Here is a 72,089-nt window from a genome sequence, read left to right on the forward strand (position 1 = left end):
CCATCTCTGTCCCTACCTCCCACAGCTCTTCAGTGAGAGCCTGCCCCGGGGAAGGTGGGTTGGGAACTCACAGGCTGCCTACAGAGTCCCAGATTCCCCATGTCCCAGCTGGGTGGGAGCTGGGGAGCTGCCCAGAGGGGCGCCCAAGCAACCTAACGCCACAGCCACCTCCACTGATGAGCCACTTCCGGCGCTGTGCACACCAGCCCCGAGTGTCTCCAGAGCTGCTGTCTGGACCTCCCGAGGAGCCTGCATGGTGCAGGGCACCAATCCCTGCTGGCAGCGCCAGTGCGAACACAAAGGTGGCACATCTCACTTCCCTTGGTAACAGCGATTCAGGAGCAACAGCTGGGCACTGCAGGGAGCGATTCAGGAGCAACAGCTGGGCACTGCAGGGAGGGGACACTGCTTTCCAGGAGGGTAGACTGAGGGTAAAGGGGGGGGACCGGGACTGTGACTGAAGCCATTCAGGGGCAGATGAACCTTTAAATTGTGCTCCCCACTATCAACAATGCCCCCCATGCCTCTCCTCCAATCTCCACTCATGCTTTGGAGGCTGCTGTGGCCACAAAAATATCCACTGGTGGTCACATTTGAGAAACGCTGCACTCATGCCCTTGCAGAACTGATGGCAATTGCTAGAACAGGAATACTAATTTTTCTAGTGCAGACAAGGCCCACAGAAACTGGTCTCAAAAGCATGTGTGCGTTTAAAACGTTCATCCAGTCACTGCATCATTTGCCAAGTAAGTGTCAGCTGAGAGTGGGGTTAATAGCTTGGCACTGCTTGCACTACACTGTGTCCTTCTGCCAAGAGAGGAGCTGGCCCAATTTTTCAGAGTCCTTCGCCATGGGCATGTTCTTTCCTAAGAGAAGCTATGAAAGGTAAACAGAGTGTAAAGGTTGCAACTGCCCAGCGTGTTAGTGTGCACACATGTAAAACTGCACATGTTTGCACCAGGGTAGGACCTCACTGAAAATCAGATCCTCTAAGGATTTGCCAGTCTCCTAAAGGGTAAAGCAATCAGAGTGCTAATAATCACAGACTGTAACAGTGGAATCATTTAAAAAATAATCTGGGAAATAATCTAATATTAATAGTAAAGTGATAACACTGTACCCTTCAATAGCTCCTTCCAAACCAGGACCTCCGGGCATTCTATAGCCAGCACTGAATGATTAACAATAAGAATATTAGAAGGCCATATTGGGTCAGACCAGTGGTCCATTTAGCTCAGTATCCTGTCTGCAGACAAAATGAAAAGATCAGGGCAATTTATTGAGTGATCCATCCCATGTCATCCAGTCCCATATTTTTGCAGTTGGAGATTTAGGGACACCCACAGCATGGGGTTGTGTCCCTGACCACCCTGAATAATAGCCACTAATGGACCTATCCTCCATGAACTTATCTAATTCCTTTTTGAATCCAGTTATACTTTTGGCCTTCACAACATCACAGTTGCAACCCTCTGCAAAGCAGGTCAATGCTATCATCCCCATTTTACAAATAAGGAAACGGAATGAGGAATTTAAATCACTCATCCAAGGTCACACAGCAAAGTTATGCTACATCAGATCAATTAGCCACCTTCAAAACTTTACCCCAAAACAATTACAAAAGACTCCTCCAAATTGCTCAGCTGTTCAAACAGGGAAGGAATTGGCAATACAAGCTGCATGGGGGCAAAAATGAGCTAGCCATCACTTCCAGGAAATACTTCCATTAGGTCTCATCATGCAGTCACTACAATAGGTGAACAGCATAGGAGGACAGCGCCCCACTGTGGCAGCAAAAATTCCTACGTGTGCAACATCTGGAGGAGATAATAAATGCAGAAGTTCTGCAAATGTTTTTCAGCAGCAAAGCCACACTGAACTGTTTGTACATGGTGTGGGAGAAAGAAACAGAAGTGTTCAAAGTGAAATTAATCAGCCATTTGCCTCTCCTCCCTTTGAGACTCTGAGGTTTTTCCATACTTACATAGCAGTGGTGATGAATGGTGATGTGACTAACACCAGGCAGGTATTTCCATATCACACTGTCCTATGAGCACCCATACCTTACTGCTTGTGAAGGGCATGTGTCTACTGGTTAGAGCACAGGACCAGGAGTCAGGATTCCTGGGTTCAAATCCCAGTTCTTTCCCAGTGTAACTTTGAGACCTACTTTCCACCTATAAAATGGGGATAAGAATTGAAAAGCTGCATTTTTGTCTTAGGAGTCTGATATTCCAGACTATATATTTTTACAATATCCCCCGTGGACTTTATACAGTTTGAGATTTTTAGGTATCAGTGGTTGAGTGTGCTCAATTCTCACTGAAAACACAGTCCTGCCAAGGCAAAATCTGAGATGGTAAGCGTCATAATTAGAGGGAATGATTTGTCACCATGTGTGTCTGTGTGCACACAGAGTTACCATTTCTTTGGGATGCTTTTGAAAAATAAGTCACTGGGAGGGTCATTATAGGGAAGTGTTCCTCCAAAGCCCAAATCTGAGTAGCCCCAGGAGGCTCAGTTCTCTCCCCATGTTACTATTCAACAGTCATATGAAAGTTATTGGGACAGATGGTGAGACAACACAGGCTGAAATGCCAGCAGTACACAGCTTAACACCCAGCTCTATCTCCTTTATGTCAAATGTAAACAGCACCATCTCCCAGCTCTCTCAGTGCCTAGCTAAAATCAGCCCCTGAAAGATGAGCCGCTGGTTAACACTGAATCAAGACTGAGGCGATGTTCATAGGAAAACAAACAAATCCTTTGAAAAACCTGCCTCCTCTGTAACATTCCCGATTATCAAGGGCACGTACCCTCGGATTACTTCACAGTACTGATGGCCAAACAGACACGCTGTAAAAAAGAATCCATCTTCCCTCTGCACACGACCAAGAGATTGCTTCCCGTGCTATGGGGCTCAAGCTTGGCTAGAAAGATCCATACGCTACTCCTGGGGAAATCTGCACCAAAAAAAATTAAGAATTCCGTGTCCTTCCATGACTTCTAATACAAACACGGACAAGCAAGTCAGCACACCAACCACCCTATAAACGAATACAGCTATTTACCCTGCAGCATGGGAAAAGAAAAAACGATTGTTCCTGTTATTTCTATTTTTTAAACAAATGGGGGGGTGAGGGTGGGCGCTTAACACACTACAGAGATCTAGATCACTAGAAAGCTGGGTGCAGGCAAACAATATGTATTTTAATATGGGTCAGGGTAAATGTATACAGCTGGGAACAAAGATACTTTCAGGATGGGGAACTCTATCCTGGGAAGGAGTGAGTTTGAAAAAGATTTGGGGGTTGTGGTGGATAATCAGCTGAACATGAGCTTCAAGTGTCACGCTGTGGCCAAAAGAGCTAATGCGATCCTGGGACGCATAAATTGGGGAATCCTGAGAAAGAGTAGAGAGATTATTTTACCTTTGTATTTGGCACTACTGTGACCTGCTGCTGGAATACTATGTTCAGTTCTGATGCCCACCATTCAAGCAGGATGTTGATAAATTGGAAAAGGTTCAGAGAAGAGTCATGAGAATGATTAGAGGATTAGAAGACATGCTTCACAGTGATAGAGCTCCATCTTGTTAGTTTAACAAAGAGAAGGTTAAGGGGTGACTTGGTTACAGTCTAAGTGTACCTACGTGGGGAACACATTGAATAACTGCTTCTTCAATCTGGCAGAGAAAGGTATAACAAGAACCAGTTGCTAGAAGTTGAAGCTAGACAAATTCAGACTGCAAATAAAGGTGTACATTTTTAACCGGGAGAGTAAAACCATTGGAACAATTTACCAAGGGTCATGTTGGATTCTCCATCACTGATGATTTTAAATTTTTTAAATGAAAAAAGATTGGATTTTTTTTTTTTAAAAACAGATCTGCTCTAGAAATTATTTTGGGAAGGTTCTCATGCACCCACTGTTTAGTAAGCAGGGCTGGTTAAGCCTATACAACACTGCTGCTCCTGAAGCCTTTGTAGAGGGAGTGGAAGGAAAACAGCATTCAATAGACAGAAGCATTTCTCTCCCCCACAAGCTTTCTCCCATAATGCTCTGTCAGGGATGGATCCAGCAATGCACCAGGACAGTGGTTTAAAGGGTTTGCGTATACTTCCAGTTTTGTCAGATCCTGACTTTCTCTATGTTACTTTGAAACCCATAACAGTTGTTACCTCAGAGGAGAGGGAGTCTGTCAAGGATTATGTCTTAGCATAAAAACACCAGTTGTGAAGATCTGACCTACGCTGATTGACTATGGTTATACTAGTCGTGTATTCCGTCAGTAACCCAATCTTTAAACTTGTAAAGGAATGGTAAGTTAACTTTACTTACACCTTAGGCTCACTAAAACCAATGAAAATTGAACAAGAAATACATGTAGGCAAAACCAAAGATTGAACAATTATCTTTTAGTGACTTTCCAGCTTCAATGATGATTAGGCTTGGAAGGATTTGAATTTTGTCAGTAAACATAATTTCACTATATACATGCAAACCAATGAAGAAAAAGGTTTCCTTTGATGATCACTGAAATTTACAGATAGACAAAGTAAGAAAAATGCTGCTTGAAAACTTAAGAGTTTGATTTAAGGATGTTTACTTTGACTATTTTGACATATGATGCTGATAAGTTGTGTTTTAATGGTTTTTGAATCTCAACATCTACTGTCATTAGATAATTGTCACACCCCTCCCAATTTCCAGTAACTGTGAACATTTAAATTGATAAAAGCAGCAAAAGTGCTCAAAATCCATAATTTTGTACCACTATGAAAAATTTACATTGATGAAAATAAAAGCATTAAAAATAAACTGATATCTGTCAAAAGTTATAAAAAATAAAAACCTAATTCTTCCAAACCTACTTATGATCAATGATTCTTTGTAAATTGGCAGCAGCTTAGATCAGTCCAGTTATTTATTTGGCTGTTACTTAGCAATGTTAATGCTATGCTAAATCCACTTGGGTGTATTAGTCATCATAATGGTAAAACTGACTTCCTGCAGCTATTTATTTATTTTCCTATCCCAACTAAAACCACACATTCACCAGTCTCTACAGATGACATATACATTTCTTAATAGCCAGGATGGGTAGGGATACAACACCATGCTCTGAGTGTCCCTAGCTTCTGATTGCCAGAAGCTGGGAGCGGACAGGGAATGATCACTTGATGATTGCCTGTTCTGTTCATTCCCTCTGAAGCACCGGGCATAGGCCATGGTCAGAAGACAGGATACTGGGCTAGGTGGACCATTGGTCTGACCCAATATGGCCATTCTTATGTTCTTAATAGTCACCAATATCCAATTTTATCACAAACATGTCAATGAAAGTCATTGGTAGGCTAATATTTCTAGCCTCGTAAAGAGTTTTATGAATTAAAGCAACCAAATAAGATATACTCCAGTTTCACGAGGTAAAGCATTAGAAAGCCCAGAGATTGCTGTGTCCATATGATAATATACATGGATTTAAGAAAAGCTTCAATTTCCCCCCACTAGATGGCGTGTCTCAATTACTAATCTGCACTGGAATTCAACCTTTTAAAAAGCAAGATACTTCCTCCCTTTGCTACAGTTTTCCATCATGTTTGCTTTCCCCTTTAAAGCCAGACAGTTTAAGAAAAAAAATGGGGGAGGGGGGAGGGAGATAATTTTAGCTAAAAATACACCATCTGCCTGTGAAAAAAATCTAGCTTGATTCTGTCACATCTACAATGAAGCAGGTTAATAACCAGCATTGGAGCAGATGGTTTCTTTATATAAATATGCCGATCTCCCCATAGTGACTCTTCTTCAGCTGCTTCCTGAAACTGCTGGCACTGCTTTACCTTGTTTCCTAGGTGACGACTGTCTCTTACACTCAGCCCAGACATTATGCAGCTGGAATGGATTTTAGAAGTTGCTATCTCCTGCCCATGACTGCTTCCAATCTCTACAAGGGATGCTGTGGTAGACAGACATCTCTGTGCCAAAGAACAGCAACAGATGGATGTTAATAAATTAGCTTACAACTGCCCTTTTGCTCCAGATGATCAAGTTTGCAGCGGAGTTCTGAACCCAGCCAAATCCTCTGACAAGACCAAACAACAAATATAGTTGCAAACTCAAACTGCAGGATTGTAGGCCTAGGGGATGAAACTGGATCTTCTGGCAATGTTCAGTGAAGTTCTGCCAACGTGGATTGGGACAAACATTTAAGCGTGGCTACTTTGAAAAGGGACTCTGTAAAAATGGCATTGAGGACTCCATTCTCCGTATCAAGTGTTCTCAATTTACAAGTAGAAAGATATTTTTCTCACTGCCAACCCCAGAAACTCAGGTTGGACAGAGATTGAGCTGCATTCTTTGCTTCTTGTGCACTATCAAAAGTAATAATATGCTCTGAATGCCAAATTAGGTTTTTGGCACAGTGACACAGTCTCACTGCCTTCAGGAGTTTATCTGCATCAGTGCTTCGAACTAGATGATGGTGCTGAGAAAATTCAGCTCACTTTCTTTTGGCGCTGCAAGAGGTTTCGATTTTGGTCATCTGCTTATTTAAAAATGACTCATCTATGTTCACTGCAACCCAGTGTGTTATTGTGATTAAGTTATAAGCAACACCCTGGGGTGTTCAGCCATTGGGATCATTCAATCATCTGAACGCTCTGACATCACAACAGAGCCTCTATTAGACCACCCTAACTGTGGGGTCACTGTGCTGGGAGCAGAGAGAGATGGAGAACAGGTTGAGATTATTGAAATGCATAATAAAACAAAGTGATGTGCTTAGGAAACTTCAGTTTGTGAGATGCAAAATGACAGCCCTGGAGCCCAGAGTAATCCATTAAAGATAGTCACTCTCTGCCCCAACAATACGCCTCAAGTCTATGGGAGAAAGAGGAACCTGTGGGTAGTCCAGTCTACATACGGACCTTTTCCAGCTGCCAGCAAAGATGCTTTTAACGGGTTCTGATTCCCGACAGTCAACTGAAGTTAATATGATTTAAGTGTTGTCCTGAATCAGAGCCATCATGGGGATACCTGCCTCCAGGAGACAGCGGGGCCTAGTGAATAGCATGCTGGACTAGGACTCAGGGGACGTGGGTTCTGCCACTGATCCATTGAGTGACCTTCAACAAGCCACTCCACCCGTTCCTCAGTTTCCCCATGCGTAAAATGTAAAGCACGCTGAAGCCATACGCATTTTTGTTAGAACAAAAGAACTGAAGCCAGCACCTCATTTTACATGGACCACTTTACAACCAGATATCAAATTACCCTCAAGTTACTACTGATCTTGGCTGGATTTAAATTGATGATCCTGATGTGAAAGGCTGTAAGGTGTGAAAGGTGTCTCATGAACTATCCAATCATTGTCATTTGCTATCCCTCTTTGGCACTCTCTCATTTTAAGTGTTGTGGCTATGAAGGCAACTACTTCAATTTACAGTTTTCTACAGCTTGCCCAACTTGTGCACAGTGATATTTCTAGAACAGATACCAGATTGTATGAAAACATGTAAGATTACATTTATTCGAAAACCTTCGAAAAAGCCAACTATATTACAAGCACCCTGCAAATTAAACTGTACTCTCCTGCGTTGGTATTATTACGCACTGAGACTGTTCCAGTTATAATCCACTTCTGTTCGGCTTTCCACTTTACTGGAAAGTACCACTAAAGATAGTGACACTCAAGCTTGCCCATGAGCTCTGCAGGGGAAAATCAAAACAGGCTTACTCACAGCATGTTACATTTGTACAAAGTAAATTAGCTAAACCCAACACATTTGGTAAACTGTCAATAAAACACACCTTTCCCCAGCCAGATTGCAAATTTTAGAAGCCTGACCAAAAAAAAAAAATTTATTTTGATTTTGCTACTAGGGAATGAATATAATATAAAAACCATTTCACTTCTTGTACATTTTTACATATAAAAGAAGGCACCTTTGTACACTTTGTATATGTGAGCTTGTCTTACGTTTCAATATAAATAGTGGAAAATCAGAAGATAAGCATAATTTCATCTAGAGACTGCAGCTTCAACATGTGTAGAAAACCATCCCAAATCATTATTCAATAGTTAGACATAATAAAACAACGTGCCTCATATTTGCTCATATTTCAGTTCACAGTTCCGATGTACCTGATTTGTTTTAAAGCAAAATACATAAAAACATGATATTCCATCAGGGTGCAGGGGTACATTATTTTCTATCATAAGACATACATATATTGCGCTACTGCAGCACAGAAAAAAGTTAGCTCTGGCTTTAAAGAGAATTAATTTGAACTGAAGATTTGTTGATTATACTACTACACCTTGAAAATACTTTAAAGAAAGTATCACTTAACACCTGCAGTTCAGATTCAACAAATTTCAGTCAGAGCAAAGCATTTTTCTTCTACAAGCCAATGCTGAGATGACAACCCCAATTCTGCAGTTGGATGGGAGATGCCAGCCACAACCATTTTAGCAGCCTTCTGAGTCTAGCCTTTCCATACAAGGATAGTAGGAGCAACCTAGCTGTGCACATTTTGTCCAGCTGTTGCAATAAGGTTCAGCTAGGCATTTGTTAGACTTGTATGTGAATAAGAGACTCAATAATTAGGATAAAGTTGTAGCAGGGAATGAAGAAAAGTTTGAGAAGATATTTAACGTCTCAGTAGCAGTCCCTTCATTCTTGCAACCTTTACAGTCCATAAGTAGATAGTGGGTAAAATTTTCAAGAGTGCCCAAGTGACTTTGGAGCTTAAATCCCTCTTAAAAGTGGAACCTAGGCGCCTAAGTTACTACAGTGACACTGAAAATTTTCCCCAATGATAGTTGGTGTGAGAAAAATAGCTCCTTTAATGCTTTATGATCTCGATTTCAGTTTTCAATATACAGTACTTTAAACGGCACAGCAAATCAGTTTAAGATAATACAGTAATTTAATTCTAGATTCACAAAAACCAAAATAGTATTTATATCTGCCTACTGCATTTACTTAACTTTATAATTAGCTGCACTAACTAGTAATCATTATGTTAAATAAAAGATCACAGTTGTCAAAATAAAATTCCCCTCACTGTAAAGTGAAACAACACACTCTGAAAAGGTTTACTCTCCATACCGTATTTCTGCTCTTAGCTCATGTGAAAGATAATTTATTAGCACTGCTGCCAACTTCTGTTGGAGGGCGGCATTTCCCATTACAAGTGCAGTCAACTGTGCAGCATCAGTCCAGTCTAAGTTCCTGATAATAGCGAAGGCATCTTCATAGAGCTTCTGTTGCTCAGCAGGAGGCAGTTCCAGTATAATCTGAGGGATTGGCTTAAACTGTCCAGCAGTCATCCAAGCACCAAATAAACCACCAACTGCACCCCCTAGAAAATCAATGAAGATGTAATTAGTCAGTCTCCACTTTTTAATGATTAAATTTCAAACCCTACCCAACAATAACCAGGTTTCAAACAACACTGGTTCTGCTGTCTCTATCGGAAGTTAATGAAGAGAGCTGGGTGGCCAAGGCACATTTACTTTAATGGTTATATATAAAACAAGTTAAAAGTGGCCAAAAAGAGTTTCCATGACTAAGTCAGCTCCCATCGCAAAACAATTCTTAACACAAATCAGTACTAATAACTTAAAGCCCTAAATCAGTGAAAAAAAATCATCCTTTATGGCCCTGACTGGTCTCTTCAGGAGAAGAGAGAAGATCACAGATTCTGGATAAGACAGATTTTTTAAATAAAGCCCTCTGGTCAAGGAAACCATGAGATAAATCATACGTTGGTGGCCAAAGTTAATTTACTTCTCTCTCTCATTACAAATCCACAACACGGTACACGTTTTCTGCCTCTGTTAAACAGGCCTTATTACTCTCGTTCCTTCATAAAGTCCCTGCATGGCTGGTGCTTATATGATGCCAAATAGGACACAAACCCAGCAGTTTGGGGAGTACTGATTTAGAGACAGTCACCCTACTGATTACTGAATCAGCACTTTCTCACTGGTCAGGCAGTACCATGGATTCCAAAACATGCTCTCCTCTTTTGTATAGAGCTGATCTGTCCCCTCCCAAGAATACTGGGGGTGGGAGATCCTATGCGGCTGTCAAGGTGATCATTGTGCCTACTCCAGGGGGAAGTTTCAATAGTACAGATCTATAATGGGTGCTCCCTTTCAAAAGGGAATCAATCCTAAACTATAAAGTAATTCTCTTTAACATAAAACAGCAAATGTAAAGTCTTGAATAATTTACACCACTGCCAGGAATGTCCTGGTTAGCTTAGCTGCCTCAGGTTTCCAAAATGGGTTCCAAAACCACACTCCTCAGCTTCCAGAAGCCTCACTCTCAGGATCTGCTCCTAGATCATCATTTATATACCCATTTCACTAGACAAAAATTTCTTAATTTGCAAATTTTACTGAGCTTGCAACTCTTCCGGTGATGCTAGTGAAATGCTTGAAAGCCTACAATGGCTGCATTCATCTGCATCACACGTTTATTAGATCATCAATACCTGATTTAGGGACCACTACATGGAAAAAAATAAATAAATAAAATAAAAATAAAAATCACAGATGTGGCTCTTAGACTGGAAGATTTCTTACACAATCATTTGTTTTCTTCAGTTAACATTCACCAATTCACTCCCCTCAAAGGGATCCAAGCAACTGATCTAGGCACTGGAAAGCAAGATAAACTGCACATTTCTCAGGGGGCAAATACAGCAGGGGAACTCATCATATGACTTCCTCACAGCCAGGGATAATGACAACCCTCCTGTCCAGCTTACAGTAAAAGAATAATGCAGCCAAGGACCCATCTACACAATAATTAGTGCATATTCCTGCTAAAACTTAACTAAAAGTGCCTCCATAATCAAGCTAAAACTTTAGAATGTTCAGTCACAGGTCACTTCTACAGTGTAATAATCTAGATAAAATCAGAGTCCTCTGATTCAGTTACAGCTGCATACAGACAAGGACACACAAGCACTCAGTCTCCCTTCCAAACAATGCACTTGTTGCAATGTCCCTAGCAGCTATGACAGGAAGACAGTCACTTAAACTGGGGTATATAGGACAATGCACCTTTTAGTTTTAAGGTAGCTGTCCCTTTTATTTTATTTTTTTTTAAATTTATTTGTGGCTGTAACAGGTTGGTTTCATTTGATGATTTCTATAATTCCAGTTTTTTAAGTATTTGGACAGCTACATTCTTCTTAGTACTTCCTACTGGTCTCGATATTATAAATTTCTTACAACCATTTGGTTTTACCTATTTCTTACTGAAAAGTTTAGTAGCATCTTTGTAACAAGACTTTTTTCTGATAATTAATTAAGATGGGTGTTTGTAATGTTGGTAGCTTTACAGTTTCTCTTTGTATCTCCGGCTGTGCTGTTATATGTTTATTTTGTATTTCTACAATGCCCTTTTGTGGCATTAAAGCTAGTTTATGAATGAAGTCACTTGGGCCCCAATTATTCAAACACACGAGTAGATGTACAACTTTACTCATGTAAGTATTCCCATTGAGGTGTATGGGACTGCTCATGCGACTAAATGTACACGCGTGGCTCAAGTGTTTGAAGGATTAGGGCACAAGTGACATCAGTAGTAATCTAGCTTTAACGCCACAAAAGGTTATTAATAAAGGAGACATCTGGAATTTTCTCTTCTGTATCTCTCATTGCTACTAAGCTCAGGGCTTTAGTATCATTTTTGTTATACAGAGAAACGCTAATTGACAGGGAACATGGGACTCTGAAAAAACTAAATATATCCAGCTTGATAACAAGCACACTACAAAATTTTAAATAAATAAAACCTTACTGTCAGGAGGATATTTTTATTAAGGAAGGATTCTCACGCCCCTTGATATGGTTAGACTGGGAAGATTTCCTCCCCCTCACTTTATACCCAAATGAAATACATTTCCTTAAGGGGTAAAATTGGGAATCTCCAACCCATTTTTCTCTATTTATCAAAGGTCTGTAGGAAATGATCTAACAACAGTTCCTTCACGGGGCTCCACATCAGCCACGAATTTAAGCCGAAGCACTCGGCATAGAGTATCTTTTCACTGTCAGAAAGTATTATGAAAATCTGCTTTACCATCTAGTTAAACCACATCACAGATCAATTCTTTAATTCCTTAGTTCAACACCTCATCTTATTATGAGCCAGACCATCTTTCCTTGTATGGTAGAGTGTATTTACCTACAGCTATTCCAGGTGGACCACCCATTAAGCCCCCGACAAATGCTGTTGCACCCGCTACTAGAGCTCCGCGTCCAGAATGCCTGACAGCAGCCTTCATCTTCCTCTCCTCAGAGATACGGCACAATAGGTGCATCACATCATGAATGTCGATCGGCATCTTGGCTAGTTAGGACCCTGAAAAGATATATTTTAAGGTCAAGTTTATAAAAAAGGATCAGCTCTTGGAATAACATTTCTTCTTCCAAAAGAAAACAGAGACCAAAAGTTTTGCAAATAGCAATGAAACAGGAATGCAGCAATGAAAAGCAAAAGAAACAGGTGACAGGTGTTGCATACTTCCAAACGTATTTGGTTTTGTGCAGGTTTTTTAATCTGGTCACAATCACAGTAATGAAACATTTTTAAATGTTCTGCCTATTTGTATAGGGTGTTGTCTTGAGCCTTAAACAACTGTCATGTCCATTCAGTGTTGCCAACAGCTACATGTGAGAAAAGAAACAAGCAATGATTCGGTCTTACATCAAGTTATGATCAGAAGATTATAATTTACAGGCATCCTTAATTCTGGCATTTCCTAACTTTGCAACATTAATAGCATATTTTTCAATGAAGGTTTGTGTGTGCGTAATATACATTTAACAAGTCAATTTAACAAGTCAATTCCTTACTTTCTTGTAAAGACAGGCCCTGTAGATGTAGAAGTGGAAGTAAAGAGTGTCAGAGAGAAGTGAGATTTTTTTTCACCTTAACTTCAAATTTGAAAGCCATTTCATAATGAAGATCCCTTTCTGTAACATTTACGAGGGCAATGAAAAATGTTCATATTATGCTAGTACATAAGAGCCCCAGTCAGGGGATTTGACCTTATTGAGCTAGGTGCCGTAAAAACAGAACAACAACAAACAGTCACTGCCCCAAAGCATTTTACAATCTAGGTGTTGATTCACTGCAGCTGCCTCATCCAAGCCTACAAGTGAGGGACTGTGTGAAAAGGAGCCCCCAGAGCTGCAGGAGGATACCGGAGGTGAAAGAGGTAGATGGGGGGGGAGGGGTAAGGGGTGTGATGTGGAAATGAAAGGGGGCTAGGAGGTAGGTGAGATATGAGGCTGAAATTAATTGATGTCAGGCCAGAAAGGTACAGAAATGACATGGGTTGGAGCATGTGCCTAATTTATCGACATGGGTGAGGGCCAAGGGCAGATGTAGGGCACACAGGGTGCATTATAATTAACATTTGTAAGTTTTGGGAGGTAGCCGCTGAGCCACCAGCAGCACTTTATGCAATTTTAGGCAAATGTAAAATCTACTGTTTACCACAAGATGCTACTGGGTATGTATAAGGCAGGGGAAATACTTTAATATATATTTTTAAATATTACTGTTTCTCTATGTGTTCTTTGTCTGTGTCTAAATAAAGAAGTTTCCATGCACTACTGTATTACTGTATTCTATATATTGCTCAGATGCACTGTACTGACATACATTGCTTCTACATCTACATATATTCTTAATTGTCTTCTCAATGAGACTGTTGCATACAGAAGTAGACTGAAGACTGAACTTTTCATCCTGGTGCAGTGATAAACAGTAAAAATAGTTTCTAGATGAGGAGCAACAGCTGGCAGCAGGGTAGATAAAAATTAATGATTTTATTTAAAACAGATTTTGATAAAATGCTTTGAGGAAAAAAACCTATCTAAAGATAGTTTTAATTAAGATACATTATAGCTCAAAGATCTCTCATCATGCAATAAAGATTATAAATTTTAATTCTATAGTATGAGAATATATTCATGTAATGTTTAAAAAAAAGTTTTGTAAATGAGTTCCAATAGTTCATGGATTAAGGACCCAATCTTATGAGGTTCTAGGGGCTTCTGTACAGATTATTTAGGTTAATCTTTATCTACCCAATGGGACTCAGTGCTCAGTCTAGAAGATACCATCAGAGATGCTTAGGTTTGCAGTTCTCAAACTGTGGATTTGCAACTCCAGAGATAACATGCTCGTTAACAACAAAAATGTTTTTAAAGAAATAAATAAATAATATATAGAGGTGAACTATAACAGACCTCAATCCTATTGTCCATCTGCAAATTTGTGTACACAGAGTCAATCCCTTACCTCCCTCTAAAAGTGCAACGTTTCAAAAAGTTCAATGAATAGACGATTGTTGGGAACGGAATACATCTGGACAAGGAGAAGAAGTCTGGAGATAAATGTGAGAAGGGAGGGACAGGCACTAGAAACAAAAGTGGAACTGTTTGAGCAGCATATTCCAGAAGTCTTGAGGTCTTTCTGAGTGCAGCCTTTATTGATTTGAGATCTACCATACCATTCTCTCACTAGAAGGGAAAACCTATAATGGCAGCAGGCTGTAAAAAACACCCAGTTTGGGAATAAGAACCATTCAAGAAATATGTTTGCTGATGATGTTTCAAAGAAAGTCACACCAGCAAACTGGTGGAAGTCACTTAAGCACTTGGACTCAGAGACTGTTGAAGTGGTAATCTCACTTTTAACAACTGTAGCTTCTTCTGCCGGTGTAGAAAGAATATTTTCTTCCTTTGGACTAATTTGTTCCAAATTGAGAAATCATTTGGGACCTGAAAGAGCAGAAACGCTTGTTTTTCTTTTCCAGATTATGAACAAACAGGAAAATGAAGGTGAAGACGACTGAGTTAGCTGCAGAAGCCAATGTTTTAAGTTTCTCATGTTGACCTGGCTGACACAGTCAATTTAATTTTTGTTGCTTTTAAAAAAAAATTCATTTAACTATTTCAGTTAAAAACTATTTTAACAAAAACAAACCTGATTTTAAAAAACTTGAATGTTTAACTAAATTCAAAAATTCATGCGCTTGTTTTGTTAAAATATTATATATCCAGAATACCTAACGTTGTTGTTTTAGTTAAATAAAACAGTTTAAATGTCTGTCTGGTGATGTTCTCCTCCTAATACAGCATGGCAAGAAAATCCTCCAAATATTAAGGATTAACCTGTTGAATTGAAGATAGTTTACCTCTGAGTGACTTCATAAATATCTGCTTCAATTACCTTTTGGTAAATGAAATAACCAATCATTCATTTTCTGATATAAGCTGTAAAACTAATCTGAAAAGTTTTCAAATTAAATCACTTTAAAAGTGTATAGTGTGTACCTTCTAAAAATGAAACCTACATCTATCTGAGTTGTGAAGAATATATATTAAGGTTATAACAACCAACAAGAATGCACTTTTGTGTAGAAATCCATTATTAAACTGAGTCTTCCTGACTAGTGATTTAAATCATGATTTAAATCAATTTGATTGAAATCAAATCCACCCTGGCTGGCAGGGTGAATAATATGAATTACCAGGCTTCATCTTGTGAAAGTTGATTGCTGAATTCAAGGTAACCAAATTTCACCCTGAATGAAGGCCTGAGAATTAGGGATACAGTCTGGACTGATACTGAGAACCCTCAAGTATTGCCAGTTTCTGTGCTTTCCTCCTGCCCATCGACAAGAGAAGCACATGTACATACATCCTGCTGACCTCTCTGCAGCATCTCGTGTTATCAGTCATCAAACAGCCCTGTCAAACTCTCAACAAGCCTCAGGAGTGAACGGAAACTCCTTGAAATGGCCTTCCCCTTCCCAAATCCAGAGACTTATTGAGGACACCTGTTCCTCCAACTCCAAACCCCTCACCCTGAGGTGTCCCACAAGGCCCCTTGATAGGAAGTAACTGCAACAAACAGCTCTCTAAATCTCCTTTATGTCTAATTTAGACAGCATACAGCCCCCAGTGTGCAGTCTGGGTGTCCTTTTGGCCTCCTCAAGGATTCCGTCCTGCATGGCCATACTATGACACACTGAACCCCATGTTCATTCCTTTTTCAAGGAAATCATAAATTCTGTACAAAGTATGCCTTGTGAGGTATCATTCGAAACCTCACAACTTGCGGATCGTTATTGTCCCGGTAAAATGTGTGTAGCAAAACTGTATGTAAAGTTATAAGATTCTACTGTATGATATTACCAGGAATCCTAGAAATCCATCTGCCACAGAAAAAACGCAGAAAAACACAGAATTTGAAGTTTTACAGAGAATCTTTAGGTTTTACATTTTGTGAAAAAATAAAAACATTCAATAAAATTTTTAGTAGTTAATGTAAGTACCAGTGCCACTTGTTCAATGCATGCAACCTCACCCGCTTTTGCTTGATTTCTGAAAGAGCTTTACATTTACAGATGATCTCCATTTATCCAATCTAACTGGGACCAGGGCCAGATCAGATAATAACATTTTTGAATAATCAGGAGAATTGGCAAAGAACATTCTATCCCTTATTTTAAGATGGGGGGAGGAACGTGTCTTGGGCAACCAGTCCCGTGCAGCAGGGCTGACAGCCACAGCCCCAGCCCACCCAGGGCTGACAGTGGCTGGGGTTCCAGATGTCAGCTAATGGTTCAGTAAATATGGGGAGATGGATAAATGGGGTTCTACCATATATCAGTAAAACACTGTGTTCAACTGATACATATATATAGCGGCTAGAGAAACTAAAGTTCAACATTTCATTTTAATCAAGGAAATTTTTTTTTTTTTTTTTTTAAAATCGGAGTATTTTGTTTTTTTAAGCTTGGAAAACTAGGATCCCTGGATATTACTAAGAGCAGCCACAAACCAGTTTCCTCAGCTAGGTGTCAATAAAATCAAATAGACCATCATCTGATTAAATGGCCATTCTTTGGCAGGAGAAAGGGTGAGAAAGAAATTTACATCTTGGCACAGAAACAGCTGGAGATTCCCATCCCCACAGACTGTCTCCTGAACCCCAGCTGGAGATGATCCTCAAGGAAGATGAAAAGATAAAAAAAATGGGGGACGCCCCAAATGGTCTCTCCCTTCATCTCTATTAACAACATCGAGAACACCTGAATACAGGAAATAGCCTTGGACTGGGAATAGAGATCCTGACTGAAAGGAGTTCAGCCTTCTGAGAGACATGTGGTGTTTTGAATTCACTTAAGTTAGGTATTAGTTGCATTTTACCTTTTATTTACTTGTACCTAATTATAACTTTTGTGCCTCATTACTTGTAGTCACTTGCAATCTCTCCTTCTGTAGTTGATAAATTTGTTTTATTGCTGTATCAACCAGTGTGCTTGGATTGAAGTGTTTGGGGAAACTTCAGCTGGGGTAACAGGATTTGTGCACATCATTTTCTATTAACAAAATGACGGACTTCACATGAGCTTGTGTAGCTCAGGAGAGGGCTGGGCAGTACAAGATGCACATTTCTGAGGAAAAGTCTGGACGTGGGAATTTGCTGGTGTTGCTCTGCAGTGTAATTCAAGAGCGGCTGGCTATAGCACTCATACAACATAGCTAGGGCCCTATCAAATTCATGGTCCATTTTGGTCAATTTCATGGTCATAGGATTTTAAAAATCAGAAATTTCATTATTTCAGCTACTTAAATCTGAAATTTCACAGTGTTGTAACTGTAGGGGTCCTGATCCAAAAAGGAGTTGGGGAGTGGACGGGAAGGCCGGGGAAGTCGCAAGGTTATTGTAGGGGGGTTTGTGGTACTGCTACCCTTACTTCTGCGCTGCTGCTTGCAGCGGTGCTGCCTTCAGAGCTAGCCAGTTGGGAAGCAGCAGCTGCTGGCCAGGAGCCCAGCTCTGAAGGCAGAGCCGCCACCAGCAGAAGCAAGGATGGCATGGTATGGTATTACCACACTTACTTCTGCGCTGCTCCCTGCAGAATTGGGCCCTCAGTCAGCGGCTGCCACTGTCTGTCTGCCCAGCTCTGAAGGCAGCAGCGCAGAAGGGTGGCATGGTATGGTATTGCCACCATTTTGAGCTGCTGCTGGCGGGGCGTTGCCTTCAGAGCTGGGTGCCCAGCCAACAGCCGCTGCTCTCTGGCTGCTCAGCTCTGAAGGCAGCACCGAAGTAAAGGTGACAATACCATGACCCCTTGTCACCTCCCTGCAACTCCCTTTTGGCTCAGGACCCCAATTAGAGGAACACTGGTCTCCCCCCATGAAGTCTGTATAGGATAGGGTAAAGACACACAAAAGACCAGATTTCATGGGAGGAGACCAGATTTCACAGTCTGCAACACATTTTTCATGGCTGTGAATGTGGTAGGGCCCAAGTATAGCTGGAAGTAATCTGCATGGAGGCTGTGTGTGGGCAGACCAGGAGTAGTTGCTCTCACAGCGAAGCAGTGTAAAAGATGCCCCAGGTTGGAGAATTGAGGGGGACCCAGCTGTTCAACAGTCCAGCTGGTACTCTGGGTATGTCACACATACTAGCTAAACACCTCTCCCACCATCATCTTGATGTCTCAAAAAGAGCTACATTCAATGTTGACCAAGTGTGGAAGCTTGTTAGTGAAGGAGAGAACTTTTCCAGGAGCTGGATCTAAGCTATGGAGATCACTCCCACAAAAGATCAGAATGACCACAAGCCTCTACACTTTTGCAGCCAAATGCAAAACTAACTTCTTCAAATTAGCATTCCCCCAACGATTTCTTCTCACAGGCCCACAACCAACTCACATAAGCAAGCAAAGAGAAACTCTATAAACTAATCAAGCTATTTCTCCTCCAGGTTGTGAAGGGGAAAAAAGGAGAGCATTATTGTTATTTCTCTTTTTAATTATGTGTTAGGCACTCTAATACCACAGTGATAGAGGTCATGCAAGTATCTAAATAGATAAATCTGGCCCTAGTTTAGCAATATTGGCTTGAGGTCCATTGTTACCATGTCTTTTTATTCCAGGAAATATGAACAGTGGAAGAAAGCTCCAGTGGTTCCTAACAGAACACCAAAGGTTTAAAAGTTTGGGTATGGCCAGGCAGGCTTTCCCAGCATACATTTCAAGCACAATTTGAGAAATTTGTCTTTGAAAATTGGACTGAGTCTCCAGGGTAATATACAGAATTGACTAATCTAATTAGAAATACAAGACCTGACCACGTCCTCACCCCAGCAAGTGACCCAATAATATACACCAGCTACTTAAATCAGACAGTAGTTCACCTGAGAATATGACTTATACAGGTGTCTGTCAGTCAGTCAGTCAACAGGCCGACTTTCTTAAACTGTTCCTTAAACCAAATAAATTAAAATAAGACCAACTGTGCTAGGTCAGCGCCTGCAATTTGTAAAGTGAACTGTGACATCCTTTAGACTACACAGGCAAGTAACACTAAGAGCTATGTTATCTCACAATGGTTATCACACCTCAAGCAGTACAGATGACGGCACACAGTTCTAAGGTTTCTCTGATGGAAGGAAAAAGAAGCTCCAACACTCAGGTCCAAGCAAAGACGAGATTAAGGGTGCAGAGAAAGACTGCTCTCACCAGAAAAATTGTACGACAATAATGAAAACTCTGATAGTACTGCCATATTTGAAGTCTATCAGGCATGGCTATAATAAAGACTGAGTAAAAAATATTAGCGTTAGCACAGTGACAGCAGAGGTCAGATCTCAAGGTCTGAAGCAGAAAAGAAATATGGAATTCAAGCAAATCTAGACATTCTTTTTCAGTGAAACTTGGGAGCTCTTTGGTCCCTCCACAGTAAGACTGTGATTATAATTTTAATACTTGTTTTCTCTCTTTTAGGGCTTGACTGAGCAAGGTGCTCAGCACAATGGCCCCAATCCAGCAAAATGCTAAAGCTTGTGCTTACTGTTAAGCATTAGTGGCCCCAAGGAAATCCTTGAAGGTACTATGAAAAAAGCACTTATTTCTGCTCTGTGAAACTACTTACCAGATTAGTTTGTGAGTATATTGCACCATCTACCCTATTCACAAATCTAATGGAGTTCAGGATTTATTTGGTAAGACTCAGACATGTAAGAGCTGTGGACCTATTAAAACATATATGCTATTACATATACACACTTGTAGAATGCCACATATATTTAGTATTAGTATTTGACAGTAGAGCATGTACACCTTGATAGCTGGCCACATCTTCAGAAGTCATTTAGATTGTTGATTTCTTTTTTCTTTGTTACTCTGTTGGAGAATTAGGGTGCTGAAGCAGAAGACGCTGTTCCCAGCGAATGTATTTGTTATCCATAAGGCTAAGTTTTTGTCACAGATAGGTCACGGGCAATAATGAAAAATTCACGGAAGCCGTGACCTGTCCGTGACTTTTACTAAAAATACCCAAGACAAAATGGGTAGGCTGGGCAGCTGGGGGGGGGGGGGGGGAGAGAAGAGGGCGCACTGGGAGCTCCAGGGTCCCCCGCTGTGGCTGGGAGCTGCTGGGGTCCTCCTGCCACCAACAACAGCCAGGAGCTCCAGCAGTCCCTCTTGCTGCCTGTGGTGGCAGGGATCCCCCCTGCCATCAGCAGGGGCTGGGAGCAGTGGGGGTCCCTCTTGCCACCCGTGGTGGCTGGGAGCTCTGTGGATCCCCCTGCTGCTCATGGTTGTGGGGAGCAGCAGAGATCTCCCCCTGCTGTGGGATCCCCCCGGCGCTTGCAGCGGCAGGGAGCAGTGGGGATTCCCCCTGCAGCAGGGTCCACCCGCAGTAGTGGGGGTCCCACTTTCCACCAGTGGGGGCGGGGAGAATTCCCTCTGCTGTCAGGTCCATTCTGCCGCCTGTGGTGGCCGGGAGCGGTGGGTTCCCCCTGCCTCCCATGGTGGCCAAAAGCAGTGGGGGAGCTGCAGGGCTCCCCCCGCCACCTGCGGTGGCCAGGAGCTGCCTCTGCAGGCAGCAAGGGACCCTGCAGCTCCCAGGGGTCACTGGCTGAAGTCATGGAGGTCTTTGGAAGTCACAGATTCCGTGACCTCTGTGACTAAATCACAGCCTTATCCATACACTGCAGAGTGGACAAAATACTAGACCTTTTACTTCAGCAGTACATGAGCACATATGCAAACTCGATGGCTCAGGTATCACAAACTGAATAAACCAAGTCTAAAGGAAAACAGCACAATAATGACCAGCAATTACCACTATCTAATGGTGTTTCAATGGCCAATGTGAAGTGAATTGGTGGCTTCAGTCTGGTGCCCAGACATGATGATAAACATCACAGAAGGCAAAGGCTAAATGGGCTGCTCACTTGCACCTCCAAGAATCAACTGCGCTTTTTTTTTTTTTTAAAAGTATTATTTCAGTTTCTTCTCCTTTAAAATTTTTTGGCAATTTCACTTAAAATGTTAAGAAAATACTACTGTGTTGTAGATCTCAGTCAGTTACATCAGTAGACAAATGATAAGTAGATAGAGCAAATCTCCTGCTCTGTGTATGTGTTACACACAACAGGAAGAATTCTAAATGACTCCAAGCTAGAGAATTTGATTTTAACCCTTCAACCATCTCAAAAAAAAAAAAAAAAAATCCAATAACCTGTATATGTTGAGCTTTAAATGTATGTAAAATCTGGGTCATGAAATACATGGCAGTTGCCTTAGGAGTAATCTCTGGGAATGAAGAGCAATGAACAATTACAGACATAATAACCAGAGCCACAGCTGTTGATCCCATTTAAGTTCTACTTTTTAACTAACATTAATTCAAAAGAAGTAGCGAGCTGCTTTTGCAGGTTAGGTAATACAAAAAAAGCATGCTCATTAAAGCCAAGGCAGACAGCTCACACACAAATGAAGTTATGTTTTTAAAAAACAAACAAACAAGCTTTTTTGTTAAACACCAAATGTGTGGTCCTGAATATTAAACTCTAATGAAGCCTCAAAATCAGGTTGTTAAATTACACAACATTATTTGCTAAGAGGTTTTAAGCCACTTCTACAACAAGATAGCCAATTCAAATACACCTCTACCCTGACAGAATGCTGTCCTTGGGAACCAAAAAAATCTTACCACGTTATAGGTGAAACCGCGTTATATCAAAACTTGCTTTGATCCACCACACCCACGCAGCCCCGCCCCCCAGAGCGCTGCTTTACCGTGTTATATGCGAATTTGTGTTATATCGGGTCACGTTATATCAGGGTAGAGGTGTATTTCCATTACACAGCCAAAACGATGCCCTGAAAGAGGCAGGTAGGACTGCCAGATAATTCTTCCAAGGACACTATCGGTACCATAGTGATATGGCACTTTATTATAAAAATGCACTGATAGATCCTGGAAGTTCTGAAAGGGCTACACCTAAAATGGCTAAGACAATCACCTCAACTGGTTATCTCATCCAAAAACCTTTACAAGTGAAATTTACTGTATTTCAATAGACAAAGTTATTCATGTGAAGACACATTTCAATAATTTGCCCCTATTACTTCTCTTCTGGCAATATTCTTTATTACTATGGACACCTGATGAAAATAGGAAGGTACTAATTCTGAAAATGTCGTATGTGAAGATATCAACAATGGGGTTTGAGTGCACATGTAGCATACTGAGAGTCACAAGCCTTCCCTATTCCACACATCAGTTCCCTTCCCAGGCTCACCTGTCCTGCCAAGTTAGATGTGAAGTCTAGTAACTGAAACTAACTCTGTCACCTCATCATTTCTATGCGAGATCCCCACACCTGAGACTCTCAGTCCCTGGTCAGTGAGCACGTGTGGAGTGATTCAGGAACAAGATTCACAGAACTGCTTACTTACCAGTTTTCAAAAGTGGATTATGTAACAGCTAATCAGTACCTGCATTGTAATTCAAACATTTTTAAAATAGTCAAGAAAAGCCATCCAGTTGAAATATTAACACTTCTGCAAACAGCATGTCTGCAGCATGCTGGATTGCTTTAAATCAAAGTGATTTAAACTACTGATTTTAATCGTGATTTACATCAACAAACAGGAAACCTTGATTTACATAAGTGATTTTAATCTTGTGTTGCATGTGTACTCTCCAGTTATTTTCCTAAAGAGAGGTTAATTCTCATTCATTGGTAACCATTAAAACATGTTGATTTGCAAACAAATACCCTGTCACAGTAAATTTGGTACTTCCTTTTGGTAATCTACAGGGCCAGCTCTCGGTTTTTTGCCGCACCAAGCAAAAACATTTGGGGCTGCCCCCCACCTCAGGGCTCCCCTGTTGCCCCAACCCTGGGCTCTTCCCCCCCCACCCCCTGCCGCCCCAGCTCTGGGTTCCCCCTCCCCGCACCTCCCTGCCACCCCATCCCTGGGTGCTCTCACCCCTCCACACACACACACCCACACCCCCTACTGCCCCAGCCCTGGGCTCTCATACCCCCCCACACCCACACCCCCTACTGCCCCAGCCCTGGGCTCTCATACCCCCCCACACCCACACCCCCTACTGCCCCAGCCCTGGGCTCTCATACCCCGACCCCCCACACACACCCACACCCCCTACTGACCCAGCCCTGGGCTCTCATACCCCCCCCACTCACACACACCCACACCCCCTACTGACCCAGCCCTGGGCTCTCATACCCCCCCCCACACACACCCACACCCCCTACTGACCCAGCCCTGGGCTCTCACCCCCCGCCCCCAAACACACCCACACCCCCTGCTGCCCCAGCCCTGGGTCACTGGTAACTGTCTCCGGGGGGAGAGGGGGTCATCAGCATTCCGCTCATGACACTAGCGGGGCCACCCGACTCCTTCCCGGAGCCCAGGGGGGCCCTGACTCCGCCCGCTCCCCCCCTCGCCTCCAGCCGGTCCGGTGCTGGCAGGGTAGGGGTAAGTAGCGGGGCTCCCGGGCCGCGCCTCAGCCCAGGGTCCCTTCAGCCAGGGGTCCCACCTGCAGGACCAGCCAGGAATCAGGAGGGCAGAGCTGGGGGGACCGCCAAGGCAGGGGGCTGAGGAGCTGGGGCAGGGCAGCCCCAGAGGGAGCGGCCGATGGGGAGCGGAGCCCCAGAGAGCAGGATGCGGGCCCCACACGGCAGTGTTATACCAATAAAATAAAAACCAGCAAGATCTTATTAAAGGGGAAAAGGCAAAATACCACATTTATTGTGAATACAGAAAGAATCATAGTAAGCAGCTATAGCTGTAACATTCCATTCAATCTCATATTTATTCACACATTCATTCATTCATACACACACACACACACACAGGTTCTGCAAGGTTATCATCATAGTTACCAGCCTAGAAGTTGCTCGTGACAGAGTACTGGCCAGGTAGCCTGTACACGAGAGTGGAGCCGAGTCCGGGTCAGATGCACATCTGATGCTCCTGGAAGTTGGTTTGTAGAATCAGACCCCAAAGTTCTTACTTTCCAGAGTCCATTTTTATAGGAATTTCTTCTTATGCCAGTCTATGGAAATTGCTTCATCATGCTGTTGCTGAATCAATCAGCAGATGGCACATTCCTGACGGCTCCATGCTGCCAGATGTTGTCTTGTTCTTTGGTTCTCCCATTCTTGAGGCTGTTGGGTGGATTCCAGTCTGCCCTCCGGTTATTTCCACTTGATGCCTTCTTCAGCAGATGGACACTGGATTCTTAGGCTGGCACCTCCCTGATCATTCAGCTATTATCCATACCAAGCATCCATCCACCTACATCCTCTGTCTCTATTTTAATCACAATTGTTAATACAACAAAAGGGCGGGGAGTCTCTAGGTGCTGTTTCTGTTGTTACAGAGTATTGCTTTGAGTCTCTCTCTGTGTGAATTGCTTTGAGAACAGACTCTGTCTTAGAACGTACTAACGCAATTAGCAGCTTGCAAGTTTCACACGTAGAGGGAGAGAAACAGTACCAAAAACCAAGAGACCTCTTAATTAGAAATACCCTGGAATTTAAACTATGGGGAATCAAACTCATTTGTGATTTTAATATAGAACTTCTTTAATATGATCCAACAGCAGCACCTCGAGCACTGGTCCCCTCGATGGCCCCGCTGCTGCTGCTCCTCACCACCCTGCGGCACTTGCAGGCAGCTCCTGCGTGCACCCCACGGGGCGGCCCCCAGCCAGACTGTCCCATGCTCCACGTGTCAGAGCCTGCCGGTGGCAAGAACCACAGCGGCCCCAGGGCACCCCCCCCCCCCGCGCTGCTGCTGGACCCCAGTCCCGGGGCCAGCTTTGGCCACCCGCTACAGCTCTTCCACCTGGACTTCGGCAGCAGACAGTGTCTATGTGGGTGAGCGCCCGCAGGGCCAGCCCCCAAGCAGGAAAAGAAAAGAAAAAAAAAGGATGGCCTGAATGCCGCCCCTGCAAAGGTGCTGCCCCAAGCACCTGCTTGCTTTGCTGGTGCCTCGAGCCGGCCCTGACTATACATTTAAGTAATTATATAGCTTAACATACATTTATTCAGATCCTTCATTTTTACATTTTGTTATGTTAGAAGTTAGTGAAATCACTCACTACTTATTTACTAGATCATTTTTTATTTGGAATTCATGTCAAGCTGCATTAGGAAGGAAACTGGAACTCAATTAAAGATGTTCAAACCCAGCATTTTAAAATTATTGCTAGTAGTTAAGTAAAATTACCTCCAAGGTGCTGGATACGTAAGAAAAAAAGAGCAGACTTCAAAAGAGATTTAGGTGCCTAAAGATATAAAGGAGCGCCTAGTGTAATTTTCAAAAGTGCCTCGGCATCTAACCTGCTTAATGCCCATTGAAATCAGCATAAGCATATGGAACCCCAGAAGGTTCCTGGGGTCAGCATTCGTTTCTCTTCATCTTAGCTCTCTTTCCTTCTCCCCAAGACCATCTCAGTCCCCTGCAAAACATGTGTCCCTCCCCTCCCCCATGCGCCCCACTTCAGGGAGTGTCCTTTTTACAACAAGCAAAAGCCATTGTTCTCCAGGTGCCCAACTTGGGCCTCCTCACTTGCCAAACTCATGACAAGTACATCCAGGGGTTGACCCAACTCTCTTGAGTGTGGGTAGGTGTATAGCTAGCTATCTGGATCCACTCTCTCCATTACCGTGGTGCATTCCTTAAAAACCCATTCTGAATTAACACACCATATGGATTCAGAAAATAGCTTTACAATACTTTGAAAAACCTACAGATCATACAGCATTCAGCGGTTATCACAGCCAACTCCATGACAGTCTTCAAATCAAGTATTTGCACACAATAAGCCAGTAGATTCCCCTGCTCAATTAGCAGCCACCTTTACTCGTGTGACTATAAGGCAGTGGTCACCAACTAGTCAATCGCAGAGGATCTCCCAGTAGTGCACTGTGGCTGCTGCTAGGGCAGACTCCCTGCCTACCCTAGCTCCATGCTGCTCCCGGGGAAGGGGCGCAAGGGGGTTCTCCCTCCATGCAGCTCCCATTGGCCGGGATAGCTGCAGGGGCGGTGCTTGCAGAGAGGGGCAGCTCACAGAGCCACTTCTGGGAGCAGTGTGGGGCCAGGATAGGCAGGGAGCCTACCTTAGTCTCGCTGCGCTGGCCGCTGACCGGGAGCCACCAGAGGTAAGTGCTGCCTGGTGGGAGGCCGCACCCCAACCCCCAGCCCTGATCCCCCACCCAGAGCCAGCACCCTGTACCCCCTCCTGCACCCCAACACTGTGCTCCAGCCCAGAGCCCCCTCCTACACCACAACCCCCTTCCCCAGGCTCAGCCCAGAGACCCCTCCCACACTACAAACCTCTTGGCCCCAGCCCAGAGCCTACACCCCCTCCCGAACCCCAACCCCCTGCCCCAGCCCAGTGAAAGTGAGTGAGCATGGGGGAGGGAGTGTGTGTGGCGTGAGCGGGGGGTGGTGGGGAAAGAAGGTGCAGGGCCTCGGGGAAGGGATGGGCTAGATCCTGGGTTACCCTTAGATTAAAAAAGTGATCCTGGGCTTAAAAAGGTTGGAGACCACTGCTGTAAGGTGACATTAAAAGTTGGACTGAGACTCTCTGGACAATTGTGGCAGATTTCTGTCAAGTCAATAAATAGTAGAAAGCATATATAAGGATCTATGGTGATCTTCAAATTGTATTTTGATTGCAATAAAGAATAAAAACTAAAGGCAGGCAGGGGAACTCAACAGCTCTCTCCATTAGAACAGTTCTAATTTCTGTATATCCCTTTTATGTATTTCCAATATACATAGATATTTTAATTTCATAATCTACCAATAAAAAGGCTGTTATTACAGAAGCTTTTGAGACATCTCCCTAGCAACTCTGAGTAGATGATTGGCCTGGTTGTTACACAACCACCACATGATCCCAGAGACTAGACTGTTAGCCAGTGACTCAGCAGTCCACATAACCACGGAGGTTATGGAGGGGCAGAAGTCCACAAACTGCTGTAGCAAAAACTGCCAATAAAAGAATCCAAGAAGTAAAAACATATCTACAAAAGGAGGATCTTCCTCTCTAGAACCCATGGGTACATTCTGCTGCCTTGAGTGGGACTTGTGTGCCTAAAATTCCTAAATCATTTACTGTAACCTAGAGACCCCTTGGCAAAGAGTCCCTTGTTCTTTGCAAATAACTCACCTCAGACCACACACACTCATTGCACCAAACATATCACACAGGATGTTTATCCATGAAGAGTAGCATGTAAAATACCTACAAACAGCCTGTAGATATTCATCAAGGTTCAGAATCATTGCAAGATGTATGGTTTCAGAGTAACAGCCGTGTTAGTCTGTATTCACAAAAAGAAAAGGAGTACTTGTGGCACCTTAGAGACTAACCAATTTATTTGAGCATGAGCTTTCGTGAGCTACAGCTCACTTCATCGGATGCATACTGTGGAAACTGCAGAAGACATTATATACACAGACACCATAAAACAATTCCTCCTCCCACCCCACTCTCCTGCTGGTAATAGCTTATCTAAAGTGATCATCAAGTTGGGCCATTTCCAGCACAAATCCAGGTTTTCTCACCCCCCCACCCCCATACACACACACACACACACACTCACTCTCCTGCTGGTAATAGCTTATCCAAAGCAACCACTCTCCTTACAATGTGCATGATAATCAAGGTGGGCCATTTCCAGCACAAATCCAAGTTTAACCAGAACGTCGGGGGGGGGGGGGGGGGAGAGAAAAAAACAAGGGGAGATAGGCTACCTTGCATAATGATTTAGCCACTCCCAGTCTCTATTTAAGCCTAAATTAATAGTATCCGATTGGCAAATGAATTCCAATTCAGCAGTTTCTCGCTGGAGTCTGGATTTGAAGTTTTTTTGTTGTAAGATAGCGACCTTCATGTCTGTGATTGTGTGACCAGAGAGACTGAAGTGTTCTCCGACTGGTTTATGAATGTTATAATTCTTGTGTCCATTTATTCTTTTACGTAGAGACTGTCCAGTTTGACCAATGTACATGGCAGAGGGGCATTGCTGGCACATGATGGCATATATCACATTGGTGGATGTGCAGGTGAACGAGCCTCTGATAGTCTGGCTGATGTTATTAGGCCCTTTGATGGTGTCCCCTGAATAGATATGTGGGCACAGTTGGCAACGGGCTTTGTTGCAAGGATAAGTTCCTGGGTTAGTGGTTCTGTTGTGTGGTATGTGGTTGTTGGTGAGTATTTGCTTCAGGTTGGGGGGCTGTCTGTAGGCAAGGACTGGCCTGTCTCCCAAGATTTGTGAGAGTGTTGGGTCATCCTTCAGGATAGGTTGTAGATCCTTAATAATGCGTTGGAGGGGTTTTAGTTGGGGGCTGAAGGTGACGGCCAGTGGCGTTCTGTTATTTTCTTTGTTAGGCCTGTCCTGTAGTAGGTGAGAAACTGCTGAATTGGAATTCATTTGCAAATTGGATACTATTAATTTAGGCTTAAACAGAGACTGGGAGTGGCTAAGTCATTATGCAAGGTAGCCTATTTCCCCTTGTTTTTTTCTACCCCCACCCCGACGTTCTGGTTAAACTTGGATTTATGCTGGAAATGGCCCACCTTGATTATCATGCACTTTGTAAGGAGAGTGGTCAGTTTGGATGAGCTATTGCCAGCAGGAGAATGAGTTTGTGTGTGTGGGGGGGGGGGGGGGTGAGAAAACCTGGATTTGTGCTGGAAATGGCCCACCTTGATTATCATGCACATTGTAGGGAGAGTGGTTGCTTTGGATAAGCTATTACCAGCAGGAGAGTGAGTGTGTGTGTGTGTGTGTATGGGGGTGAGGGGGTGAGAAAACCTGGATTTGTGCTGGAAATGGCCCAACTTGATGATCACTTTAGATAAGCTATTACCAGCAGGAGAGTGGGGTGGGAGGAGGTATTGTTTTATGGTCTCTGTGTATATAATGTCTTCTGCAGTTTCCACAGTATGCATCTGATGAAGTGAGCTGTACCTCACGAAAGCTCATGCTCAAATAAATTGGTTAGTCTCTAAGGTGCCACAAGTACTCCTTTTCTTTTTGCGAATACAGACTAACACGGCTGTTACTCTGAAACCTGTTATCTAAAGTAGTGTATTTATTCTGAAAGTATGCTTTATGGTCTTGGAGTAGAAGGGCTTGTCTACACTGGAAACTGACAGCGCTGCAACTTTCTCGCTCAGGGGCGTGAAAAACAAGTTTCAGCACTGTAAAGGACCAGTGTAAACAGTGCACCAGCACTGGGAGCCACGTTCCCAGAGCTGGTAGCTATGCGTCTCGTTGAGGTGGTTTTTCTAGAGCACTGGGAGAGTTCTCTCCCAGCGCTGCACCGTGACCACACAAGCCATGTTAAAGCCTGAAATTAGTCACCAGTATCTGGATGACTCATTCAGGCAAGAGAGAGAGGTCATCCTTCCCTGATCAACCAGTGATGTAATAAAAGGTTCTAATGCCTCCCCTTGCCACATACCAGAATAGTCAACGGAAAACCAGCAGAGACAACTAAAAACAATCAAATCCATTTGGAGGTGAAAAGAAAAATTATAGCAGTCAGGAGACTGCCTAAAAACAAAAGAAAAAAAAACCCACCAAAAAAGCTCACCTGTTCTAGAGAACGTTAGACTTTCCTTGCTGCAACACATCAGAATAACGTTCACTAAGTCCTGGATCCTCACCTCCCCACCACACCAATGATCCATATAGTCCAGTGGGAGTGCTTTCTAGTAGTTAGGGCAGCAGCTCCGGAGCCAAAACACATGGTTCCATTCCAAATTCTACCACTGTTGAGCTGACACACCTTGGTAAAGTTACATCACTTATTTGTGCCCCAGTTTCATAATCTGCAAGATGGGGATGGAACCTTTTGTCCAGCCCATCCCTCACTTTTTCTGAGGTTTGAGTAATATCTTGCACATGCATAAACTATGAAATCTCATCCTCCTTATCCACATGTTCCCTTCTCATGTTGTGTCTAAAATTCTGACTCTAAGCTATTTGTGGTCAGGGAATACATCTTCTTGTGTCTTCTGGATGCTATAAACCTAAAACAACTTGCAACCTTTGACCAGCCAAAATGAGGGCTATCTGTTTACAAACCTTGTAGGTGAAATGGCAAATGAAAACATCTCTAAGGACCCAACAAGCAACACTCTTGAACAGCCAAGGAACACAAAACTGCACTTACACATCAAAGAAGTTCTCTTTAATAGTCAGTCTAAGGTTTTAAGTGTGTTTGGAATGTGATCTTTAATACTTTCTTGGGGCTTGACAAAATGTTAATAAATAATTTAATTTCAAATAACTACACCCACAAAAAATTAGCTTTTGGTTTTATCTATTTGAGAAGGACATTTTCATGCCTAGGATGAAAAAAACCCAACACAAACATTACAGCTCACCAGCCCTTGGGAACGTCTAACAGGGAAATCTCCCTCATCAGGTGAAAAGAAAAAAACTCCCCACGCCCAAGCCTTTGGAGCGGTGATTGAGGCCAGACACACCCTGTTCTACCCCAGCCACGAAGTAACGGGGAAGCGCACGGCCCCAGAGGCTGCTAAAGCCGATCCGGCCGGGCTGGTTCTTGGAGTCAGGGGTTGCCCGAGGGCTGTGGCCCCCCGTACCAGGCGCTCCCTAGGGCGGTGGCGCACACACACATCTGGCCGGCGGTGACAGCAGTTTACACCCCGAAACGTGGGGTCGCCGCCCGCCCGCCACCATGTGCGCGCAAGCGGCCTTCCCGGCCGGGGGGTGGGCGGCGGCGGAGGCTCCGGCAGGCCCGAGCGCGGCTGAGCAAGGCTCTGGGGCCACGGCACGGGAGGGACGCGGAGCGCACCCTGCCCCGGCGGGCCGGAGCCCTTCGCTGTGCTCAGCGGCACGTCAGCTGGGACCTACCGCTCCCCCCGCATCCGGCCCCCGAGCGGAGGTCGCCCGCAGACACGCGCAAACCGCAGCCCCCAGCGCAGGGCGCTTCCTCCCCCTCCCGCCGGCAGCTCCGTGCCCCCTCCGTGCCCCCTCCGTGCCGCGCAGCCCCGGGCCCCCTCCGTGCCGCCCAGCCCCGCAGCCCCCTCCGTGCCCCCTCCGTGCCGCCCGGCTCCCCTGGCTGCCGCTCCGGCTGCCTACCTCGGCCCGCTGGGGCGCAGAGTCACGGGCGCGGAAGGGCCCGGGAGGTTCCAGGCGCAGGAGCAGCCACATGCGAACGGCGCCGCCGCTGGGAGCCGGCCGGCGCGGGGCCGAGGGGAACCACGTGGGCGGGGGTATTGATAGGTTGTGTCTCGTCCCCGCCCAAGCGCCCTAGATTGCTACGGAGGCTGCGCGGGCGGGCGGGGCTGGCCCCCTCCTGCTCTTGCAAGGGCTGGGGGAGTAGTTCCGCCAAGGGTGCCTTCTGCTCCCCGCTGGAAGGAGGGGTGCTACGGCATCTCCTGGCTTGAAGTAGTTTCCATTATACAAAGGGTTTAACAGTTTGGTTCAATGGCTCTCAGCCCCCCTTCCTCGCCCCCTGCGTCCTGGCACAGAGGCCCCAGCAGCAGGACCCTCAGGCTGTCATCCTTAGCATTACTGTGTGTATTGCCCCAGCGCCCCGGGGAATGCAGGGATTTGCAAAGCTTGGGCTCAGACAGGTGCCCAGCCCCAGGGAGGAACCCCCCCCCGGGTTGCTCAGCCTTCAGAGACTAAATCCCCCCATCCCCAAAGCACTCCAGGAGCAGGCCATTCATACATTTTTTTTCAGCCTGTATGAATCACTGTGTAGTCTGCGAATACAGACTAACACGGCTGTTACTCTGAAACCTGTGTAGGCTATAGCACCTGAGGGGGCAGGTGTTGATAGTGTGCGCACATTGTTGGCAGCCTTTAATCTGCTAATCCAGATGTGGGAATTACAGCCTATGGTGCAGATGGTTTGCAATGTCTCATGTGACTGAATAGTCCAATCTGAGATTGGCATGATCTTTGGCTCTTTTCTCTTCAAGCTGCAGGAGCCAGCTCCTGTCATGGACTTTGATACCCTGATGGCACCACTTGTTATGATCACTTGCCAAGATTTCCCATTGGTCAGGATCAATACCAAATTCCTTTATATCTCACTTACATGTGTCTTTATAATGAAGTTTGGGATATCCTGTTCTTATTCCCTCTGATAGCTCCCTGTATAGCATGTCCTTGGGTATGCGTCTGTCTTCCAAACTACTCAGATGGCCCAGCCAGTGCAGTTGTCTTTGCTTGAGCAGGGCTTTCACAGTTGGTAAATTTGCCCTTTGAAGAACCTCTGTGTTGGTGACTTTATCTTTGCCGATATAAAAAACGTAGGGGGAAACTGTTTAACCTTTTCTCCTGATGAGCATAAATTGTCCATGTTTCCCTGCCATACATGAGAGTGCTGAGGATGCAAGCTTGGTACACTAGCATTTTGGTCTTGATGGTCAGCTTTGAGTTGTTCCATGCTCTTTTAGTTAGTCTGCTGAAGGTGGTGGTGGTAGACTTTCCAATGCGAACATTTAGTTCTCCATCTAGTGAGAGGTTGGTGGTCACTGTAGAACGTAAATAGCTGAACTTTTGGACTACTTCTAGCTGGTTTGCATTTAGGGTGATTGAAGGATCTTGTGGAACCCCTTGTCCTAATACAACCATTTTCTTGATGTTAATGGTGAGAGCAAATGCCTGACAAGCAGTTGAAAGGCAGTCCGTCCATGAGTTCTTGTAGTAGATCTTCATCATGGGCTATGAGGGCAGCAGCAGCAGCGAATAGAAGTTCCCTGATTAGCGCCTTTTTGACTTAAGTCACGACAGTTTGAAGAGTTTCCGATCTGATCTTGTGTGAAGATACACTCCATCTTTCATGTCCTTAAATGCACAGTTCCAGAGTACTCAGAAGAAGATTCCAAAGAGTGTAGGGGCAAGAACGCATCCTTGTTTCACTCCGCTTTTCATCTTAAACCCGTCTGAAATGGACCTGTCAAACTGTACAGTTGCTCTCATGTTGTTGTGGAATGAACATTTAAGACTTAACAGGGTTGGTGGGCATCCTATCTTTTCTAACGTTGCAAATCAGGGTGGATAAAAATCAATGAATTAAAAAAAATAAATACAAATCGGATTTTTTAATTTAAATCTGATTTTTTTGATAAAATGCTTTTTGAGGAAAAAACCTATCTGAAGATAGTTTTAATTAAGATACATTATAGCTCAAAGATCTCTCATCATGGAATAAAGATTATAAATTTTAATTCTATAGTATGAGAATATATTCAAGTAATGTTTAAAAAAAGTTTTGTAAATGAGTTCCAATAGTTCATGGATTAAGGACCTAATGTTATGAGGTTCTAGGGGCTTCTGCATAGATTATTTAGGCTAATCTTTCTATATACCCAATGGGACTCAGTGCTCAGTCTAGAAGATACCATCAGAGATGTTTAGGTTTGCAGTTCTCAAACTGGATTTGCATCTCCAGAGATAACATGCTTGTTAACAGCAAAAATGTTTTTAAAGAAATAGTATATAGAGGTGAGCTATAACAGACCTCAATCCTATTGTCCATCTGCAAATTTGTGTACACAGAGTCAATCCCTTACCTCCCTCTAAAAGTGCAACGTTTCAAAAAGTTCAATGAATAGACGATTGTTGGGAACGGAATACATCTGGACAAGGAGAAGAAGTCTGGAGATAAATGTGAGAAGGGAGGGACAGGCACTAGAAACAAAAGTGGAACTGTTTGAGCAGCATATTCCAGAAGTCTTGAGGTCTTTCTGAGTATAGCCTTCATTGATTTGAAATCTACCATACCATTCTCTCACTAGAAGGGAAAATCTATAATGGCAGCAGGCTGTAAAAGAGACCCAGTTTGTGAATAAGAACCATTCAAGAAATATATGTTTGCTGATGATGTTTCAAAGAAAGTCACACCAGCAAACTGGTGGAAGTCACTTAAGCACTTGGACTCAGAGACTATTGAAGTGATAATCTCACTTTTAACAACTGTAGCTTCTTCTGCCGGTGTAGAAAGAATATTTTCTTCTTTTGGACTAATTTGTTCCAAATTGAGAAATCATTTGGGACCTGAAAGAGCAGAAACGCTTGTTTTTCTTTTCCAGATTATGAACAAACAGGAAAATGAAGGTGAAGATGACTGAGTTAGCTGCAGAAGCCAATGTTTTAAGTTTCTCATGTTGACCTGGCTGATACAGTCAATTTAATTTTTGTTGCTTTTAAAAAAAAATTCATTTAACTATTTCAGTTAAAAACTATTTTAACAAAAACAAACCTGATTTTAAAAAACTTGAATGTTTAACTAAATTCAAAAATTCATATGCTTGTTTTGTTAAAATATTATATATCCAAAATACCTAACGTTGTTGTTTTAGTTAAATAAAACAGTTTAAATGTCTGTCTGACGATGTTCTCCTCCTAATACAGCATGGCAATAAAATCCTCCAAATATAAAGGATTAACCTGTTGAATTGAAGATAGTTTACCTCCGAGTGACTTCATAAATATCTGCTTCAATTACCTTTTGGTAAATGAAATAACCAATCATTCATTTTCTGATATAGCTGTAAAACTAATCTGAAAAGTTTTCAGATTAAATCACTTTAAAAGTGTATAGTGTGTACCTTCTAAAAATGAAACCTACATCTATCTCTGAGTTGTGAAGAATATATATTAAGGTAATAACAACCAACAAGAATGCACTTTTATGTAGAAATCCATGATTAAATCAAGCCTTCCTGACTAGTGATTTAAATCAAATCCACCCTGTTGCAAATAGACTTGCTTGGCTGGCTGTGTGCACATGTAACACTGGGATCGAACCTGGGACCTCTGAAGCTTAGTATATGAGCCTCTACTGTATGAGCTTAGAGCTACCTGGCACTTAGCTAAGGCTGTAGTAGACTTATTAATCTTTAGATGGTCTAGGCTATAATGGCCCAAACAGTGGAGTAACACTAAATGTGAGCAGTAATGATCTGAGTTCTTTACGGCTGAATGTAGCACTATTTTTCTATAAAATGAGATATGCAAAGCCAGAAGTAACATATTCTGTTTACACTCCTATGCAAAGAAAAGGTCACTAGCCTAATCAAATGCTATTTCTCTGGTATTTTAAAGGTCTCGATTCTGCAATCACTTGGGGCTTGTCTATATGGGAGGTTTAAATTGCACTAACTTTACCCAGTACATACTCAAATGACCTTCATATACATGACACACTCTTTCAAAGCACTCTAATTGACCAAGTAATATGTATTCCACAATCCAGACTGAAAGCGGATTAAGTTAATTGTGGATGAGTTAGTGTGGACTAATGTTCATGTACCCAAATGCTCATTTGCACTAGGGTGGCAGTTTGCCAACTGCTATCCCACTCTGCTTTGCATGTCATCAGGATCAGCCGGTTTACCTGAGTACTCTCCACTCTTCTGAGGTCATGTTACCCAGATGTCACCTTCCCTGTTCAAATGCTGGCCAGAAGCCAGGACCGGTCCATTTGCTCCTGGATTCACATACCTCAACATCTGAGTAGGATATTACTACTATTCTACAATCTATACTATTATACAATGCCATGTGCAGCATCATGGAGCTGTGCAGAAATCACTGAATTTCTCACCATCTGGGGAGAAGCAAGGGTGCAGAAAGCCCTTACCAAAAATCACCAGAATAAAGCAGTGTGTATGGACATCTCTAGAAAGATGGCAGAACAGGGTTCCAGCAGGAACCCTTCTCAATGCTGCAACAAGAACAAAGAACTCAAAAGCCTACAGAACAAAACCCGGGACGAGAGACCTCTGGTAATGCTCACGGGACTACAAGGAGCTGGACTGAGTGGTCTCATTGTGTAGTCCAGGAGCATTTACCTTAAGTCCTGCCTGCCTGAGGAGGTCATCCTGAGTTTGAGCATTCTGTTGGATCTTGGTCCCTTGAGAGGGTTTTCATGTTTTTTTTCTTAACCTTCCCTTCCCCCTGAATTTTAGCTGAGCGACTCAAACAAACAAACAAACAAACAAAAATGCAACTAAGGTTGCAAACCAAACAGGCTCATCCAAGGGTACCTCTGCCTACTTCATCCAGGTTTATTTCAGTCATCCATTTGGTGTGATATGGTGTGATAGTCTGATACACTACCATATGTAATCAAGCAAACAATGAACTAAAAGAATGTTGGACAGCTGTGTCACATATGGCTCCAGAAACATCACAATGTTTCTTTACAACAGTAAAATATACAAAAAGTTGTCTAATGTAAAAACGAACAAACAAACAAAAAAACTAGGTTGTGTTTCCAAAGCATGGATTATTAACTGATTGTTTTTGTTTCTTTGTCACTGAAGCCTTATTATAATACCATCTCTCTGATGCTAAAGTAAACCATCTCCCATTAGACTCCTCTGTGGGAAGTGAGAGGAATGAACGAGGAAACCAATAAGAAATAAAGCTTCCCATCTCTGTGTCTTTTTTTCCCTCCCTTTGGTTACACTTGGGACTTCTTAACCTCCCACGCTTTATATGATCACATAAAATAACCCTCTCAGTGTAACATATTCAAATGTTACAGGCCTACCGATGCTCTTGATTTTTATTACTTAGATGCAAAAGGCATTTAATTTAACAAAACAAAAAAGAACAAAACCAAAATGTCATGTAAATTGTTTAAAAGGTGAATAATTCCAACTGTAAGCAGCTTTCCAAAGAAGGAGGCGATTGGAGCACTGGAGTCTGGCAATATTCAGGGGAAGGAAACTAAATGCTCATTTAAAACTCCAATAAAGGACAAATATTCATAGTTTATTAGGGGCAGGTGACTGGACATTTCATTGACTTGCTATATTTTTTCTAGAGTAAAACACCAGCGAAACAAAGATACAAATATTCAGTAATGATGAATGTATCCTAGTTAGGCTATGAGCACTACTGTAAATATATATGCAGCATGGGTGAAATCTTGGCCACACTGAAGTACTCAACGGGTGTTTTGCCATTGACATCTCTGGAGCCAGAATTTCACCCAGTATGTGTATACCAAACTGCACCGGATGACATATGTAGTATACTATCATTTCAGAAATATTCTAGTTTAAGTACTAACCTATTCACTCTAACACTACATGTCAAAAATTCCCATCAAACTTTTTGAATAGGCTGACTAGATATTGAGGAATATATAGCACAAAAGTCAAAGAGTTGTTCTTGTAGAAACAGGAAAGTATACAATACAATAAACGAACTACGATTTCCTTTCAAACTGCTTTTATTACACAGATGGCTCCATCTGGTGGCTACATTAACACCTTCTAACCCTGTTATGTTGTTTTACATTGCCATTTGGAAAAAAGCTTTTAAATTGAAGAAACTGACAAATATTTTCATTCTATGTAGTTTCTATCAAATTTATGCGCTTTAATAAACATAGATTTGCCTAACTATACTTCAGAATCACGTGGTCCAGTTTTAACCAATAACTAGCGCCATACCTGAGGCAGAGTTTAGTCTGCTTTGTTAGTGCAGGGCACATTGTTCTCGTCTCTGGCTCCCTAATAATTTTCTTCCTTGGAAGTTTAGTATATTGTCTTCCTAACTGGAGGTGACATGATCTGTAGCACATGAAAGTATAATCTGAAGTTGTTTCCTGTTGGGTTATTCTGGAGAGCATTTTGCGAATATGACATATATCAGAATTGTGGGTCAAAAGTGTGTAGTGGGAAAGCTTCCCTTGGGAAGTATAATATTAATGGAAGGACAATTTTGTATCTAGCAGCTACTTCAGACAAAAATCATTGTTAACTCAGTGTTAAATTTGCTGAAGTAACATATATAAAAAATACTTAACTACAGCAATAGTTTTAAGAAAATCTAAAGCATTTGTAAGGTTTTGTAAAGATTTAACTTGTAAAGTACCTGTAGAGGGGTTTGGCTGGGGCTCGTCCCTCTCTGGGGTGGCAGGGAACCACACCACCTCACTACTTCCTTCCAGTTGTTGATGGGGAATTAGCCTGGCCGAGGGAGTCTCTCACCGCGGCAGCAGTAGAGGCAAACACAAACAGTTATTCGCGCCTGGCCATGGTCGGCAGTCAGTAGAGAATCAAGGGCTCAGGTCCTCAGGCAGGAGCTGAGCAACAGTATTTAACTAGCAGGCCCAGGCCCAGGGTCAGGGCATGACAGCAGAGAGTCAGTGACTCAGGCCCTCAGGCAGAAGCTGAGCAAACAGCTATATAATTAGCAGGCCCAGCCTCTGGGTCAGGCTGGGGCAGCCAAGCGTCAGTGGCTCAGGCCCTCAGATAGGGGCTGAGCAAAGGCAAGTAAACAACCAGCCCAGGCTCTCGGCTCAGAGGGGCCTGGGAGAGGGGGAGATTGCCACCCAACTCGTGGGTGGCAGGGGGGATGCAGGCCCACCCACTCCACTGCGTCCCAGCCTGGGGCCCTAGCAGCAGCCAAAGGCCGGCTGCTGAGTCAGTGGGGATTCTGGCCGCAACACACTGACATAGGCTCTTGTCAAGGTTCCTTCCCCACTCTGAACTCTAGGGTACAGATGTGGGAACCTGCATGAAAACCTCCTAAGCTTACTTTTACCAGTTTAGGTTAAAACTTCCCCAAGGTACAAATTATTTTACCCTTTGCCCTTGGATTTCCACTGCCACCACCAAACTTTATCTGGGTTCCTGAAAAAATGGAGTTTGGACACATCTTTCCCCCCAAAATCCTCCCACCCCTTGCATCCCACTTCCTGGGGAAGGTTTGGTAAAAATCCTCACCAATTTGCATAGGTGACCACAGACCCAAACCCTTGGATCTTAGAACAATGAAAAAGTATTCAGTTTCCTTACAAGAAGACTTTTAATAGAAGTAAAAAAGAAAAGAATCACCTCTGTAAAATCAGGATGGTGAATACCTTACAAGGTAATTAGATTCAAAACATAGAGAATTCCTCTAGGTAAAACCTTAAGTTACAAAAAAGACACACAGACAGGAATATTCATTCTATTCAGCACTGCTGTTTTCTCAGCCATTTAAAGAAATCATAATCTAACACATACCTAGCTAGATTACTTACTAAATTCTAAGACTCCATTCCTGTTCTGTCTCCGGCAAAAGCATCACACAGACAGACACAGGCCCTTTGTTTTTCTCCCTCCTTCCAGCTTTTGAAAGTATCTTGTCTCCTCATTGGTCATTTTGGTCAGGTGCCAGCGAGGTTACCTTTAGCTTCTTAACCCTTTACAGGTGAGAGGATTTTTCCTCTGGCCAGGAGGGATTTTAAAGGGGTTTACCCTTCCCTTTATATTTATGACAGCTCTGGTAGTGCTGCAGCCAGACTACGGTCGGCTGCCCGCGGGCTACTTCCAGCCCCCCCACCCCCGGAGGTACCAGGGTCTGGACGGCGTCCTCCAGGGGGGTCGAGCACCATGAGGTCCCTGGGTAACTGGAGAGGGGCAGGCTGGGCAGCTCCTCTGAGCTCTGGGCAGCATTAGGCGTTGGCAGGCTAGGCCAGTCCTTGGGTCTGCCATAGGTCGCTACGGTCTCCTGGCTGGGAGTTAGGCTGGAGGCATCTGGCCTCTCTGGTGGCTGCTCCTCCAGTGAGTGCTGGGGTTGGGCTTTTATACTTCCTGTCCTGCGCCTTGACCTCTGGGGGTGGGTGCAGGACTCACTGGCTCCACCCACTCTGGTGTTGGGAGGGGCTCGTCCCTTTCCGGGGTGGCAGGGGACCACACTGCTTCGCTACAGTACCAATTAATTTAATTTACTTACATGTTGCCATTATAACGTATACAATCAGACGACAGCATCGATGTGAACATTCACCTTCAACATTCCATTTAACAACCTTAGCTCTGACTCAGTAATAAAATGTATGAACTTTTTTGACGCATACATCAAATATATTGCATGTAGTCCAAAGTATAAAAATTGTGGACTACCTAAAGTATGTAACTAGTATTACGTGTCCATATCATTTTCAGCAAATGTAAATTTTCAGATAATGTTTTTTGTGGAGAAATTTCCTCATTTTTAAAGAAGAAATATAACTTTATGCACTGTGTGGTAAAAGTTTCTATGGCCTCAAACTCACAGAGGAAGTTTTCTGTGCCAGGCACCTACAATTTTGTATGGTGCCAGGCATCAATTTGTGTAGAAAATATTATATCAAATGTTCCCCTTCTATGCACCTTCAGGAAGAGCCCTGATCTAATCAGCTATTTAAGGGACCACAGAAATGAGTTGACTGACAGAGTTACAGTGGGGAGAATAGTACCTTTAACTTGTAAAGCCATGCTCACAATTACATAATGTAATCATTCTGATCTTAATAAGTACACAACGAAGGACTTAGACTGTCACATATTCAAAACAGCACATCGGGAACACCTACAGAAATGTATCCACACTCAAAATACCCCTAAAACCCAGAACTTCCTTGCAAAACAACATTTGTATTTGTATACCAGTTAATTGCACATGCAAGTTGGCAATTATGCAAGACCCAGTTTGTGCATGCAAATGAACATTGCAAAGAAAATGGCACCTCTAAAAAATTGTCCCATAAGGCTTACTGGCAAAGGACAAGCAGGAGAGAATTAGAAAAGCACGGTAATGATACAATTTGCTGTATGCTGATAGTGGACTTCAATCATAGTCTTTTATAGTAACTTGCAAAGGTCTACTGAATTTAGCATTGTGTATTTAGAGAACTACGCGACTATTCTAAACAGTCCTGAAATTTAAAAGAGTAATCATAGTGCATATGGGGAAATGAGGGAAAACCCATTTTTCCATCTTTTTTCTTGTTTTTTCATTGTTTAACTTGAAACCAAAGTTTAGTCTTGTCTGTCTAATGCATGTCTAGATATATTGGGTGCCTTCATCAGTACGTATCATAGAAGCAGCAGGAATTTACATTTGTTTACTTGGAATTCAGTGGCAGTAACAACAGCAGTTCAAGGCAGCCCCATTGTGAGATAAAACCTTTCCATAATCTCCAAATGTTCAGTGCAGTGCTTCTGACTCTTAAAAATGTATTTCATTTCTGTTCCTGCTGCATCGTCTTCCTTTGTTCCCTTTTCCAATGTCAATGCATTACACTATTTATTTTCCCAGTCATACTTGTGGTATCTTTCCCTTCTCCCTCCAGGGTTACTAGGAATTATACAGCTTAATATATAACAGAAAGAAAACAATCAAGAGACAGGACCATGCACTAGCAACCAAGTCGAGTTTGCCACGTATTTTGGCTGTCAACACTTAATGTAAATATCATAAGGGGAAGAAGTGCCTACTGCCATTGTCAAGGATCTCTGCCCTTCTGCAGGGGATAATGGAAAAGAAATAGCACTACTGCTGAGACCCTATCCTTTACTCAGTGACAATGTCAGGATCCAATAATCCCCTACTGCTTGTAGTAGAGTGTGCTGGCTCTCAAAAAAGCAGAGATTCCTAGCCCGCTTGCTACTGGGTCTCAGCCCTTTCAGACCAGGCATTTAGGATGGTTGTGTTTCCAGGGGGACCATGTGACCAAGAGGGAGCTATGTGAGCATGGGCAGCACTGGCTGGAGAAACTCTCCCCCAGATTTCCCCTTACCCTAGTGTTTTCCTGGGTATGTGTGAAAGAACTTCGATCATTCTCCATAGTCTCAGGCTTTCTTTTAAAAAGAAAGAATAAATCTCTAGCTGTCATGGTTGTAAAGAAAACATTTCAAAAGCTGTCAGGAGTGTAGCTGATATAGAGATGTCTACCTGAATTTTCAGACAGCCCGAAACAATAGCTCTGAGAGGTGAACTTGCCTGATCATTTCAGTGGGCTCTAACTCAGATGCTAATGGTGATATTTTAAATGTCAATATTGTTAACTATTTCACTGCTTGTCAAAGCATGTCAGAAAGGAGAGAAGTGTCATATTATGAAGATCTTTGCCAGTGTTTCCCAAAATGTGTGTGGGAGTGGGAAGCATGGAGGAGTAGTCAGGAGGAAGTGTTCGGGAAGATTTTGGCAAACCAGTAAAGTCCCTGAACCACTATAGTGTGTTGCTAACAGTAGTCAAGGGATATGTCATTGTATTACTAATATATAAATAAAGGGAAAAAGTTTGAGGTAATTGGACTTCTCAGGAGGGGCTCTTCAGGGACGCTCCTTCTGGACGCATCTTCAGGTCCCCACCGGCAGACGGAAGCCTGGCCAGCAGAAGCCTGTCACGGTGCCATTTGAAAGCCACGCTCAGCTTCGGTAATTATCGAGGGTTGGGGGTGTTTTACTAACCTGTTGCAGACGTGTGTAAATGCTTGAGACTAAGTAAAGTTTAGCTTTAAGTGAAAGCACTCTTGTGTAGTCCTGTTTGTGCCAGCCATCTAGCGGTCGGACAGCCATTTCTCCCTTGATTTATTTCCTGACACCACCTCGCACAGAGTAAAAGTTACCAAGAGCTTTGGGTTGAAAGAACCCCTGGTAACAGAAGGAGATGCCATGACAGATATAATAATTAGGAGGAGTAGGTCTTTAATAACACATAACAGGACTACAGGGGTGCAGTTGTCTTAAATTTCTGAAGAGTGGCTCAGCTTTCAGAAGTTTGGGAGACACTGCTCTGTACTGAGAAAAGGAAGGCTGCCCTTTAAATAAACTTGCCTACAGTAACATGGGTCTTTCTTGGTTGGATGATATAACTACCCTAAATGCATGGCCTTAAAGAACCAAGCCCCACTAAGAGGTGGGCTAGCGGCACCAACTCTGAAAGGTTCCAGTACACTCCGCTACATGGCTTCGCTCAACCTCATCTGCAAGCTGAGTCTTCCCACATCCTCAATGCAATTGTAACACCGACAGACCTCGGTCGTTGTCAGGTGGGATTGAACTGGGGACCTCTGGAGCGTAGTGCATGAGCCTCTACCGCATGCGCTAAAAGCCAGCTGGCTCTTAGCTAAGGATGTAGAGCAGACTCATTTTAACTCTCTCTCTAAGTGGTCTCGGTGCCACTAGATGGGACAGAACACCACACCCAGGAGGTATGTGGTTACACAATACATTTATGAAATTGCAGAGTTCCTGAAATTTGGCTCTGGATTTTCATAAGCACAGTGCACTCTGGAACATCAATACAGGGAAAGCCTCACCAGGAAAGAAAAGGTGAGTGAAAAGTAGTGTCATGACATACGGAATCACAGTCCTTCTTAAACAGAAGACATTTACTATAGAAAACAGTTACAACTGAGCTTCCACATGGCTTCAATTCCAGCTTTGTCTCCCTTGTTTACCAAGAGCTACACCTTGTCTAGAACTCTATACAACACAGAGATCAAAGTTTTGAAAACATGAATCTATAGTTAGGTTCCTAATTCCATACTCAAGCATCCTCAGATGTGGCCAGATTTTCCAAAAGTTCTAGAAGTTCCCATTGATGCTCACTGAGTGGCTAAATAATATAGTGCAAGTGACTCTATCATTAGTCAGGACACAGCAAAGGGACTACTGAGGCTCATTGTAATCATAGGGAAGCTTCAGAGGCAATTCTTTTCCTCTCATTTGGCGGTAGATATTCATTAGACCAGTGGTTCTCAACCAGGGGTACGCAGAAGTCTTCCAGGAGGTACAACGACTCATCTAGATAGTTGCCTAGTTTTACATTGGGTACATAAAAAGCACTAGCTAAATCAGTACAAACTAAAATTTAATACAGACAATGACTTGTTTATACTGCTCTATATGCTATACAACTGAAATATTAATATTCTGAAATTATTAGTATTAATATTCTAATTCATTTATTTTATAATTATATGGTAAAAATGAGAAAGTAAGCAATTTTTCAGTAATCGTGTGCTATGACACTTTTGTATTTTTATGTCTGATTTTGTAAGCAAGTAGTTTTTAAGTGAGGTGAAACTTTGAGGTTCGCAAGACAAATCAGACTCCTACAAGGGGTACTGTCGTCTGGAAAGGTTGAGAACCACTGCATTAGACTGTGTTTTCTCACTAAACATAACTCAATGATACAGTAGGTTTTGCATATGAAGTGCTTTCTATGCACCTTTTGTGGTATTAAACAAAGAAGCGGTTTGCCTCATCAGCTTGTTGGGTGATTTTGAAGAACAGTATGAGAGAGCTAAATCATCCCACGTTTGCTGCTGATGCTATAAAAGGTTCTCTCTTGATCTGCTTCACACTCAGGTGATGGAATGCCGAGATGGGCAAAATCAGTTTCAATGCCAAAAAGATAAACAACTGGTGCAGAAGGTCACAAAACACTATGAATTACTTTATGTCACTCGAATCTTGAAGGATGATCCAAAAATATATACAAGAGTTTTGAAATAATAGTGAGCAACACAGTATTACTACCCAGGGGACACTGTGCAATACACATAAAGCAACTCAAATTTTAATGGGGCATGGAATTATCTTTTGAATTAAGTGCAAAAAGAGTTTGTTTTAAAATGAGAGAGCGAAAGAGTGAGAAAGAAGCAGGTCCACTGTTAAGGAAAAGCAAGTTTATGCCTAATGTCCTGGAGAAATAGTTGAAGAATAATTCAACCCCATGCAAAGATTGCCGCTTAAGGCTACCAAAGTCAGTGAGATTTGTAGGGAACTTTAGGACCAGATCCTACAAAGGGATCCACTGTACAGACACTCAGGACTGCATGGAACCCACAGGTTTTAGTGTGACTCCACAAGGGTCTAAAAGTCTACGTGAGTGGTTCCTTTAGTGGGATTGCAGCCTTAATTTGTTTTCCTGATCCTGATGTTTTAGATCTGTGATCTTGTCAGATCTCATAAGCTAAACAGGGACAGGCCTAATTAGTATTTGGAAGGGTAATTATTTAGGAAGACCCAGGTTCTTACAGAAATGGTGTTGGTGACTCACTGCCTCAGGCTGGCACTCCGACGACTCAGTCAGTATTGAGTCTATCTCCATTTTAATACCAGGGATGGTATGGACATAGAACTATGGTCCTGACCATTTCTGGTTATTGAAGACTCCATGGAACTTTTTTCACATTCTAAATTCCAGAGCAGATAACTCCATTCTACTTTCTAAAATTCTTCTTTATAGTGTCACTCACTTATGCTGTTCTGCATTTGCTCTGCTAGATGATTGCTGAGTCATGTTACCAGTGCAGAATGACTACTGGGCTTCTCTCTCAAAAAAAGCTATATGAACCCGAATGAAGCCAGTGTTCTGAACCAGCAGAAGCAGCATGTACCCAGGTACTTGTGCACACACTATAGCTGAAAGTGTGCCTTTGGCTGCATTTAATTAGAGTATCATTAATAAACACACATAAATACATATATCTCCATGTCTTTCAGAGGTAAGGAAAAAAGACTATTCCCTGATCCACTGCCTCCCACTCCTCTCCAGAACATACCTGAGAAAAGTGTACCCCAGAGTTCAACCTTACAGGCAAACTGTGCAAATAAAGTAGATGCTGTGGATTTAAGCTTTCATCTTAAAGTTCTTATCACACATTCCTTCACCAGAATATCTTGGTCTAGTGCAACATGGGCTGAGTTAAGATATTTGCGATTACTTTAACAACACATTTCCAATGTTTAAGGAGTTTTTAAGTGTGTCCTTGACTTTGAATTTCCAGGCTTTCTAGTGTTTGTGGTTTTTGAGAGTAATTCATGTTCTGTGAAGGCTTTTCCTCTTCAGTGATAGGTACATACAACCCTAGCTCCAAGTAAACACAACTTTTATTTATTTATTTATTTATTGCTAGAAATATGCACTAACAGCCTGATCCAAAGCCAAGAGGAATCTTTCCATTGACTTCAGTGGGTGCTAGCTCTCTTGTGTGACATGGGGGTAAGCGTGTGTTCTGCTCATTCCTTCCACACACATGCACCTCATTGTCAGATGATGAACAAGGTTGAATAAAATTATTTTGGTACATTGAGGGCCTGGTTCAAAGCTTCTTGAAGCCCATGGAAATACTCCCACTGATGAACTGAGCACAGAGCTGTGGCGAAGCCTTAAAAGAGGAGTTTCTCAAGCTTTCTCAGAGCTTCCTCCTGCAGTGTCAATCTTTTCTTAAAGAGAGGTTGTCTCATGGGCCACCTCCCATCCCATTTGCAATCCCATGGACAACCTCCCTTCCCATTTAGGATCAACTTTGTGGCTACCACAGCAATCGCTTACCTGGGAAGGCAACAGCAGGAAAGTGTTTACGTACTTTTTAGCCATCTTGGAATGTGATTTAGCAGCTGGAATCAAAGAGAGTCAACACCACCTGACCAGCCAGCTCTCTACAGACTACCAGCAAGTGCTTTATAGATCACTGGCTCTCCACGGTCCTCAGTTTGGGGGACATACTAAATAGGAATTAGGAACTAATTAGAGGAAAACTGAAGCACATTAGTTAAGTAAATAAAATAAAAAATCTTACATTTATATAGAATCTTTTAACCTAAAAGATCCCAAAGCATTTTATATACAAACAATCCACATACAGGAAATCATGTCACCAACGAAATGCAGTTATCTCTGGGATGGAGTGCATCACCCAAGCAGACAACTTTAAGTTGGAAAGAGAAAATTATGGCCAAATTGGGGCCAGTCTTTTCTCTTATGAAAAGCTATATGGGAAGTTTTGTGTCTGTACTGAGCAGACAGGAACTCAGTTTTCCAAATCCTGTTGAAAGACGCACAGCCTGATGTGCCAGTTTTTACACCACGGATAAAGGATAAAGGGCTGAGATTCTGCTGTGATTAGAATAAACAAGGTTTATTAATTTCTGTCGAACAGTAGATGTCTCCCTTTGCCTGTATTTGATCTGTGTGTAAAATGTGCATTAGGCACATGTCCACAGTGAGCATTACTGCTCTTTTTTCCAGCTAACATTCCCATCATGCCTTGGTGAAAAATCCACAGGGGAGGAAAGATAACGCTGAGCACAAACCCTGAGAATAGAGCCCCATGAAAGCAACAAATTATAAACTCTACAGAAGAGATTTTCTTCAGAAAGATCATAGGTCTCATGCTTTCTTCATGGCCTGTTCCTTTGCCAGCAGGTTTGGAGAGAGTGATCTGTGAGAGCTAAGTGATTTCTTTCAAGTAAGCTTCTCACGATGACTACAGAAAGCTAAAGGATTACAGTACACAAACAATGGGAGAAAAGCTGCTTCAAATAATACATCCAGACAATAGAGTTGAAGTTATGGTAGCAATGCAAAATATGGAAGAGGATTTAAATGAAATGAGTGCTATTTGTACATCTCTGAGGGCTCACGTGTGACAAATTTGGCAGCACTAATGTTTATAGCGCTTGTTGCTCCACCCCTTAAACAATGAGGCTAAACCCCATATGTACAGGAGTTGGTAGCGCACAAGCATTTTTGCTAATCACATTGCATGCAAAATCAGGAAGACAAAGGGAACTAGTAATGCTTATACTAGCATTGGGGAAATAATTAAGCATGAATGAAATATTGTATGTGGATTTGAAATAAATGTGTAGCGCTCTTGGAAACAATTGTGTTGTTTTCTGTTGTGCTGCTTTTTCCCTATTTCACAAAATAATTTGCATTTCATTTAAATAAGGAATATAAATTGTTGCAAACTTTCAATTTTATTTACATAAAACAAAATGCTCATTTCCATTATTGTTTCGATAACCTGGCATCTGCAGAGTTTTTTGAAGGTAAAGTTTTCTCCCTCCCCAAATTACGACTGACACCATGATGTATGGGGCATAGATAGATAGACAGTAATCCACCATAAGCCCTGCTGTACAGTAGGCTAATATCTTTCTCGGGCATAACAAAGACATGGGACCAGATCATTGATTCTAGCCATGTTCTGCTTTGTGCTCCTGCAATCTCTGAGGCATCTGGTGTTGGTTGGACCATTGCGTAAATTAGAGCAGCCTCACGGATGGTTATGCTGGCTAGAGTGCAGTGGGTTTTGGCTGTGCAGTTTCTTTCCTCAGCTGCATGCTCCCTGAACCAGAATTGGGGGGCAAAAGGCAGTGTCGTAGGGAATCTGCTGAGACAGCTAATATTTAGACCAGCTTTCGGGCCCTTTGCATCACTGAAGTGACACAAATGGCCCGGATCGGGGTCAGTCTCTACAATTACTATTCTGTCCAGTTTTTGTTAGAGCAGGGAAGTGCACTGGGACTTTAATTCAATGTTACTGTGAAGAAGTGAACTACCCTTTTAAAGGACAGGCTGGAGCCTACAACTAAGACTGCCTAGATGTAATCAAGAAGGTCCCCCTTCCTCATTCTGAGGCTTTGCCTGGGCTATTTAAACATGAAGTCGGGTAGGAATAGAGAGGGAATTAGAAGCCATGCAGGCCACAGTGGAGTCTCTCAGGTTCAGGAGTCTAGCCTGAATAGGCCCAGAGACTTTGTTTGGGGACTTTAAGTTTGGGAGCGCTGAACTAGGGTATGAACTGTTGTTACACGTCCTCCTTCCTTGAGTCCATATGAAAAGGGACACATGCCTTTTATAGGTTTAAGAGTAGCAGCCGTGTTAGTCTGTATCCGCAAAAAGAAAAGGAGTACTTGTGACACCTTAGAGACTAACAAATTTATTTGAGCATAAGCTTTTGTGAGCTACAGCTCACTTCATCGGACAAATGCATCCGATGAAGTGAGCTGTAGCTCATGAAAGCTTATGCTCAAATAAATTTGTTAGTCTCTAAGGTGCCACAAGTACTCCTTTTCTTTATGCCTTTTATAGTTACCTTCAGGAATCTCCCTTTGTGGGAGTCTGTATATGTTTGACTTTTCATCCTCACTAACCATAAGTAATAGGTGATCTTTGGATCCTAAACCTTCTCTCATTCCTTAATGTATGTGTGCAAATAGCTCAGTGCCCTCCCTGCAAGATTGCCCAGGTGTATTACTGATTCAAATCCACCTCTGCTGACAGGCTCTTCATCTTCTCTCATCTTGACTATTTTAACTTCCTTCTGTGACCTTCTCAAGCTCATCTCTTCCATCCTCAAACAGTTCCACCAGCTCCCCATTTATGTAAAATCCTCCATGAATTTGTTTCAAATAATCTCACAGGCCTTGTCCATCTATTTCTCTCCCAGTTCCCATCACTCTTACCTCTGTTCTGTCCTTTCACACCTTCTTGCCTTTCTTAGATAACAATGCTGAGCAATAACAATTCAGTACTCTTCATAAGCTGTAAATTCACACCATTAAAAAGAAACCAAATTATTCTGATCCTGCCAAAGATGAGTTCAATATTGATTAAAAGTTAAACATATTCATATCCCTTTGCAGGATCAGTTAGCTATCTAAACCGATATTTAGGTTTCAAAGCACCTCTGAAAACCAGACTACCTGTTCAGGTACAAAAATCTGTATTACACTGCCTAATTTTAGTTTGAATATTTTAGCTGTAATGCACTATAAGACAACAGAAATATATTAATCATTCTGGTTTCTACCCCATGTGGAATCTTAAGCATTGGTCTCCTTCAAAATATTGATAATAATTTCATTTTATCCTGCTCCTCTCTGTACACTGTCCTGAGACTTAAACAACGATCATTTTTCTTTTTCCACAGAGCTACTGCTGCTTTTCCCTGTGCTCTGTTATCAGAATATGCCCAGCACTTCAGATTTTCAGAAAAGGAGATGAAGTCATTTAATAGATGCTGTGTTTACAGAAGAATACACTGTAGTCTTATAGTTTCCTAAATCTAATCTTTTTTTTTCCTGTCTTCCTAGAAACAAAAGAATTCAAACATCTTTCCCAAGTCAGAGCTGAAGGAATCCTTTTAAGTGACATAAGTCCCTCAGTGGGGTTGTATGCTTTGTTTCACCACTGAGTAAGCTGAAATGATTGGGTCTACTTCATGATTCCCAGATATCACTAGGGTGTGCTATAGATCATGACATTCAGTAAAGCACTTGTTAACAAGGCAATCTAGCTGCTATACTAAATATTTTAAATTAATTCTAAACACGAAAGCAATGCACACTGATCCAAATACACGTTTAAAACAACATCTGAAGCACTTGAGAGAGGTAATATAATAAAACTTGTTTAACAATTTAAAACTTTTTGCTACATATGCTTGGAGAACCATACAATAGTGCATGGCTACAAAGAGTTAGTGAGAGCTAGACAGATAATCAATAAATCTAAAATGCCTACAAATCAATAAAACCTAAAAGAAGGGATCTAAATAGTGATTGAAAGATTGGAATGGAACATGTATAAATAAGAAGCATAACCAATAAGGGACCTATTGTAGAAAATTTAGTTTGGTGTGGACTCAATGGAGATTGGCATCAAATGGGATTATTCATGAGTAAGTGCTTCCTCATGAGTAAGGGCTGCACATTCAAGCTCTAAATAGTAATTATAAATAACATGTAATTAATAAGTAGATATGAATAATCGAACTGCTCTTAAATCCATTGATGCCAATGGCAAAACTCTTAATGATTGAAGTGGGCATAGAATCAGATCCATCCTGGGGGACTACATAGCTGAAGGTCGGTTATGGGATAGGGAACCCACTAGCACTTGCATCTTGATTCAGCAGTACTTAAGCATATGCTTAACTTCAAGCACGTATCTGGATTTAAAGTTAAGCACATCCTTAAAGACAGGCATGAGCTTAAGTGCTTTGCTGAACTGGGGCCTCAGATACCAATTCAAATCCAGGCTACAGTGTGCTGATAGCAACAGAAGAGCATTGCCGCCTGATGGCCTGGTGGTTCAGCGGCCTATGTGAAATGGGTTTGGTGGCCCCAGTCCATTTCCCAGTGCATGATTATTATTTGTATTACTGTGACACCTAAAGCCCCAGTCATGGACCAGGACCCCGCTGTGCCAGGTGCTGTACAAACACAGAGCAAAAAGATGGTCCCTGCCCCAATGTGCACATCACAAAACCCATCTCCCTAATTAGCACTCTTGCCAATAATCTCAAAAGAGATTGAACATGCTTTGAAACACTGAACATGCTTTGATTCTAAACTAGTTTCTCCCCTTTTGAGGTGGCCCCCCGGCATCACAACTGAAACATGTTGGTGGAGCTGTGGGGGGAGGCTTATGCTGTCACTCTCTGAGCTGGTTCTGTCCCAAAGAGCCTTTAGTCTCCAGGACTCTCAATCCAGCAGCTCTCATGAGTGTTAGAGTCACCCCAAATGTCAAAAAATAAGATCTCCCTGGAAGTGTACGTTGCCCAAGTTAGTGGGAATGGTTTGACTGGTGACATTCACATATACACCTGAATACTGTAAAAATGATGTTTGCTGTGACAGTTCAGTGTAAGTGTGTGATGCAATGGCTGGAATTCAGCTGAAACAGAAGAATTAGGGACAGATCCTCAGATGACATAAACTAGCATAGCTCTGTTGACTTCAATACAGCTACACTCTTTTACACCACCTGAGGATCTCTCCCTTAAAGTTTTAGCTGGATGTTTTCCTCATGGGTTTTTCCCCTGCTCTCCACCCTAAGCATTAATTATTCTTCTCCTATGCTGTCGTTAGCCCATATGGTGACAACTACTGCTAGTCAGTGGTGGAACAAAAAGGGACAGTTGGCAACCTCAGATATACGTATACTGGAAAAAGAGAACAGCAAAGACAACAACAAATCAGATCCACTTTAACTGAAATCTGAAAAGAGTGACCTTAATGGACAAGGGATGTGAAACGTGATATTTTCTCTCTCACTGATCTATGTAGCCCTTGCCAGATCTCTAATTATTATATGCATCTTCCCGTCCCATGCCCAGGACATTTTCTCAGGTTTGCCTTGGATCATAAACCAATGTGTCCTTTTCAACTGCATGAAAGACAGCACCCGCAGTTCTACTAAAGCCGGTAGGAGAAGGTAACATTTTGAAATGGACACTGTAAAATTCCAGAGTTTTGATAATCTTCATAAAATTACCTTCTTTTAGGTTTAAAACCTGCAGTTCACTGTGAAAAAACAATGTTCCAGCAGCATCTTTTCATGGCATAACTGAAGAAAAAGAGGTACCTGGAATTTCACCTCCACATCTGGTAGCATGGAAAGTATAAGGCTCTATCCACAGAGAATTTATTTACACTGGTATTTGGTCCAGTTCTCCATGACACTGCTAATAACACTAGGTTCTTGATCTTGCAAATCCTTGTGCTTTACACATGTGTGCAGAGTTCCACTGAAGTCAATGGGAGTTTTCACATGCATAGGTTCAGCATGTGTATAAGTGTTTGTAGGGTCAGAGCCATAGTCACAACTGCATATACACTAGGGAAAGGACGTGTTGTGAGTTAGGCTGCAGGTAGGCTCTGGTGTCTTGCTGATTTTTGTTGCTCTAGTTTTGTTAATTTTTACAATTTAATTTTTAAGATGCTTCCTTTCAATTTCACTTACTGGGAAACTAAAGATAATTCTATAAAGCCTAAAAATAAACCTGGATCTGCTAAACAATTCAGCATTTCACTCCTCAGCTTCCACCAGCTGGGCCCATCTGCTTTAGATTTGACACAATTTATAAAAATGAACAAGTTTACATGAGGAAGATGAACAGATTCCTTTGTATATTCATTTTGCCAAAATACTGTGCAGGGCACTTATTACTGGAAGAAGTTTATTTTTGTTGATTTCTTTCCCTATATCCCTTTAACACTGTGGATGGGTTACATCAGTCTTCCATCTAGAAAGTATGTCCAAACGCACACTCTTTTCCACTCATATTCCCTTCAGGTTTTGCTCATCACATTTATTAAGCTACTTAATTCTCAAGGATCTATTGTAGATATGGTGAAGACCTCCTGAACACCAGTTAAGAATAAAGGTGTAATGAGAATAAATGACACACACATACCAATTTCCACAAGTCTTACATGGAGTTTGACCTTTTTACATAAACATCTACTGCGTAAATAAATCAGATGTATTAATAAGAACCCCCCTCCCAAAATCAAACAATGAAAGTATAACAGTTAGCCGACCAGTTAAAAGAATCAACCTATTAAATAAATAAATTTGCTCTACACCAATTTATGTCACGGCTGTACTTAAGACAAAACCTTTTAAAGGAATAGATTTACTGTGCATACATATCCCCACTGGGTATGTGTAATTATGCAAAGGAAAGGCATTACTTTTTTAAAGTGGATGAATGGGTGATACTTTTTGATTTACTGCAAGAAACAGAAAAATGGTAATGGCATGAAATAAGCATTTGCAAAACTGTTTTGGCAGACAGAAAATGTTTGATTTACCTAGGGCATCCATCAGATTCTGTATTTTAGATCAAAGTAGATAAATGGCAAAGCAAATGGATATTTTGGGGGGGGGGAAATCTGCTTTTCTGTCAACTCTGCAAGTAAGTTAAATGTTTGAAGGTGAAAAAAAAAAGGCTCTCACATGGACAGGATAAAGTCATGATTCATCACTAATCTAGCAAATATGAGAGTTGTGTATTTACCTGGAAAGGTGAGAATTTCATGGAAGGAAATGCTACACAGGGCCCCATTTGTCATTGATGCCCTGATCCTGAGAGATTTCAATGAGGGTTGAGGTGCTCAGCATTTCCAAAGCTTAGACCCTCAAGGGGGAAACATTTTACTGTCTCCCTTTGACTTCAAGTTGGTTCACAATTATTTTCCTTCCTATTACTTCCTGGCTTAAACTCATATGGGTTTAAGAAAGATATTCCCATTCAGGGCAAAGGAGCCGTCTCCCCCAAAATGGATATCTGTGCTTCCCTTAGTAATATATATATTTTTAAATAAGACAAAGGGCCAAATTTATCACTGGTCTGAGGGAGTGAACTTGCCTTTACTTTTCTCAAATGTACAGAAATAAAGGTCTTTAAGGATTTTATACATACGAACATAAGAATGGCCATACTGAGTCAGATCAATGGTCCACCTAGCCCAGTATCCTTGCTTTGGACAGTGGCCAATGTCAAATGCTTCAGAGGAAATGAACAAAACAGAACAATTATCGTGTGATCCAGCCCTTGTCGTCCAGTACCAGCTTCTGGCAGTTGGAGGTTTAGGGTTGCCTTGAGCATGGTGTTGCGTCTCTGACCATTTTGGTTAATACCCATTGATGGGCCTATCCTCCATGAACTTATCTAATTCTTTTTTAAACCCAGTTATATTTTTGGCCTTCACAACATCCTTTGGCAATGAGTTCCACAGGTTGACTGTGCATTGTATGAAGAAATACTTGTGTTTATTTTAAACTTGCTGTCTATTAATTTCATTGAGTGACCCCCGTTTCTTGTGTTGGGAAGGGGTAAATAATACTTTCTTTGCAATGGCCTTGTCTTCCTTGCATGCTCTGTTAGTAACTTGATCATCCAGGGGCTCAATGATTGTTTGGCATGCTTCCTACTTTTGATATACTTGGAAAAAATTGCTGTTAGCTTTTGTGTCTTTTGCTAGTTACTCTTCAAATTTGACCTGCCAAATTATACTTTTACACTTGACTTGCCAGTGTTTATGCTCTTTTCTATTTTCCTCAGTAGGATTTGACTTCCAATTTTGAAAGGCTGCCTTTGTGCCTCTAACCACTTCTTTTATTCTTCTGTTTAGCCATGGTGGCATTTTTTGGTCCTATTACTGTTTGGTTTTTTTTACTTGGTATACATTTAGTTTGTGCCTCTGTTATGGTGTTTTTAAATAGTTTCCATTCAGCTTGCAGGCATTTCACCCTTGTGACTGTTCCTTTTAATTTCTGTTTAGCTAGCTTCCTCATTTTTGTGTGTTTCCTGTTTTTAAAGTTAAATGCTCCTGTGGTGGATTTCCCCTACTACAGGGATGTTAAATTGAATTGCATTTTGGTTTCTACTATCTAGTGACACAGCTGTATTCACCTTGTGGATCAGATCCTGTGCTCCACTTAGGACTAAATCAAGAATTGTCTCTCCCCTTGTGGGTTCCAGGACAAGCTGCTCCAAGAAGTAGTCTTTAATGGTGTCTAGAAATTTTATCTTTGTATCCTGTCCTGAGGTGACGTATACCCAGTCAATAGGGGGGATAATTGAAATTCACCATTATTATTGGGTTTTCTCTTTTTGTAGCTTCTCTAATGTCTCTGAGCATTTCACAATCACTGTCATCATCCTGGTCAGGTGGTCAGTATATTCTGACTGCTATACTCTTATTGTTCAGGCTTGGGATTTCTATCCACAGAGATTCTATGATACAGTTTGATTCAATTAAGATGTTTATTATATTTGACTCTATGCTTTTTTTTTAACATACAGTGCCATTCCCTCAACAGCATGATCTCCTCCATCATTCCTATATATTTTGTAACCTGATATTACAATATCCCATTCATTATCATTGTTCTGCCAAGTTTCTGTGATGCCTATTATATTAATATTCTCATTTAATACCAGGAACTCAAGTTCACCCATCTTAGTATTTAGACTTCTGGCATTTGTATATGAGCACTTACAAAATATTTAGTTATCTGCCTTCATGTGATATAATTGAATGGAACTCTCTTTTGTTTGATTGTTTCTCCTCAGTTTCTATCTGTAAGTTATCAACTTCTATTCTATCCTCTTTCCTAGGATATAGAGTATTCCCTTTAGCAAATCCTCCCTTAAGGGATAGCTCTGTCTGACCCATGTGCTCCTCTGTACCTGTTGACTTTCCTCCAGAAAGGCTCAGATGAGATGTGGAAGACTGATAGCCAACTGGGAGGTGCAGCTCTGCAAGACTGTTCCACCCTGTTCCTGAAACAAAGAGAAACTCCTGTGCGGGGGCTCACTGGCAAATTGATCTTTCTGTGATTCTGTGAGGAGGCCAGGAGGTGGCAGAACCAAGAACCAGTTGTTTTCTGTGGCAGAATCCCCACTGGGAGCTCCCCAGTACACAGAAGAGCACGCCTGCTGTTACACCACTTCAGCATACATCCCCATCTCACTTGACCATCGGAGAATGGAGAAGGGCCTCAGGCCAGGGACCCACTACCCTTCCAGCACTCTTTGAAATGTCTTGCCTCACCAGAGGGCAGTAGGAAGTAGCCCCTGCAACCTACAGTGCACAGGGACCGCTTATGTACTTATCTACTGCAAAGAGGTGAAAGAAGCAACCAGGTCCAATTTATTTTGCACAGATGTGTAAAAGCCCAACCACACTTTAAAACTTATAATAATAAGGCAGAGCTGGTCACGCCCTAGGATATACACCTTGCACACTTAGAGCAAAAAAACCTGGTTCACTTCAGTGGAGTTACACCCAGGATAGCCTTGGCCCTGTCTGTTTTTGCCCTGGTGCAGTTCTTTGTTTATGCCCTAAAGAGCATGAGGTGTTCAGTGATGGTTTGAACAAGACTCATGTCTAAAAATCCAGGAGGGTCTGTTACAGTGGAGGAGTGTGGTAGATCCTTCTATATCACTATAGCACAGAGGATGCGCTTGCCTTCCAAAGTGTTATTTCACAGTTCACGCCATGGAGTTTGAAATGCCAAGTATATCCTGAAGCTTTAATACTATGTGCTCCGACAGTGCAAGGGAGCCATAGGCCAGATCACCCCCTGTGATCTGGCCCCTTTGCACTGTTTCCTGGCAAAAAGGGTCTCAAAAGTAGCTGGGTCACACTAGCTAGAAAGAGGACATACAAGACATATTAGGGCTGAGCAGGGACATGCCAGAGCTCTCCTGTGCTTCCACAATCCCCCATTGGTGTGCAGCCCCTAGGGCATTATTCTAACTAGCTTGCTTTAGAGCAGCCTTATATGCCAGAGTCAAGACTGGCACAGAACTGGTCTCAGAATCAAGGAGCCACATCTAATTCCTTTGTAACCCCCCCCGCCCACAGACACACACTTCAGCTGTGCCTGGTATCTGCTGGGCACAGCTAAAACTTTGGCCTGTACACAATGAAGTCTGAAAAATTTGGGGTCAAACCTTGTTTGTAGAAAGAATCATAATAGGTGCCAATATAACTCTGAGCCTTGGTATAAAATGAGTGCTGAAACAGTAATCTGGGTAGTAAGGCTGGATTGTATTTCTCCTCCTATAATAAATCTGCATTGTACGTGTACATTAAAGCCAGTTCCTTGATGCATCCAGTTTCAGTGATAAAAACTTGGTGAGAAGGGCAAAAGTTATTGGGCAGGGATTGATATGCTTGCTTGTTATCCTTGATTGGCAACAATGGTACATTTTCTCCAGAATTATAAGAGGTGCCTTTGTGATTTGGGAGCATGAAGAAATTCTGTACTTGACAGATTTATATAGTAGGAATACACTAATGTCCTTTGACCTGCTTAAGAATAAATACAGCTTACCAAATTGTCATTTTTATGGGTATTTACAACTGAGGCACTTTGTAAACCTAAGAACTAATATTCCCCAAAGGAAATCTGTACTCTCGATTCTTGATAAATTATTGAAAATACAAGCCACTACTAACCCTGCAATCTCTCTCTTCTATATTTCCTGGTTTTAGTTACACAGGAATTGTCATCGTGGACTAGACTGTTGAGCTATTTAATCAGCTATCCTGTCCCAGACATGGCTAGTGTTTTACTCTTCAGAGGAAGGGAGAATCCCATATTGCACCCAGCTAATAGATCAATGCGAACAGAATTCTTTCCTGAACCCTGCAGGTGACCTTGAATTACTCACATCATTGTCCTAGCTCTCATTTTGCTAGTGTAGCAATGTTACTATCAGTCAAAGAATTCTCCAGTCCTGTTTTGAAATTCAGCTGCAGCATCTGCCTCTGTGAATTGCACAGGCTGACTATGGTATGAACAAGAGTTTCCCTTTGTGGGTTCTTAATTTACTGCCCTTTACAGGCCAAATGGCCCAAGGAACCTCCACTTGACTACTACATCTCAGTTCCGCTCTGTCCCATCCACCTGCATGTCATACATCACACTGAAACAAAACGGGAATTTAATCCTTAGATCTCTGTCAAATAGTCCTCTATGCTGATAGTCTCTGCCTCCTTATCTACCTGGGATTTTCTCAATAAGGTTGAAGGGAAGACAAGCAGGTACCTTTGTGTCTCTGAAAATCTCCCATACAAGCTGAAAGGATGGTTATATCCCTACCCTATTTGGGGTGCGGTCAGAGGTTATCAGAAAGGGTTCAAAGGAGAAAACAGAACTCTCAGACTGGGTTCTAGGTTTGATAAAAGTTCATATAGTTTTGACACAAGGGATGGATTTAAACATGGTCACTCTTAACAAAGAGTTGGAGATCTGTTCCTTTTATCCTTGCATTTTGGCAGCAGTGTAATGTCCTGCTGCCTTGTCATACGGACACACGAGAGCACAGTAAGAGAGAAGAGTCAGCACACATCCTCCTCTTTTGGAACCTCAGTCACGAAGCCAGTACCTCCCAGAACAACATCTAGAAACCACAAGTTGAATGTTATTTCCCACCAGATGCTTCCCTTATTTTTTCTCTTTGTTAGAGATTAACCAGAAACAAAATCAAGATCCTCTCACCCACTGAACTTTCAGGCAGTTTGGATCCCAGCTAAGGCCTGTGAGAGAGAGCTGGGAGCTGGCAAGTGAGCCAGCACTCTGATCACTCTGGCACTAATTGACTCCCCCAGAGAAGTCTGATTGGGAATGAAAGATAATTAATTCACTAATCAGAATGGCAGGCTGGGGGAGTTAAAGGATTGATTAGCCCACCATCTGAGGACTGATAAAAAAGGCATAGGAAAGACTTGTAAGGCAGAGAAGGAGGGATAGTTGAGTATGGAGTCAGAGAGGTCTCCAGGAAGGGAGAAATCTTCTCCTCTTGGGCCCTGGGAAAAGGGCTGAGGATAGAAGGGATGTTGTACTTAGTATTGCTGAGCAAAACCGTAGGAGGGAGCATAAATAAAAAGCACAACCTGCATCGCCAACCAGGAAGGTCTGAGCAGGTTTCTGTAGTGCAAGAAGGCAGAAGGGGCCTGTGCCCTGCTACAGGGCCCATCTCTATTCTTCACTCCATTTCTAAGCCCATCTGCTTTTCTATTTATTTATATGCATCTGGTGCAAAGAGTCTTTTGTTTATCACAAGAATGTCTTTACTAAGTCAGTTTCTGCCCTTGTAGTATTCCTAGTTCCCCTGCATAGTATGCTTTAATCTATGTATATGTACAAGTGAAAGAACAGGAAGCTGGGATAAAGCTAAAGTATAAAAGGGCAGTTTTGGGGGTGGGGAAATCTTTCCCTGTGCCTAACATTAACACAGACTCCATCTGGAGACATGACCAATCACTTAGCCTCTTTGCCTCAGTTTCCCCATCTATAAAATGGGAATGGTAATACTTACCATGCCTATCTCAGATCTCAGAGGGGTGTGGTTGAGGGATGAATTAGATGTTGTCTGTGATGCACTAGAATGGTGCTAAATATTATACCCCACAGTTCCACACAAACCTGTTATCTCACTATGCACAGCAATCTGATTAGCACACACAAAAGGGGGGCGGGGTTAGGGAGGGGAGTTGCATTTACAATTTTTAAACTGTTGGATAAGGATTGAGAGATTGTAAACAGTGGGCCACTTACACAAGGGCTGAATTTGACCCACTGAGTATGCTAACGAAGGGGATTCTGCACCCTCCTGAAATTTCCTCTCTCTTACATTTTGCATCTGCCCCTGATTTTGTTTTTGCAAAGTTGGATGCTGGTTTCAAAAACAATGAAATCCTTTTAACAGAGCACATTGTTTGGAGCAGGAACACATGATAATCTAGCATCCCAATCAAGTGAATGGAATCTCTGTCCCATTCATTTCAATGGGAGTTTTGTCCTTGGGGAAAAAAGAAATCCTGTGAAATGCAGTGGCTCGCTGCCCATAGGCTCCACTTTGTGGAACTGTGCATTCTCCCCCCCCCCCGATTTTGTGGGGAGCAGAGGGGGAAAGTTAAGTGGAGAAGGGTGGGGAGTCATCTCAGCCGAAAGCAGCGAAGTCACTTTTTGGATGGCTTGAACACAAAACCAAGTCTGAATAAAACAAATCTGTTTCTCATCACACCAAAATGATTCCCCTCACACATCTCTGCCCAACTAGAGAGGTTCCACAAAGAGAGACTCACACTCCCCACAGCTTTACCAGGACTTCTGCAACTTCAAACTGTAAGCAAATAAACGGAGGTTGGGTCATCCAAGGTGAAAGGTTATCAAATTTTGTACTGAGGAACATGTGTTTTCAGTTAGCTGCCTGGCTACAGGCGGGAAAGATTTCCTCCTTTACTCTCTAACATTTTGCTGGAGACCCCTCTGCTCTGGCCTGTGCCTCAGCTGCTGTGTCTGTTTTCTGTATGTGGAGCAGATTGTAGATAGGATGAAAGGCAGCGACAACTGTTCACTGAATGTGAATAAAGCATAGGGGAGGAAGGGAGTCATCTATAATGAGGGCTGGGATATTTCAGTGACCCAAAGGCATCAATCTAAACTAGCATACAGAGCAGAGGAGTGGTAACACTGTCAGCTGAAGAATAATCTGAGATAAGTATTTAATAGCTCTGTCTGGGCTAGAACAAGTGAGTGTCTGAAAGTTTCTTGTTGAGAGAAGAAGTCAGGAATATGAATTGGGCGAAGTAACATACTGGTTTCAAGATTTTATTGAGTGAGCATAGATTTATCAATAGAAGATTCTGAACTATTCATCATGTTGGAGGGACATGACTGAGGTGGTTAGACCCAATATGTGTCCCTTTTTTCAATTAGCTTTTTTGGTAAATGAATTTTCCCCCCAAAGTAAACGTTTCAAAGGGTCAAATCATTCCTCTCATTGGGAGAGGGAAAGGGGGCTGAGATTGGGAAGGACAGACAGGAAAATTCCATAAGGTTCAATGTGCAGAATTTCCTGTCAGGCATTGGGTAGATCCAGGGTAGCCATGAGAGGAGGAGATCCCCCATACACATTTGCTGAAACAGGGCTGTCTGCAGTAACAGCTGTTCTTAAACATAGCTCCCATGGGTCTCCTTCCCCCAGGCACAATGTCTCCTGTAGATGCAAGGTGTATTGGGTACGTTTCCCTGCAGTGCTTCAATAACACACGTGGAGGGGACCCAGAGAAACATAACACTCCAAACCAGATTTTTGCACTGGGCTCTGCAGGGACAATGCAATGCAGCATGGATAGTCTTCTGCTCCATCCCCCGACCCCAGTGGAGAAGAATCAGTGTTACAGAGACGCGAGAGACCTAACTGCAAGAAGACATCCCAGTCCAATGATTTGCCCTTTTCAAATCCTCAGCAATACTAGTCTAAGAAACCTGTGTGCACAAGCATCATAAGTGCAAGGAAACAATTCAGATAGGAGACAGCTCAGCTGCAGGAACATAAGAGCTGTTATGCTGGGTCAGACCATGGTCTATCTTAACCAGAATCTCATCTCCAACAGGAGGAGTACACAGAACAGGGAAATTATGTAGTGATACACCTGTCTTCCACTTCTAGCTTCTGGTAGTCACAGGTTTAGAGTCATCCCAAGCATGGAGTTGCAGCCCTGACCATCTTGGCTAATAGCCAAGGATGGACCTATCCTCCAGGAACTTATCCAGTACTCTTTCTAACCCTGTTATACTTTTGGCCAACACAAGATCACATGGCAATGAGCTCCACAGGTTAGCTGTGTGCTGAGTGAAAAGGTACTGCCTATTAATTTAGTCATGTGACTCCCCCAGCACTCAAGTGCAAACCCTTTTTTGGGAGATAAACCCCAAATAATACTGTCTTGCACTGTATAGAAAAATCTGTACAGTGCAAGCTCAAAAAATCCACCCTCTTCCTCAATGTGAAGAGAGGTATGCACACTTCTTGCCCCCTCAGTTAGAAATTACATAAACTGTGTTATATTACAAACAAGCAATAAGTTTATTAACTACAAAAGTGAATTTTAAAGATAACAGACAGAACAAAGAAGATTACTGACCAAATAAAACAAAATACGCAAACTGAGCTCAATATACTTAAGCAACAGGTTACAAAATGTAAATTCTCACCCTGAATGTTATTTTAGGCAGGTTGCAAAGTTTCTGTGGTTCAGAGTTCCAGTTATATTCCTTTTCAGACTGGACCCCTGTCTCAGTCTGGACTACCCCTGGCCTTCCCTTCAGGCATCTTTTGCAGTCTTTCTTTTCGGGCAGACTGCCATGGAGAGGAGGAGTCCCATTTGCCTTCCTCCTCACCCCTAAATGGAATTTACATAAGGCGGGAATCCTTTTTTTGACCCCCAGTGGAAAGTTACAAGAAGTCCAAGGTAATGTTTAGTATCAGGTGAAAAGACCCATGTCTCAGAATGGCTGTGGCAGCCATTGCTCATAGGCTGTCTCCAGTGTCCACAGGAAGACTACGCTCGTTCACAGTCCACTGTCTCTGCTAATGGCCCATTAGCCCTGTCCGGCTTTTCCACTGTTCTACCTGAAGCACTGTTACTGTGGGGGTGACACCCACAGTAACACATTTGAAATAAAGATACATAGTTGATATTCCTAACTTCAGATACAGAAACGATACAGGTGTACAAATTTGATAATCACATTCAGTAAATCATAACCTTTCCAATGATATCTCATATGAGCCATCTTGCATAAAGTATATCTCGGTTATGTCATATTCATACCATAAGCATATTTTCATAAGGAATATGGGCATATAAGAGTATTTTCATAAGGAATATGAAATGTAATGTCATAACACCCTCAAAGTATGTGATTTCTCTTTATAAAAGACTCTTCCCCAACAAATCATGTTTATCTATGTGTCTGATAAGTATATTTTTTACTACAGTTTCAACAATTTGCCTGGTATCAAATTTAGGCTCATTGGCCTGCAATTGCCAGGATTTCCTCTAGACCCTTTTTTACAAATCAATGTTACTTTATCTACTGTCCAGTTACCTGGTACAAGCAGCTGATTTCAGTGATATGTTACATATTATAATTAGTGGTTTGGCAATTTCGTATCTGAGTTTCTTCAGAACTCTTAGGTGACTACCATTTGGTCATGGTGATTTAGTACTGTTTAGTTTATCAATTTGTTCTAAAATCTCTATTATTGACACATAACCTTTATTGTCTAGTGGCCTCTGTCATAAATATAAAGGGAAGAGTAAACACCTTTAAATCCCTCCTGGCCAGAGGAAAAACCCTTTCACCTGTAAAGGGTTAAGAAGCTAGGATAACTGCACTGGCACCTGACCAAAATGACCAATGAGGAGACAAGATACTTTCAAAGCTGGAGGTGGGGTGGGAACAAAGGTCCTGTTTGTCTGTGTGATGCTTTTGCCGGGACCAGAGCAGGAATGCAAGTCAGAATTCCTGTGAAGCGTTAGTAAGCAATCTAGTTAGATATGCATTAGATTCTGTTTTGTTTAAATGGCTGATAAAATAAGTTGTGCTGAATGGAATGTATATTCCTGTTTTTGTGTCTTTTTGTAACAAGGTTTTGCATAGAGGGATTCTCTATGTTTTGAATCTGATTACCCTTACCATCCTGATTTTACGGAGGTGATTCTTTTACTTTTTTTCTTCAATTAAAATTCTTCTTTTAAGAATCTGATTGCTTTTTCATTGTTCTTAAGATCCAAGGGTTTGGGTCTGTGTTCATCTATGCAAATTGGTGAGGATTTTTATCAAGCCTTCCCGAGGAAAGGGGGTGTAGGGTTTGGGAGGATTCTGGGGGGGAAAGACGTTTCCAAGTGGGCACTTCCCCTGTTATATATTTGTTAGACGCTTGGTGGTGGCAGCAATAAAGTCCAGGGGCAAAAGGTAACATAGCTTGTACCTTGGGGAAGTTTTAACCTAAGCTGGTAAAAATAAGCTTGGGGGTTTTTCATGCAGGTCCCCACATCTGTACCCTAGAGTTCAGACTGGGGAAGGAACCTTGACAGCCTCACTGCCTGTTTGTCAGGCTTACTGCTTCTGAGGTACCTAAAAAAAATTTAGTGTTTGTGTTTTTAGCAAGTTGCTTCTCAAATTCTTTCTTGGCCTCCCTTATTATACATTTACATTTTACTTATCAGAGTTTGTAAATCTCCCTATTTTCCTCATTAGGTTTTGACTTCCAAATTTTAAACGATGCCTTTGTGCCTCTAATGGCCTCCATTACTCTGCTGTTTAGCCATAGTGACATTCTTTTTGAACTCTTACTGTCTTTTGTTTTTATTATTTGGAGTATACGTTTAGTCTGAGCCTCAATTATGGTATTTAAAGAAGTCTCCAGGCAGTTTGCAGAAATTTCACCCTTATGAATACTCTTTTTAATTTCTATCTAACTAGTGTCCTCATTCTTGTGTGGTTCCCTTTTTTAAAATTAAATGTTACTATGGTGGGGTATTGTTTGGTATTTCTCCCCCTACATTATGGTCCCTATTACCGAGTGGTTCAGCTATAGTTACCTCTTAGACCAGATCATGTACTACACTTATGATTAAATCTAGAATAGCCTTGCCTTTGTGGGTTCCAGAAGAAGCTGCTCCAAGAAGCAGTCATGTATGTTGTCTACAAATTTTATCTCTGCATCATGTCCTGAAGTGACAATTACACAGTCAATATAAGTATAGTTGAAATCATCCATGATTGTTGTGTTTTGTGGTTTTGTAGCCTCTCTAACCTCCCTTACCATTTCACAATCATTGTCACCATCCTGGTAAAGTGATTGGTAATATATTTCTATTGCTCTGATCTTTTTACATAAGCGTAGAATTTCTATCCATAGAGAGTCTATGGTATAGTTTGATTCATTTAAGATTTTCACCTCATTTGATTCCATGCTTTTTTTTTACATATAGTGCTACTTCTGCACTAGCATGGCCTACTTTGTCATTCCTATATATTTTGTACCCTGGTAATACTGTGCCCCATTGATTATCATCATTCCACTAAGTTTTCGGGATACCTTATTATGTCAATATCCTCATTTAATGCCAGGCATTTTAGTTAGTATATAGACTTCTAGCATTTGTATGTAAGCACTTATACATTTTCTCAATATTTAGTTACTTGCCTTCATGTATTATGTTTAAGTGGGATTCTTTTACGTTTGACTGTTCTTCACTAGCTCCCACCTGTACTTTACCAACTTCTTTCCTACCCTCTATACTAGGATATAGCGTTTCCCCTTTACTAAATTCATCCCTATCAGATGCCTCTGACCAAACCATGTGCTCCTCCGCATGTCAGCCTTCCCCCAGACCTTATTTAAAAAAAAATCTCTACACCCTTTTTAGTGTTACATGCCAGTAGTTTGGGTCCATTTTGGTTAAGGTGGAGCCCATCCCTCCTGTATAGGCTCCTTCATTCCCAAAAGATTCCTCAGTTCCTAATAAACCTAAATCCCTTCTCCCTAACCATCATCTCATCCACTTATTTAGATCTGTCTTCCTGTCCCTGCATGTGAACCAGAAGCATTTCAGAGAATGCTACCACGGAGGTCCTGGACTTCTTACCTAGCAGCCTAAATCTCACCCCATGACCCCTCTCCTACCTTTCCCTAGGTCACTTGTACTTACATGTACCAAGACCACCAGCTCCTCCCCAGCACTACTTATAAGGCTACCTAGATGTTTCATGAGATCCGCAACCTTTGTACCCCACGGGCAATTGACCATGCAGTTCTCCCAGTCACCACAAACCCAACTAATAATGGGGATTCTAATAATCGAATCCCCCACTATTATTGCCTGTCTCTTCCTAATAACTGGAGTCCTGGCCTTGGAGGGATATCCACAGTGAGAGAAGATATCATGACAGCATCTGGAAGGTGGGTCCCAACTATAGGACTGTTTCCCTCTGCTGCAGCTTGATGTTCTTCTGCCATGAAACTTTCATTCTCCTTAACAGCACAGAGGTTGTTGGACAGGTGGTAGGACTGCTCTGCTATGTCCCTAAAAATTTCCTCTATGTACCTCTGTCTCCCTTGGTTTCTCCAGTTCAGCCACGCTGGCCTCATTAGCCTGAACTGTCTCTGAAGGCCATGAGTTGCTTGCACTGCACTGGACGCACACACACACGACCTGCCTATGAGGCAGGAAATCATACATGTTGCATTCAATGCAATAAACTAGGTAGCCCCACTCTGCTGCTGGTCTTCTGCCTGCATTTTTGTACTCATGTCTTTTTTATGTAGCCTAAGTTTAGGGTTATGTTTGTTAGGTGCATTGGGCTGTTTTGTGATTTTTTTTTTCCTGTCAGTTAGTTTTCTTAGGGATGTGCTGCCTTTTTAATTATTATAATTTCCAAGCTTCCAAGGAGTTATTTTTCTTATTCTTTATCATTTATATAGCACCATCACAGGACACCATTCTTTAAAACAGGTTAAACACAGGATAAAAGCCATTCTCTCTCTGAAGAACCTCCAGTCTAGAAAGCACAGATGGCTTTGGCACAGTGAATACAGAGCAACGTGTGGCTATACTTGCAGAGGCTTAGTGGAAGGAATGGGGAAAGAGATTGTGAATTTATTAAAAATGCGTTTTAATTTAAGTATAACAAATGCTTTAATGGTTTCTTTTTAAAGATTCCTATGTTTCAGATAAATCTGTTCCTAAAACAGGTCTCCATGTATTCTATGATGAGGAAATGTACCATAGAATTAACCCCTTGTTGTCACAGAAAATCCTTCAGAATCTCAGATTTCATTAAAAAAACGTCTTTCTAGTGTTTATGGTTGTAGAAATAATCTTGAAAATGTGAACCAAGTGTAACCTGCCTACCTCTGCAAACAGCCTGAAACGATAGCTCTGAGTGGTGTGAACATCCCCCTTCACCTCAGCCAGGAATGCCATGGAATTTAGCATTTTGCTGCAGCCAAATGCTCAGCATTGTGTTTTCTACTCCCCTTCCTATGCCTCTGGCTCTCCAGCTTTTTCACAAGGGGGAGCTGACTGGATTACTATGCACGCTCCCCAGACTGTTTCATGGAGCTTGGCAGAGCAAGGCTGGGAAGCCAGAGCTGGTTTCCAGCTTGTAGTGAGGGAGATAGAAGTGCAAGTTGGTGAGCTAGGCAGCCCAGAGAACAGTGCAGGAGTTGAGGTCTAGAAAGTGGCTCCAGGCCCCCTGGAAAGCGTAACAAAAAGCCCATCCTTGAAAATGATCAATGATTTACATCCATTAGTATTTCCAAACTATATGCCATTGCTGTGTGCATTAATGTCAGGGCTGGAGGATGGGAAAGAAGGGTATTTAATGGTGACAAAATAAATTAATGTTGCCACAGAATTTAGGGGTTGCTGCTGTGGAACTTGGCCCATTGTGCTGAGGACTACATGGGGTCCTGTTCTACACAACACTTTATATGATCCAGTGGTTAGCGCATAGGACTGAAAGCCAGGAACTCAGGGCTCCCAACTGGGACTCATACACTGACTTTCTTGTGGGGCTTCAGCAAAGTTACTTAGCTTCTCTACCCCAGTTTCCCTATTTCTAACTGAGGGTAAAAACACCTACTGAAGCAACCAGAGAAGCTAGCGAGGAGCAGTTAATGGGAGTGTAACCCTTCTGCCAGGCCAAGTTGATAGCAGCAAGGGCCGGGTTCAGTACACAGGGGTTCCCTCTCATCAAAGCAAATGCAAAACTGGCTCGAGTCCCCACCCAGTGACCTGGGAAAATCTTACACACCCCTGGGTGCCTCAAAGAGGCAATACTTCCCCTCTCGCAAGCACAGAGTCTCGGTGTAGCAGAGAATCTTTAATAACATGAGGTAAACGACATCAGCATTAAATTGGGGAAACACCACAACTAGTGTTCATTAACCAAACCATGAGCAAAGACCCACCCCAGCAAATTGGGCCACATCCTTTCCCTCGGGTGCTTGAGTCTCAGAACCCAAACGTCTCTTGAGTCCAGCAATCCACAAATCACCCAAAGTCCAAAAAGTCCAGCCCCAGAGTTCAAAAGTTCATCTGCACAGTGTTACTCCCCAGTCTGGCTAAAATGTGCCTGTGTGTGGGGGAAAGAGGTAAGGGGCACCTTACGCGTCCTCAAGCTGACTGCCCCACAGGGCTCCGCTCTGCACAGCTCGCCGTCTCACGAACAGCTCCGCTCTGCACAGCTCGCCTCACGAACGCTCTGCCAGCCTATCCACGAACAGCACCACTGCACTCTAGATCTTCCGGCTCCCCACTACTTGACACAGTGCTCAGTGATTTCAGCTCATAGTAGTGGGAGACTTAGTGCTGGTGCACCATAAGGCCAAAGTGAATTCAGCACAGTACCTGTAGCAAGACTCTTAATAGACCCAAAATTAGCTCTGACATTCCACAGCGGAGAGAGACAGAGATGCAATTGGTGTTCCAGGCCCTCACAAAGGGGCCCACACCACCAGGTACTAATACCTGTCTCAAACCTCTCTCAATTCACAGAGTTTTGGAACCCATGTCCCTTGCCTTGCGAGTGCTACTTAGTTGATGGTGAGTCCCTCCATCATAACAAAAGGCCAAGTACAGTTCCAAGCACAGTTCCCATAATCAGGGTAATAACAATTTATTCTTCCCGCCCCAATAATAGAGACACTGGGGATCCCACAATAGCCAAAGTGACCATTTGGGCAGTTATGGCCTCATTCTCGGCGGGGTGGGTATGCCTATGCAAATGAGATCAGCCCCTGAAGTTCTTTTCCACAACTTGCCACACCTCACCACCAGATGTCAGAGTGGAGCTCATCCTGACTCTGCTTTCAGGAGTTTTGCAAGGGAATTTAGACGGGGTGTGTGAGGGAGGGCTAGATACATACTTTAAACTGAAAGCCAAAAATACCCCCTGATAAAAAACAAAACCTCAACAAAGGAACTAACTTCAGGAGTAAAAAGAGAATGCCGGCAGAAGTCCAGCACAAGTGGGGGCTATCCAGTTTATTGCACCCAATGCTGCATGTATTATTACCAGCCCCCCTATGGGCAGGTGGCATATGTGTGCATTCAGTGCAAGGAGCTCCTGGCCCCCAGAGACCATGTATAGGCTTTGGAGATCAGAGTGGCTGAACTGGAGGAGCTAAGGGAGACAGAGAGATACATAGATGAGACTTTCCAGGACACAATAGAACGGTCCCAAAGCCTCTGTGCTGTTGAGGAGGATGAAAGTCTCAGGGAAGGAGAACATCCAACTGGAGCAGAGGGAAACGATCCCATAGTTAGGACCCTCCTTCCAGATGATGTTGTGGTATCCTCTCACACTGAGGATACCTCTCTGGGAGAGGGAACTCCAGTTATTAGGAAAAGACAGGCATTAGTAATGGGCGATTCAATCATTGGAAACATAGATTTGCGATGACCGGGAGACCCGCATGGTAACTTGCCTGCCTGGTGAGAAGATTGCGGATCTCTCGAGACATCTAGATAGACTTATGTGTAGTGCTGGGGAGGAGCTGTTGGTTGTGGTACATGTAGGTACCAATGACATGGGGAAGAATAGGAGAGAGGTACTGGAATCCAAATTTAGGCTGCTAGGTAAGAATTTGAAGTCTAGGATCTCTAGGGTAGTATTATCTGAAATACTTCCAGTTCCATGTGCAGGGCCAGGTAGACAGGCAGAACTGCAGTCTCTCAATGCGTGGATGAGACAAAGGTGTAGGGAGGAGGGGTTTAGATTAGGAACTAGGGAATTTTTTGGGAAAAGAGGAGCCTATACAGGAAGGATGGGCTCCACCTAAACCAAAATGGAACCAGATTTCTGGAACTTAAAATTAAAAAGGTCATAGAGCAGTTTTTAAACTAAGGGCTGGGTGCAGAGGAGCACATGGTTCGGACAGACACATCCCTTAGGGAGGATCTACTAATGGAGATTCTCTATGTCCTAGTAAGGAGGAGAGGATGGAAGATGATAAAATACAGGTAGGATCTGATGAGAGAGAGAGTCAAATGAAAAAAAGTCCCATTCAATTACATCATGTAATGACAGACAGCTAAAAAGTGACAAGTTTTTAACAGGCTTATATACCAGTGCTAGAAGTCTAAATAATAAGATGGGTGAACTAGAATGCCTTGTATTAAACGAGGATATTGATATAATAGCCATAACAGAAACTTGGTGGAATGAGGATAATCAATGGGACACAGCAATACCAGGGTATAAAATTCATTGGAAGGAAAGAACAGGTCGTGCTGGTGGGGGAGTGGCACTATATGTGAAAGAAAGTGTAGAATGAAATGAAGTAAAAATCTTAAATGAACCAAACTGTACCATAGAATTGCTATAGATCAGAGGTGGGCAAACTATGGCCCGCAGGGGACCGTCCTGCCGGCCCCTGAGCTCCCGGCCAGAAAGGCTCACCCCCAGCCGGGCCCCCGCTGTCCCCCCTCCCACGCAGCCACGCTGCCGAGTGAGCAGCGTGGCTTGCGCCCTCCCACCTCCCAGACTTTCCAACAAGCCTGTCCTGCCGCTCTGAGCGGCATGGTAAGGGGGCGGGGGGCAGGAGGTCCCAGGGGGCAGTCAGGGAACAGGGGGTGGTCGGATGGGGTGGAGGTTCGGGGAGAGGGGCAGTCAGGAGACAGGGAACAGGGAGGGTTGGATAGGGGGTGGGGTCCTGGGGGGGCAGTTAGGGACGGGGGTCTCAGGAGGGGGTGGTCAGGGGACAAGAAGTGGGGAGGGGTGAATGGGGCAGGGGTCCTGGGGGGCTGTCGGGGGCAGGGGTGTGGATACAGGTCAGGGGACAAGGAGTAGGGGGGCTTCAATGGCGGTGAGGTCAAAGGGGGGTTAGAGGCGTGGGGTCCTGGGGGGGTGTCAGGGGACAAGGAGCAGGGGGGTTGGATGCGTTGGGGGTTCTGAGGGGAGCAGTCAGGGGGTGGGAAGCGGGAGGGGGCAGGGGCCAGGCTGTTTGGGAAGGCACAGCCTTCCCTACCTAGTCCTCCATACTGTTTTGCAACCCCAGTGTGGCCCTTGGGCCAAAAAAGCTTGCCCACCCCTGCTATAGATAGTACTTCCATGCTTTAATAATAAGAATATAGCAGTTGGGATATATTACCAACCAGCTGACCAGGATGGTGATAGTGACTGTGAAATGCTCAGGGAGATTAGAAAAAAGAACAGGAGGACTTGTGGCACCTTAGAGACTAACATTTATTTGAGCATAAGTTTTCCTGAGCTACAGCTCACTTCATCGGAGGCTATTAAAATAAAAAACTCAATAATAATGGGGGATTTCAACTATCCCCATATTGATTGGGTACATGTCACCTCAGGACGGGATGCAAAGATAAAGTTACTTGACACCTTAAATGACTGCTTTTTGGAGCAGCTGGTCCTGGAACCCACCAGAGGAGAGGCAATTCTTGATTTAGTTCTAAGTAGAGCAGAGGATCTGGTCCAAGAGGTGAATATAGCTGGACGCCTTGGTAATAGTGACTATAATATAATTAAATTTAACATCCCTGTGGAAGGGAAAACACCATAACAGCCCAACATGTAGTATTTAATTTCACAAAGGAGAACTACACAAAAATGAGGAGGTTAGTGAAATGGAAATTAAAAGGTACAGTGCCAAAAGTGAAATTCCTGCAAGCTGCATGGAAACTTTTTAAAGACACTTAAATGTATACCCCACTTTACATGTACACCCCAAATTAAAAAACAGTAAGAGAACTAAAGAAGTGCCACCGTGGCTAATACCAACAAAGTAAAAGAAGCAGTCAGAAGCAGAATCCTTTCAAAAAGTAGACGTTAAATCCTAGTGAGAAAAATAGAAAGGCGCATAAACTCTGGCAAATGAAGTGTAAAAATATAATTAGGAAGGCCAAAAAAGAATTTGAAGAACAGCTAGCCAAAGACTCAAAAAGTAATAGCAAAAATTTTTTAAGTACCTCAGAAGCAGGAAG

The 72,089-nt window shown here is 42.7% G+C and overlaps 1 protein-coding gene across 2 annotated transcripts; it reads right to left on the reverse strand.

The window, feature by feature from the left end:
* Positions 1–6,739: 6,739 nt before the first annotated feature.
* On the reverse strand, positions 6,740–31,652 carry C12H19orf12 (chromosome 12 C19orf12 homolog). Of its 2 annotated transcripts, XM_077831303.1 has the most exons (4): positions 31,521–31,652; positions 12,213–12,389; positions 9,117–9,369; positions 6,740–7,710 (listed from the first exon to the last, which is right to left on the reverse strand). In XM_077831303.1, the coding sequence occupies exons 2-4, from the start codon at positions 12,370–12,372 to the stop codon at positions 7,692–7,694; spliced, it is 432 nt and encodes a 143-aa protein (XP_077687429.1). In that variant the 5' UTR covers positions 12,373–12,389; positions 31,521–31,652; the 3' UTR covers positions 6,740–7,691. The 2 variants fall into 2 exon arrangements, with proteins under 2 accessions (XP_077687429.1, XP_077687430.1); XM_077831304.1 differs by having other exon boundaries at positions 6,740–9,369.
* Positions 31,653–72,089: the final 40,437 nt, after the last annotated feature.

The sequence above is a fragment of the Eretmochelys imbricata genome, chromosome 12 (assembly GCF_965152235.1).
Source record: "Eretmochelys imbricata isolate rEreImb1 chromosome 12, rEreImb1.hap1, whole genome shotgun sequence".
Lineage (NCBI taxonomy): Eukaryota > Metazoa > Chordata > Testudines > Cheloniidae > Eretmochelys > Eretmochelys imbricata.

Excerpts from the sequence above, each read along its gene's own strand:
- C12H19orf12 (XM_077831303.1), bottom strand. The coding sequence starts at position 12,372 with ATGCCGATCGACATTCATGATGTGATGCACCTATTGTGCCGTATCTCT. Across the intron at positions 9,370-12,212 it reads TCCACCTGGAATAGCTGTAG|GGGGTGCAGTTGGTGGTTTA; the intron begins GTAAATACACTC and ends TTGATTTTCTAG.